Raw genomic sequence first — 72089 nt, 5'->3', positions numbered from 1 at the left:
TGGTTAATATGTTTTGCAGGTTGTTTGTGATGGGTTTTGTACATAAGAACATTCCTAAGTGCGCATACAAACCCTAATGCTCGGATCTAGGTTTCTCTAATTAAACATGCTTTGAATCCAAGACTTCTAATGGCTAATTAGGTATAAGAACAATACAAAAACAAAGTTAGAATCATACCTTGAGACACTTGTTTGATCTTCTTGTTCTTGGAGCTTTAGAGTCACAATTGTCACTCCTCAATTGGCTTACAAACACCAACTAGCAAAGAGGATGATTTGAGAGAGGGGAGAGAGGAGGGAATTCGGCCAGGGGTTCTCTACTTTAGATGAAGTACCGATTTCCCTTTGCCATAGGGTCTATTTATACTTGTAGACTCCGTAAGGGTTACAACTCAAACCCTAGTTGGATAACTATTACTCAAAGCAATCCAAATCCTTCCCAAGATAATGCCTTGGACGATTTTGAGGCTTATCCTAGCCTAGAAATCGTCCAACCCCTATCCAATAAGGATTTACAGTCTAAAGTTTAACTATCAAACAATTGACAGTTTATACCCTCTTATTTAATTAATCTCCTTAAGTCACCAAATTAATACTAATTAATCTATGACTTATATTAATCAAATAACTATATTATTATTCCTTATATTATTCTCATAATATATTAATAATATCTATTCTCTCATAATAAATCATCCTACCAAGTTGCTATGGTGAAGGCAACCCAAAAGGACCATGCACAATCGGGTCAAATACTTGCCTAATATAGTTGTAGCCTTAGACGCTATTCCAATAGTCTCCCACTTGGATAAGTCTAGTAACTATATGCGCAGGTACATTCCGATTTGCAATCGTAGCTCTCAAAGACGCTGTCAAACTCTGATCTAATCAATCTTGTCCTTCAGATAAGGGATCGTACAGTCCTCTGTTAGATATCATGCTGACAATTCAATGGAATGATTAGTCTAGCATTTGGTTTCTCGATCTCCGATTTATTTGACATAGAACTTAATCGAACACATCAATTCAGTTATGACCGGGCCCGACACATAAGTCAAATCAAATCATTGAGCGGTCGAGATATCACCTTTTCCTTCTTAGGATAAAAGTTACAGATAAACTTCGACTTATATGCATTTACTTATTCATTAACCAACTACACACAACAATGCGTTTTATAACATCGAGTTACCAATGCGTTTTCACATTATCAATGTACAATCAATTAACCAATAACAAACCATATATCTAGGTTTTAAGACTATATGATATTATCGTCTTGCGATCACCTTTTACTATCTTATTCCATAAGGTGATTCCAGCAAGCGCGGGTTTGTTCCAATGCTCAAACCTAGTTCATAAGCACTCATGAACGTTGCAGCAATATTTTGCTATGTCTAACACCATTTAGACACTCTACATACCTATTCATGACAATCTTCATTCATATCTACTTCCGATATATGAACGATTGTGGACTATTTGAACAATTCGATTATTCTTAATAAACTCAATTATTCTGGAAGTCAAAACATGCAAAGTGAAACAATAGTTAAACAATTAACATAAGACAGTAACATTACTTATAAATAAAACTGCTTTAGTTAATCATCAAATGTTAATAACATTTATCTATTACACGTTTCTAATACTATCTAATCTATGCTAATATCATCCTTCAGCCTAATACTCCTAGCATGCTGCAAATGCTTAACCCTACTCAGTCCCTTCGTAAGCGGATCTGTTGGGTTATCTTCTGATGATATCCTCTTCACTACGAGTTGTCCTTCTTCTACACGATGTCTAATAAAGTGATATTTTCTGTCGTTATGTCGCGATCTACCATGATCTCTCGGTTCCTTGGTCAAGGCAACCGCTCCCTGATTATCACAGAAAATCTCCATGGGCTCCTTTATGGCAGGTACAACTCCAAGATCACCAATGAAGTTCTTCAACCATATTGCCTCCTTTGACGATTCGCTCGCTGCAATGTACTCTGATTTGTACGTTGAATCAGCTACGGTTTCCTGCTTGGAACTTTTCCAAGTTACTGCTCTTTCATTCAGGGTAAAAACCCATCCCGACTGCGAACGGTAGTTGTCCCTGTTGGTCTGAAAACTGGCGTCACTATACCCTCGCACCTTCAAGTCATCACTCCCTCCGAGAACTAAGAACCATTCCTTCATCCTCCGAAGGTACTTAAGGATATTCTTCACCGCAATCCAATAGGCTCTGCCAGGGTTCCCTTGATATCTACTAACCATGCTCAAAGCAAAGGCTACATCAGGACGAGTACAAGTCATAGCGTACATGATTGAGCCAACTGCGAAAGCATATGGAACTTGGATCATATCAGCTATCTCGGCTTGGGTACTCGGACTTTGAGTCTTACTCAGCTTGGCATTACTTTGTATCGGTAATTCTCCCTTCTTTGAGTTTTCCATACTAAAACGTTTCAGTACCTTCTCTAAGTAAGTGTTCTGACTAAGTCCTATTAGTCTCTTACTTCTTTCTCTTACTATCCTTATTCCCAAAATATAGGAAGCCTCTCCGAGGTCCTTCATAGCGAAGCACTTCCCGAGCCAGGACTTAACCTCCTGCAGAGTCGGGACGTCGTTTCCTATGAGTAATATGTCATCGACATATAGAACGAGAAAGCTTACTATACTCCCACTGGTTTTGACATATACACACGATTCGTCTTCGCTTCGTACAAATCCAAACTCTTTGACTTTCTCATCGAAGCAAAGATTCCATCTGCGAGATGCTTTCTTTAATCCATAAATGGACTTCTCAAGCTTACACACTCTATTCGGATGCTTCGGATCCACAAACCCCTCTGGCTGAGCCATGTAAACATCCTCAGCCAACTTTCCGTTAAGGAAAGCGGTTTTGACATCCATTTGCCAAATCTCATAATCATGAAATGCGGCAATAGCTAGCATCACTCTAATAGACTTTATCTTCGCAACTGGTGAGAAGGTCTCTTCATAGTCAACTCCGGGAGTTTGAGTAAATCCCTTCGCAACCAATCGTGCTTTATACGTGTGTACTTTTCCATCCACGTCGGTCTTCTTCTTGAAGATCCATTTGCACCCAACGGTCTTATGTCCAGGCACATTATCAACCAAATTCCAAACTTGGTTATCATACATGGATTGGATCTCGCTATCCATTGCCTCTTTCCATTTTGCAGACTCCGGGCCTGCCATGGCTTCCTTATAGCTATTAGGTTCATCAAGATTAATTAGTGTACTATACTAATATACGTGTCCCCTTCGGTAGTAATATGAAAACCATACAACTGGGGTTGAACTCTAACTCTTTCGGAACGTCTAAGAGGTAATGATAGGTCAATCGGTTCAACCGAAGTTTCCTCCTCAGGTTGAATGCCAGCGGTTGAGGTTCCTTCATCTATCGACTCTTGAATTTCTTCAAGATCGATTTGCCTCCCACTGTCTCCTTGGCCTATGAGTTCTCGCTCTTGGAAAACTCCTCTCCTCGCAACAAAGACAACATTGTCCTTCAGTATATAGAAGAGATATCCAAAGGATTTCTGTGGGTAGCCGATGAAAATACATCGCTCACTACAAGGTTCGAGCTTGTCATGAGTATCTCGTCTTACGAAAGCCTCGCAACCCCAAACCTTGATATGTGCCAACGAAGGAGATTTCCCCGCCCACATCTCGTGAGGTGTTTTGGCAACCTTCTTAGTAGGGACTCGGTTAAGGATATGGGCAGCAGTCTTTAAGGCATACCCCCAAAAAGAGATAGATAGCGAAGCACGACTCATCATAGAGCGAACCATGTCCAACAAGGTTCGATTACGCCTTTCTGCCACACCATTCAATTGTGGTGTCCTAGGTGGCGTCAATTGTGAAACTATTCCACACTCCTTGAGATAATCGTGGAATTGAAGACTTAGGTACTCTCCTCCTCGATCGGATCGAAGCATCTTGATCTTCCTGCCCAATTGATTCTCCACTTCATTCTTAAACTCTTTGAACTTTTCAAAAGTTTCTGACTTTTGCTTGATTAAGTAGATATACCCATATCTACTATAGTCATCGGTAAAAGTCACGTTGAAGCGGTTACCATCCTTTGTGGTAGATCTAAACGGTCCACACACATCGGTATGTATGAGGTCCAATAGACCCTCACCCCTTTCGCACGTACCAGCGAAGGGTGACTTAGTCATCTTTCCAAGTAAACAAGACTCGCATGTGTCATCTTCCCTAAGGTCGAATGACTCTAACACTCCATCCTTTTGGAGTTGGGCTATGCATTTCTTGTTGACATGTCCAAGACGACAATGCCATAAGGATGCCTTATCCATACTATTGGAAGAATCCAAGTACAAAACATCATTTCCTAAGTTATCAACAATCATAACAGTTTCATAAATTCCATTACATGGTATAACTTCAAAGTAAAAGACACCATTTAGATAAGCTAAAATAGAACCATTCTCATTATTAAAAGAAAATCTAAAACCTTGTCTAAACAAACCATGAAAAGAAATGATGTTTCTAGCCATTTCTGGTGAATAGCAACAATTGTTCAAATCTAAAGATAAACTATTCCTAAGCACTAAAGAATACACTCCAATCTTGGTCACATGCGACGATCTTCTGTTCCCCATGATTAGATTTATTCTTCCATGCTCTACGTCTCTACTTCTTCTTAGTCCCTGCACATTAGAACAAATGTGGTAACCACAACCGGTATCAAGAACCCAAGAAGTATTGTGAGATGAATCGTTAGATTTAATTGTATATATACCTGCTAAAGATGGCTTGATCTTTCCTTCCTTGATGGCTTGCAGGTACTCCGGGCAGCTTCTCTTCCAATGTCCTATCTTGTGGCAGTGGTGGCACTCTACCTCCTTCGGATTAGAGCAGGTTTTAGCGGGATCAACTTTGGTCCCACTAGAAGAGGCACCATCTCGGGCTTTAACCTTTCGATAGTTCTTTGACGAAGCCTTCCTCTTCTTTCCCTTTCCTTGTCTAATTGCCAAGACAGGAGTAGCAGGCAGATTGGGAGTTAGTGCAACAAACTTGTCCTTGAAGTTGCTCTCAGCGACCCTCAAGAGACCTTGGAGTTTGCTTAGGGTGACCTCTTATTTGTTCATGTGATAGGTCATCCTAAATTGATTGTAGCTTGGAGGCAAAGAGTGAATCACCATGTCGATCGCCAAGTCTTCCCCAAAGTCAACATTTAACTTGCGAAGGCAGTCGACATACCTTTGCATCTTTTGCAAGTGCACGGTAAGAGACTCTCCATGACCCATCTTAGCGGAAATCATGTTCGTGAAAATCTCATAACGCTCTTGTCTGGCGTTTTGATGGTATCTCTCCAATAAGTCTTGGTGCATTTCGTACGGATACATGTCCTCGTAGGACTTTTGGAATTCGGAGTTCATAGTCACGATCATGATGCAATGCACTTTCGTTGCATCATGCTTGTGAGTTTCGAAAGCGGTTATTTCGGCGGGAGTAGCAATTTCGGGGTTGATTTTCTTGAGCTTCTCATCGAGGACATACTCCTTATCCTCATAGCGAGCAATCGTGCGAATGTATCTTATCCATTCGCTAAAGTTCGTTCCATCAAAGGTGACCTTTTGACAAAGGCTCATCAAAGTGAAAGAACTCGCAGCAGCATTGTTGGCGTTCGACATCTATAAATAGAAAGGACAAAGATAGATTAGAATATGAATCCCTAATTATCACCCAATAAGAAAAATTAGGGCTAGGATCCAACAACAATATTTACACATTAGAAAAGGGATGCCGTAATCTAATATGCAAACAATTTGAAGGTAAGTGAATGATGATTCACGAATTCTCCACCAACATAACTTTAAGTCCTAAATGTATTGAGAATTCCTAGGTATGGATGAGATTCATTGAAACTTTTCAATGGCATGTTTAAATCTCGATATGCCCCTCTTGTTTGTGACTGGGATACCGAGGATCACAAAGCGGGTGTGAATTACCATGCAAATTCACATGGTGCCTTCATTGTAACGATCACCTATTCGATGTGCCGGTAAACCACACACGCTCCATCGAACTATGATAAACAATGAATCACCCTTTCCCACCTTCGCTTAGAACCAATTAGTGTGCCGGTAAACCACACACGCTCCACTAACTTCTTAGCAAGGTGCAAAGTGTAATTTCATGGGATTGCATCAATTCACTTTTCCTAAAGTAACTAAGATTGGGAAATTTTAAGAAAACATGTAGTTACTTAGTACTTCTTATCATACTTTTAATGAGAGGATGAGGTTGCCCTATCCTACCCGTTTGGCTAACGACCCTCCACCGATCAAGCAAGCGGTGGGTGTGAGTGTACACCCATTAAGTGCCATTTTATAGGCCGCAACCTTATACCCACCTTATAGACCGGCTTCGTGAATGAGGCCTACTAACGGTAAGACTAGCATTTAAGTTATACATATATAGATATTAATCTTGTAATATTATATTAGTATAGGGTTGTATTTTAAACTTGTAAAATTCTAGGGTTTGAAATTTAAATTGTCTAAATTAAACTTTTAATCACAAAACATAAATTTCAAAACTTGAGGACATGTTTTAAACATTTAAAACATAAAGGATCAAATAACAAATAATTTAAATTAACAATTAATCACATAATTATCCATATTTGATTAATAATTATCATATAAGGAAATTAAATATTTTATTAATTGATAAATATCTTCAATTAGATAAAAAATATAGTCATATATATCATAAAATCGGATTAGGGTTGATCTAATATGATTAAGGTAAGTTTCCATAAGATAAATATGAAAAAATCCTGTTTTTGGCTAATCCTGACGCTCGGACTCGCCGAGTACCCACACTCGACTCGCCGAGTCAGGCCAACTCGCCGAGTCCATGACTCAGAAACACAAAAATCGAATTTTGCAGTTAAGATTCAAACATTCAAGCATCAATTTAATAGAAACCAATCTAGGCTCTGATACCACTGATGGGTTTTGTACATAACAACATTCCTAAGTGCGCATACAAACCCTAATGCTCGGATCTAGGTTTCTCTAATTAAACATGATTTGAATCCAAGACTTCTAATGGATAATTAGGTATAAGAACAATACAAAACAGAGTTAGAATCATACCTTGAGACACTTGTTTGATCGTCTTGTTCTTGGAGCTTTAGAGTCACAATTGTCACTCCTCTAATGGCTTACAAACACCAACTAGCAAAGAGGATGATTTGAGAGAGGGGAGAGAGGAGGGAATTCGGCCAGGGGTTCTCTACTTTAGATGAAGTACCGATTTCCCTTTACCATAGGGTCTATTTATACTTGTAGACTCCTTAAGGGTTACAACTCAAACCCTAGTTGGATAACTATTACTTAAAGCACTCCAAATCCTTCCAAAGATAATGCCTTGGACGATTTTGAGGCTTATCCTAGCCTAAAAATCGTCCAACCCCTATCCAATAAGGATTTACAGTCTAACGTTTAACTATCAAACAATTGATAGTTTATACCCTCTTATTTAATTAATCTCCTTAAGTCACCAAATTAATACTAATTAATCTATGACTTATATTAATCAAATAACTATATTATTATTCCTTATATTATTCTCATAATATATTAATAATATCTATTCTCTCATAATAAATCATCCTACCAAGTTGCTATGGTGAAGGCAACCCAAAAGGACCATGCACAATCGGGTCAAATACTTGCCTAATATAGTTGCAGCCTTAGACACTATTCCAACAGTTTGTAAGAAGAGTTCAGCGGGACTGTACACACGCATCAAATATGTTCATTTTTGTGGTTTTGTAAACTTAACTCTGATAATGCATGGTTTCAATCAAACGAATGTTACTCAATGGTTTTTGAAACAAAGGTATAATTGGCTGACCTATTTTATGAACAAAAACTCTCTCTGAAATTTTTGGTAGGTTACAAGTTGGTATTAGAGCCGTGGTTTGAGGGATTTGGGCTTGCCTTACAGTGTATCTGAACTCAATTTAGGATTGAGATATTTTCAAAATAATTTTTTGAAAGAGAATTCTTTTATTCAAGAAAACAATTTCCTAAAAAGTTTTATAATAATTGGAGGATGTGGTGTGTACAGTCGTCCAAAGCTTAGGAAGTAAGTAATTCCCGATATACCTATATGATTTTGTATTTGTGCTATGAATTATTATGCATGATAGAATATAGGATATGGATATGCCTAGGATTGCATGCTAGAATTTCCTAATTTGTATAGATGCCTCGTATGCCTTTTATGTGTACTGTTGTAGTGGAATCTTTAGCTGATTTTAGTATGGAGGCATGTTCGTAGGAAGGGAAGAATGTTATATATATATATATATACACACACATACACACACATAGAGAAAGAGAGAGAGAGAGAGAGAGAGAGAGAGAGAGAGAGAAAGAGAGAGAGAAAGTATAGGAAATGTAGTATTATGTATTTGGCTAGACGTATGCATGAATGTATGGAGTTTAGTGAAGTGATAGGAAGTGACTTAGGAGTCTGGGAACAATCTTTGGAATATGTATGTATGGGTGTGGAAGGTAGTATTGAGCCCTTAATAATGAAAGCACAAGATCCATACTTGGGTAAAGGAAGTGTTACAAGAATACCAAGGAACTTGTAGGTGGGCATATATAGTGTGGCTGTTTATTATGGATTGATTTGATGTGTTCCCATGATCTTTTAGATTCAGGATGGAAACCTTTTGTGTTAGAGATTCAAGTCTGAGTGAGAGAGATGTCCACGACATCATAACTGCAGATATTTCGAGGTTTATGAAAGAGGATTTTCCTAGTTTGATTAGCGATGATGGGGAGGAGTTGATTTCAATGATGGACGAGTCGACTTCAGGGTGTTTGATGCTTGTGTAGCTCCTCGTTTCTTTGGGCAAAGGGAGCCAATTGTCAGTATGAGATAGATTGCCAATGTGGAGAATACCTTTTATGCAAGCTTCTATATGACGCGAGCCAAGGTCAGATTTGTGACATCTATTTTGCGCGATATAGATAAGGATTGGTGGTGCGAGATTGCTGATGGTCTCGGACATGATGCGGCCGAGTCTATGTCATGGGAGGATTTTTGATCAAATTCAAAAGAGAGTTTGTGCCAGTGTTTGAGGTTCATCAATTCTCCTGGGAGTTTTTGGCATTTGAGCAGACTACTGAGACGATGGCTGAGAACAATGAAAAGTTGAGAGAGAGAGAGAGAGAGAGAGAGATAAATCATTTTTTTACCCACGGTATGTAGCCTCAGAAGAGAGAGGATGAGTCACTACCATGTGTAACGCCGCAGATTCGGGTTAGTCAATTTAGAGACGATAAGCATCAAAAATGACTTTTTTTTATAGAGGATTATTTAGAGTAAATAATCTTAACTAAGTTTTATTATATTTCACAAGGTTTCCGTACATATAAAGTGATGGGTCTTATACAAACAATCCTATGTGTGCATGCAACCCTAGTATTGGATCTATGTTTTCACTATTAGTTATACAACTTTATGAACACAAAAAGAAACCTGACATGCTACTATAATTTTCGAAATTCATATATAAAGCTAGAATACATACCTTTTGTTGTTATATAGCAATAACAACTAGTTCCTTGAATTTCCTTAGCTCTTGAAAGCAAGTACCACAAGTGTAGTACCTCTAATGGAGTCACAAACACCATATGCAACTTGGATGAAGAGGAGAAGAAAAGGAGGCACCAAAAACGGTTGGAAACCCTAATGGAAGTGTTGTTTTTTCGTTTTTGGGGCTTAAGGGTCCCTTTTATACATGTAGGCTATTAGGGTTTACAACTAGGAAACCCTAATCTGACTGCTTAGGCCCTAAGCAGCCCATGGACTCCTTAAACATATCCCTTGGATGATTTCTAATGGGCTTCCCATAGAATTCGTTCAACCTATATATTATTAGGTGATCCATAGCCCAATTATAATTATCTTATAATTACAACTTCAGTCCCCTAAGTTTAATTAATCTCTTTTAACCACAAAATTAATTCTTAATTAATTCTTGACCAATATTAATTAAACAATATTATTTCTCCTTTGATATATTATTCTCATAATATATTAATAAATCATATTTAAACCTTTCTCTCCTTAAATCATCCTACATATTGCTATGGTGAAGGCAACCCAAAAGGACCATGCTCATAATCGGGTCAAGTACATACCAAAACAGTTATGGACTTAGACACTAATCCAACAGTCTCCCACTTGGATAAGTCTAATAACTATTTTCCGTATGACTTCAGAACCTGATCAGCAATCGTAGCTTTCAAAAGCCGCTATCAATTCTGATCTTATCAGATAGCGTGTCCTCTAGATAAGGGATTATATATTCCTCCATTCTCAAGATATCGTATAGACAAAAGACATGAATTTCAATCATTCTCTCTATACTATTTCCTGACTTCCGATTCATGACGACTGATAACAGACTACAATTGAACACATCAATTTAGTCCCAGCTTGGCCAAGCGCTTAGGTGTCATCACTAAATCATCGAGAGGCCCACATATATCGCTTTTATCCCACTTTGGGTAAAGGGAATGGATAAACTTCGACTCAAATGCTCGCTTGCATTTACTGATCGAATCACACACAACAATAAGTTTTATAACACCAAGTTACTGGTGCGTTTACTTATTATCAATGTGTAACTGACCAACAAATAACAACTCACACGTCTCGGTTTCAAGAATATACAATATTATCGTCTCACTAATCACTCGTGATAAAACCGTGAAGTGATCCAAGTGAGCGTGGGTTTAATCCAATACTTTAATCTTATCAAAGCACTCACGAACTCTGCAGCAAACTTGTGCCATGTCTAAACACTTCAGACAATCTACAGACAGATTCATGACAGTCTTTATTCATACCTACTCCCAACGTATGACCAACTGTGGATGTTTGAATAACCTAGTTATTCTGGAAGTCAAAACATGCAAATTGAAACATAACAACAATACTTAATCCTATATGGCCCCAAACTTGTGAGAGTAAATAAAACCCTTCTATTTATCCACTATATTGATTACTCATTATTTATCATTTAATGTTTCGGATAATCAACTCATTGCTTGAATTACAACAACAATTGTCCCATGCTCTAAGCATGCACACCGTGTTTCCTATGGTCCATGCTTTGTGAAATAGATCAATTGAACACATTTCCAATCATTCTCATTTCACAACTCCAAATCCATTTTCATAAGTGTAAGAATATCAAATTCTCGCTACTTATAGAATATGCTAGATCTTAACACTTTATGCAATGATCCCTTCATAATGTCATTGCACTATTGCCAATGATATTACAAAGTCTTCTATCGAAGATTGTTATAAGACAATTCCTTAGATATGATGTCTCTCACTCAAAGTACATTCCTTTGAACATCCTTTTGTATAAAAGTTTCTAATCTAGATTTTCAATATTTACTTCCTAACATGAACACGCTTCCATATTACCCTCATGACAACCCATTCTTAATAGAATCTTTTCTATTTGTAATGATGTCGATATGGTCCATCCAATATGGAAACATTTCCATATTTTTTCAATACTATACTTCCAACTACTCACAAGCGACCAATCCTCGTCGAACTTTGGATTGTCCTTTGATAGTTGTTTAATTATTTTAGTCAAAACCAATTCTAGTCCCTTTTTTCCCTCTAAATGCGCTAGACATTTGGAAAATTTTAGAATGGTAAAATACTATAGCATTTGCAATCGATCCTATACCCAAAGCGTATGGGACACGATGCATAATGTCTTACATAAAGATATGATACTTTACCAATCTTTTGCCATAATATTTTATGTGTCATGTTCTCATAATTCGAACTATGAAGAGGGATGCCGTAATCATAATCGTTTTAAGAACACACAATGTATCCTTTGACTGAAAATATTAAAATTTCTTAATCTAAGCTTTAGATTTTGAAACGGAGTATAATATTCTCTCCCTTAATTATAGCAAAACAACTTTTCAACCCATGCAACTTTGCAAATTGAATCTTTGTTTTTCTATAATTAATATTGCTAACTTGCAATACTTTCCATAATAATCATACAATCATAACTTTTATGCTCCCACTATCATGATGATTACTATAAAACATAACACTTATGCTCCTACTAGCTTCGACATGTATTCATAAACATCTTAACTTTCAGAAAGACAATAACTATTGAATTTCTTAAGTCTATGTTTCTAATACTTAGTGCTTTGATAATCTTTTATCAAGGCTTCTTGAACTTATACACCTTTGCCTTAGATAGTTCATATGTGTGTCTTATCAATTAAGACTAATTTCCAAACCTCACAATTCAAATTATTGAAAGGGATACCGTAACCATGATCGAATTCGAGAATGCAATTTTACAATCACTATCTTCTTAAAATCTTTCTCAGTGAAAGCATTTCCTCACAATCATTTTCATGAAGGAGGAAATCTTATGACACTTAGATTTAAATGGTGTATTTGTTCCTATCCATGTGAATTTGTTAAAACCAAAGTTTATGACAAATTCAAACTCATATGGACTGACCTTTCTTAATCTTGATTTCTTGCCTTATGGTAGCACAGCTGCCCACCACGTCTTCCAAGTAGTTAAGCAGCTCACCCTTTCTTATCAATGTACTTTCATTGATCAAGGTCCTTGCTTTTTATGCATTCAAATGAGAATTCATAGAACTCACATGCATAATTAACTCGATTAGATTGGCACATAATCAAAATAATGTCAACACGATAGGTTGTAAACCTCAACTCGTGCGCTAGTGATGATCGATAAGGTTTATTTGATTTGTTCTTGAAACTTTTTCAAAACATTAAAACTCCCACTGACCTCTTGACATATATGATTCTCTTTGTCAAGAAACATTTCTTGACAATCAAATATTCAATAGTCAGTGCAGTTATTATCAAGACAAGAACACTTCACAAGTTGGTCCTAGTTGGTCTTTGTCTTATCCAAGACATCACAACTTACCAATCTCAAATGTACAAGAATAAGAAAACTTTTCCAAGTTCCATATTTGATGAGTGTTATAAACCTACTTAAAACTTTTCACTCAATGTCACAATCTTGACTTTAAGACTTGACATTGGAACGAAGTGTGATTGACTTCTTGATTTAACCATTTCTACAATACTTGATTCCTCTTCTTAGACATGCAATTGTACTAAGACTCACTTAGAGGATCTATTGAGACATGGTTCTTAATCTTTAAGACTTATCATAAAACACAATAAAAGGTACTCTCCCTTCTTCCTAGAAAAGAGAAACTTTTATCTTTCTGCCTACTCGATTCTTCTTTATTCGTTCTACTATTCATTGAAACTCTTTCAATCAATCTCAGAATTACACTTAATCTTATAAGTATAATCACATTTACTAAACTTTAGTAAATCATAACGAATATCTTTGTCACTCTTGTGGTGGACTTGATCAACGCACAACCTAGTGTACTTGATCTCCTATTCCTTCAACTGACACTTTGCCAAAGAATTAGTCGAAGTTTCCCAAATGTGAAAGTTTTCCATTCATCATACAATACACATTGCATGATTCCAAGTTTCTGTCCAATTGAAACTTGGGCGATGAGAAAGTCTCCCTATTTGGTACACTTTTGACATTTCCATAATTAAGAATCAAATCCATTTTGCTAATAATAGAAGTACATGAACATCAATTTTTCATATATTTCATTGTAAGGATAAATAAATAAGACAAAATCAAAATTTATTTTATTGCGGAAAAAACTTGTCCTTACAATGCAATTCAACTGAAAAACTATGTTAACAATCTATTCTAACTCCAAGTTGTAGCTCAAGAATCCATTCTTCAAGTAATGCGATCGAAATCCATTTCTTCATGATCAGATTCAACTCACTTCTTTTCTCAAGCTTCCTCTCTTTTCTTCGATCCTACAAAACATCAAAATGTAATATTATCACATCATGTATTAAGAATCTAGAATAAGAACTTAAAAGAGTTAGTTAATGGATTTTACCTGAAGCAGAGCCATACGTCTTGACTCTCCCATCTCTTAGATCTCTCAGGTAATTAGGGCAGCTTCGTCTCCAATGCCCCTTCTCTTGGCAATAAAAGCAAATAGACTCCTTTGGCACAACACATCGGACAATCACAGACTTAGTTCTTTCTGGACTTCCAATGTTGCCAGTGTCCATTGAAGTTTGGGAGTTTGATTCACTAGACAAATTTGCTTGACCAGCACGCCAAATTATTGCTGATTCAGCAGCTATAAGCAAATAGGTGAGATCAATTAGGGTCACGTCGTGGTCCATCATATAGTACTCTCTAACGAGCTCACTATATGATTCAGGAAGTGACTGAAGAACCCAGTCAACAGCCAACTCACTTGAAATCTCGACACCCAACATGTTTAACCTATCAATGTATGACTTCATCTCTAAGACGTGCGCACACACAGGTTTCCCATCTTCGTGTTTACTTGCCAAAAGGGCTTGAGTGAGCTTGAACGTTTCAAGCCTTTGAACTTGTGGGTCAGGGAGAATAATTGGAAGAGGTGGAGGAAGTGAAGCATGACTCTCATTTCCTTGATCGTATCTCGGAACGTCCTCTTCATTTGGAAAGCTTGTTCCAAAGGATTTGGGAAGACCATTGTAAGATTCAGACATCTACAAAATGGGAGAAAATTCAAGTTAAGTTGATTAGAATTCTTGATGCAACACCCAAATGAAACATCAAGCTAGGATCCAACACAATACTCTACAACCTAGAAGAGGGATGCCGTAATCTAGTTGCAGAATATTTGAAGGTAGGTAAATGACGATTTACCAATTTCCACCATGAAAAACGAAAAAGAATTTTAAGTTTTAAATGAATTGAAACTCCTAGATCTTTTGAGACTCATTGAACTCTTCAATCGCATGTTTAATCTCGATTATGCCCTACTATTCGTGACTGGGATGCCGAGGATCACAAACAAGGTGTAAATAACCATACGAATCACGTGGTGCACCCAATGCTACTATCACCTAATCAATGTGCCGGTTAGCCACACACGCTCCATTGATCTATGATAAGCATCGAGCCACCCTTTGCCACCAATGTCATCCCCAAATTAGTGTGCCGGTTAACCACACACGCTCCACTAACGTTTGACAAGGGTACGAAGTGTAATTCCATGGGTTAGCATACAATTTCACATTTTGCCTAAAGTAACTATGATTTGGGAATTTGAAAAAGCATTTAGTTACTTTGTACTTCATTATACTTATAATGGAAGGTTTCTATCCTATCCTACCCGTTCGGCTAACGACCCTCCACTAGTCAAGAGTGCGGTGGGTAACCGTAGATTTCAAAATCTTGGAGGCTTAGGAAAGGATTTGGGAAACCCTAGCAAAAATCGCCATCTAGGGTTTTGCAACCCTAATTGCGAAAATTACCTAGCCTTTATGGTTTATTAGCCATAAACCCTAATATGTCAAGTTCACAAATTTGAATAAAAGCTGATTGAAAACAAAAACCAATGGCTCTGATACCACTGATGGGTCTTATACAAACAATCCTATGTGTGCATGCAACCCTAGTATTGGATCTATGTTTTCACTATTAGTTATACAACTTTATGAACACAAAAAGAAACCTGGCATGCTACTATAATTTTCGAAATTCATATATAAAGCTAGAATACATACCTTTTGTTGTTATATAGCAATAACAACTAGTTCCTTGAATTTCCTTAGCTCTTGAAAGCAAGTACCACAAGTGTAGTACCTCTAATGGAGTCACAAACACCATATGCAACTTGGATGAAGAGGAGAAGAAAAGGAGGCACCAAAAACGGCTGGAAACCCTAATGGAAGTGTTGTTTTTTCGTTTTTGGGGCTTAAGGGTCCCTTTTATACATGTAGGCTATTAGGGTTTACAACTAGGAAACCCTAATCTTACTGCTTAGGCCCTAAGCAGCCCATGGACTCCTTAAACATATCCCTTGGACGATTTCTAATGGGCTTCCCATAGAATTCGTTCAACCTATATATTATTAGGTGATCCATAACCCAATTATAATTATCTTATAATTACAACTTCAGTCCCCTAAGTTTAATTAATCTCTTTTAACCACAAAATTAATTCTTAATTAATTCTTGACCAATATTAATTAAACAATATGATTTCTCCTTTAATATATTATTCTCATAATATATTAATAAATCATATTTAAACCTTTCTCTCCTTAAATCATCCTACATATTGCTATGGTGAAGGCAACCCAAAAGGACCATGCTCATAATCGGGTCAAGTACATACCAAAACAGTTATGGACTTAGACACTAATCCAACATAAAGAACATCGAAATCCGAGTTATAACAAAGAAGTTATGACCTATCGAAGTTTCACGATAAAACTGGCACAACACCGAGAATCATAAAAAATGAGTTTATGATAAAGTAATTTTTAGCCTTATTTTCGTAAAAGAAAGTTATAGAGTAAGTCTCCACCTACGCGTGGATATAAAGAACGTCAAAAACGAAGCTCGTATGCAAAAGTTATGACCTTCCGAAGATGCAACTGTCTAAGGGCATGACACGTGGCAGATGCCCTAGCCGCCTAAAGTCACGATGTGAACATGAAGTTCACGACCTGAAACATGTCAAGGACACTAATGGGGGCTAGAAAACACGTGTTAAAGCTACGGGTTGACTCATGGAAGTTCACGACGTGAACCTATCATGTTCACGACGTGAATGGGCCCAAGACACCCTATAAATAGAAAGCGAGGGTATCCGGGAATGGTTGCTAATTCACACTCTCTTTCGCTCTCTATACCCTCTCTAACAATCTTAAAACACCTTGAAGCCTAGGGTACCATACTAGCATCCGAATAAATCCCGGAGCCCCGAAGTCTCCGAGAAAAAGAGTTTTTCGAGCCAAAACTCTGCCCATGTGAAGCCCGGTTCTTGAGAAAACATCCCAATTTCATCAAAAAAAGATTGTTATAAGGGACAAAGTGCTGTCCAATCACCATCTTATCAAGTGAGTGTATAGTCACTTTCATCTTGCACATAGATATGAAGTATTTTATATAAAATACGTGCTATGTGAATATTTATTGTTTGTTTATTTGAGATAGATGTTGAAATACAAGTTTTAAATGATTTAAACTGTATATGTATTTTATATCTATCTATAATTATGATGGGTAAAAGATGGATCAATTAAAGATGAGATAAATGATGACCGATGAAATATGAGCTACAATATATGAGTGGTAAAATATGGTGAGAAGCAATGTACCATGCGATGAGCCAAGAGATGGCCCCATCATTTAGTAAAGTATAGATAATAACCATGGATTATTCTAGACGGTCTGCAGAACACTAGCAGGCTAGCAACCTGTTGGTGTTGTGAACTATATGTCAATCAAATGTACTCTAAAAACCCATTGACATGTATTGCAGGTGGACTCTTGCAAATAATACTGTCGATAAATGGCAGCTATGTACTTAGTGTCTGTTGTATAAACCCTGACGACGATGTGACTTCGTGCCTATTCCTTAGGATAAATCCTTAGGAATGAGTGTTAGATGATTCTTAGCGTGAATCCTTAAGAGTAACGAAAATAATGAGAATGAGTAATTGGGTTATTTATTGTGGGTTGAAAACTTTATATGCTCACCAGACTCCCAAGCCTGACCCACTCAACTTTCTTTATTATAGGCAGTGGAATCTAGAGCACAATTGGACGATGACAAGGGATTTTGGATTATAGTCCAATAGATGTGAATAACTATTGGGCCAATAGATGTAAATAACTATTGTAAGACTTATAATGTACTGTTTATACTTTTGGTATGTATCGGAACCATTGATGGGTTTTTTATCTATCTTTTTTTTAGTTTTTTTTTCTTATGAAGGCAGTGTACTACTTTGAAGAATATATCTGTATAATATCATAATTGTTTTATAATATCATAATTGTTTTATAATTTTATAATATTTACGATATATATTAAATCTCATGGAATTGGTGAACAATGATCTTTTGGGCTTTATAACCTTTGTCGCCAATTACAATAGTTCTACTTTTATACTTTTTTGCTGCAGATTGTAAATGTGGATTTCCATTTTGAAAGAATTCAATGCCATCATCAAAAGTTTTTAGGAAACATCCGTGAATGCACTGGCGAAGGAGCAGTTAGCTAACCTTCAGGAGGATTTCAAAGAATTTGAGAGGTTTGGATTTGATCTGTCATGGGCCCACAAGAGGATAGACATTGTTGAGAAGCTTAAGTTTGGAAACAAACAATGTAATGCATTACAAAGTTTGTTGTTGTTTCCTGATTTTTAATAAAAGGCTATGAAACATTCTCCAACCCCCACAACTTCAATACCCGCAATGCGGGATTCTTCCCTAATTCTATTTAATTTATTAATTAAGCTCAGTTCATTTAGAGTTGTTAATTTATCACCACGAGCCAAATAGAGCCCGTTTGATTTACATTCTAGAACACGCGGAAAGTTTTTAATATAATAAGTTATACCGTAAAATTTTAAAATAAAATGGTAAATCCAAACCCAACCATTTAATCACTTCTAAATTGGTCAAAATCCTACTTACGTTTGCTTTAGATGGTGGAGGGTACGATGTTCCTTCTTTGTCTTTTGGAATGTAAGATGTTAATGGGGCATGTTTGGTCGAGTGACGTGCCCATCGCAACCTGATTAGCCAACCCTATATATGAACATGATTTGATTAGATCCAACATATATATGACTTAGAAATCAATAAAACATTGTCGGTTTAACATGATTAAAAGTATTTAACCGTAAAATTAGTCTTAATTAACAAGATTAGCTGTTGAAACTTAAACGTCTAAATTTCAACATCATTTTTGAGAAATCTTTGTCACCCAAACACCCTAAAAAAGATTGGTTTGGGGTTTAGTAGAATTGTACTCATAATGGTTAAGATGGCATCTCCCAATTAAGTAGGAAATTAACACGGCGGATCCATAAATTAACCAATAGAGATCCATCGTATTCGTATAAAAAAAATAACGATAAAAATGATAAAATTTAAAATGTAAGTAAACCCTACTCAAACTGGACATATTTATTAAATCTTAGTCATATATGAGTTATCAATTGTTCTCGGTGTACAGTTTTTATAAAATCAAAAAAAATATATAGAACCGAGGACACAAATTTGGTTTCTATGAATTATTCACATTACCATATTTTTCATTCTTAAACGACCTTTGCTTAGTTGGAACTTACAAAGGGAAAATCAAAGTCTTTGTACAATAATTAAAAGATATGTGTATTTAATAAAAAAAGAGCAGGAAATTACAAGTGTTAAAATAGATCACAAGATAGAGTTAGTCAATCTCTAAGCCTATCTCTAGCACAATTAATTAGTTACAATACTAGATAATGATAACATATATACGAAGAAAATACAAGCAAAATGAATAAAATAATTAAGACAATTATTTATCTTTAACCCCCACCCCAAGATGGAGGATCCATTGAGCGGCCTAAAGACATTCGACTTTACAGTGCGTTTGTTTATTTGGAGTCTGCAGACTTAAAAATGTATCTGCGTGGTCATTTTGGTACAGATCTGACCTTGTGTCTTCCAACATCTTCACAACTCTTAAAACCTAAAAAAAAAAAAAAAACACGCCCTCTCAACATCAACGCCTCCCTCTCTCAACTATCACTGCCCCCCTCATTTACTAGTCATCATCTTCTTCCTCCCCTTCCTGCTGTCACTGTCATCCTCTTGCTTCCGCCGACGACTACAACCGGTGCTGTCCAGATCCTCCCCCATCAACGTCGACTTCAGGTAACCCTTAACATAACATCTTCAACGTCATCAATTTCATCCAATCCTTTCTTAATATACCTCGCGAGACTCTCAACATACTGTTGAAATAAAAAGTGACCCTCTTTCAGCTAAGGAACCGTAGACCTGAAGACTTGATGGTACTGTAGAGAAAACTTAAACCGATGATTGCTTTTTGTCGTATGTCAACCACAGACTTGAAGACCAACCGAAGAGATGAACAACGCATGAAGACTCTTTTGTTACTTTAACTGACATTGCTTGTTTACTTTGTATTATCCGGTGAACCTTTCATTGTCACCGTAGTGAGTTGTTTAATATTAGTTTACTCCTCAATGTAACTTTCGAGACTCTATAAATAGAGCATTCCTCTTCATGTACTACTACCACTTCCTGAACTTTTATTTGAAATAAAAAGATCGTTCATCTCTATCTCTATTATCTTCTGATAAACCGAGTCCTTCTTTACTTTAAGTTGATCGCATTTACTAACTTGTGTTTGAATACAAAATCGTTATCAATCAACTTGATGTTTACTTGATATAACTTGTTGCTATTTATTTCCTTTATATTTCCGCAATCCAACTCCTCTAACTTATTATTGTTGAGCTAACAAGATCCTTCGAGATTAACTTATTCCATATTATATTATCTTGTAACTAACGCTTGTTCAAGTTTTTCTCTCAATAATTTATATCAGAGCCAAAGTGGTTTCTTTCTAAACAAAACTCTGATTTTAGAAAGCCTTCTATACCCCTAAAGCTCATTCTTAAAAAAAAAAAAAAATAAATACAAGGAAATATGGTGCAAACTTGTTCATTGAACGTTTCCAACAGTGTTGGAGGCTTGAACAGAGCTTCTATACTTGTTACAAATGAATACCACTATCAAACTCAAAGAATGGATATGTATATTAAGAGGCTCGGTAGAGATGTATGGAGGTCTGTGGAAGAAGGACCACATGTCCCTGTTCTCGTTCCTGCTCAAACAGATGGTGCTCAGGCACGGCTAGGTGGAGCTCAAGTAGCCGTGAATCGACTAACTAATGATGATCTAGACCAAATGGAGAAAGACGTAGTAGCCTTATATGAAATCTCATGTGGTGTTGCTCTAGATAACTTCGGCATCATCATCAACTGCAAATCTGCAAGGAGATATGGGAGGTGCTAAAAAATCTTTAGTAGGGATCAGAACAAGCTCAAGAAAAAAAGCTCACCACTACTCTTAATGAGTTCAACAAGTTTAAAACTCTTCTCGGTGAAAGTCTTGAAGATTCATTCAAAAGGTTCAACCTCATCATCACAAAGCTATTAAATGTTGGTACAATTCGAAGTAATCACGAGACAAACCTGAAATTCCTTAATGGTTTGGGTAGACATTGGACTACTGCTAAGATGATAGTCCAAGGACACAGAAAGATCTGCACTCTTTCACTGTTCAAGCTCTATGGTGAACTACAAACACAAGAATTGACGGTGTTAAAGGATTATGCAGACTTGGGCAGACCACTCGCTTTGATGACTCAAACCCTGTAGTTTAAAACTCCTCTGTACTAATACATCATAGAGTCATCATACCAACCTTCATATGACAACTCGTCTTATGAAGCCGATACAGAACTTGATGAAGAAGAGTTTTAGAATGCTATTGCTCTAGTCAACAAACAGTTTAACAGACTCCCACCACCATCCTTTCGAAAGAACCAACAATTCACCTAACCACCGTTTAACTGCTACTTCAACCTGCAGAGTAACCCTTCGAGATATCCTAAAAATCCTCATCATCCACAGAGTGTGTAATACCAGTCAAAATAGGTCAACACAAATCACATGTGATTATGTCAATCAAGTAATGTGATTATGTCAAACAAGTAATGTAATAAACTCACTATATAGTTCATGGTAAATTCTAGTACAAGTATGAAATTTCATGGTATAAATCAAAGTATACGTCCATACGATTCCAAAAATATATAAAACGTCTAAATCTGATTTCGCAAGAAAAAATTATGATAAATTCTAGCTATATAAATCTTTATAACAAGAGGAATTTAAAATGAGAAATCTTCAGAAAAATCACAATATTTATGGAAAAGTTACACTTTAGTCCGAATATTTTTTATGAACGAAAAAGTCTTGATAAATGGCAAAAATTTGCAGTTTGACATTTTTTGATCGGTTGAAACCGATACCAAATTAATGTTAAACTATTTCGTAAACTAATCCAAAATATTGAGACTTTTCTGTAAACAAGAAATATTAGGACTTTTCTGTAAACAAAAATATTATGACTAATCTACGAACAAAACCCTTATTATTAATATTATTATTATTATTATTATTATTATTATTATTATTATTATTATTATTATTATTATTGTTACTAATACATATAAATGCATTTAAATGAAAAATAATATTAATGACATTGTTTAAGGGTGGAGGTTGTGACATCCCCATTTTCACAGCCAGAAAAGACCGATTTTGTTTATGCTCTATGAAAATCAGAGTGCTTATTTTAATAAAAATGTTGCGGAATTTGTTCCCAGTAAAACATGATAAATACGTTATCAAAGCATTTCCGAAGAAAAGTATTTTTATTCATTTTAAAACATTTGGGATGTCATCGTCAATACAGAAACATAAGCATAAACAAAACTTACATTCATTATCACTAGTGATTTATATCTCCTTAATCTCTCAGTGTAATGTGACTTCATAACAACATATGTGATATAAATAAACTGAGTGGGTTAGGTTGGGAAACCTGGTGAGTACGTAGGGTTTTCAACCCACAATAATATAATTATTATGTTTAAACAATTAAGCAATTAACCCAATTACCCATCCTCATTATCTTCTTTATTCTTAAGGATCTACCCTAAGAATCAGCTATTCCTTGTTCATCCTCATTATCTTCTTTATTCTTAAGGATCTACCCTAAGAATCAACTATTCCTTGTTCATTTATTCCTAAGGATCATCCTAAGGAATCGACATGAAGTCCATCGTTGCCACGGTTTACAAAACAGGAACTGTCACACCCCCAAACCAAGGATGGCGGAAACATCCGGGGGTGGAGGACTTCATGTAGAGTATCACAACAAAGAGTATAATAATGCTCAAAGTAAATACAACCAACACAAATATAATTGAAAACGTTACATCAAAGCACATGTTTACATGATTCCCATCAATTACATTATAATACAAAATGAACTGTTTGACGATTTATCGTCCCATCCTCAAAACGTTGTTGATTTCCTGTTTTCACTGAATTCCTGAGAATACAAGTAGTTTTGAAAAGTGTCAACACAAAGATTGGTGAGTTCATAAGAAATTTCGTTGGAAAAGTAAATCGTTTTCCTTGTAAAAGCGTTACAATATGCATCCAGAAAATCCGATATTTTCTTTAAAATCTGCGTAATGTAGTCTTATGACTGAAGACCAAAATGTATAAGTAACCTTTCTTATTAATTAGAAAATGTTATGTACTTAAATGGACATGGACGCGTTTGAATTAAATGAAATTTCTGTATGTTCTCATGTTCGTTAATACTTTATATATATATGTAGTCCTAAATTAGAGGACCGAGAAATAACAAGTATTGACCATACTTAAAAGTATAAATGTGGTTTCAAATGATGTGTAGTCGTAACTACCAAAACCAAAAGTGTACAGTAATATCTGTACTCATAGAGATAAAAAGTGATTTTTAAATCAACATAAAACTCATTTAGGTTTTAAAAATAAAATCCCGTAAACTTATGGATTGTTATATCCCTATGTGAGTCGCTATAATCATACTATGACTATGTGAACCTGCCACGACGTTCTCAGTGTCGCGAAAAATAAAATGACATTTGTCACCCGTAGACCTGCAGGTCCAACTGTAGCTAGCAGCAAGGTGTGGGGTGTCAAACCCAATATAGATCTATATACAAGTATCACGTTCTCCCTCAAGGAGATTCTGATTATAACTACCAGGAATTATATCCCGCACTCGGACGTACGGGGAGAGAGAGAGAGAGTCTCACAATATAGGTTAACAAGTTTACGTGAAATGTGTGTGAATATAAATCTTTCTTGTATGAATGTACCCTTTTTGTACGAGTGTGTTGAGTGATGTATCATAAACTATACCTATTATAGTTTATCTAAAATGTATGTAATATGTATGAATTCTTTTATGGAAATGTATTAGTGTTGTGAATTTATCAAACTATAGGTAAACAACTTTACGTGAAATATGTGTGAATATAAATCTTTCTTGTATGAATGTACCCTTTTTGTACGAGTGTGTTGAGTGATGTATCATAAACTATACCTATTATAATTTATCTAAAATGTATGTAATATGTATGAATTCTTTTATAGAAATGTATTAGTGTTATGAATTTATCAAACTATACTTTTTATAGTTTAATATACGTGTTCTAAAATGGATGAAATATATTTATTATGAATGACTTAGTTTCAGTTCATGATGATAAACTAACAAAGAAACACATTCAATAATTAGAGCTTATGATTATACACTTTGCTCAACATATTACAAAGTGTTATGATATTTACATGTTGTTGGCTAAATTTAGCAATTCTGCCCTGTTTTGGAAAAATCATAGAAAAATCATATGAAGTCGAAAACTAGATCCGTAAATTCTGAGAGTTCACAAAATGTGTCTAGTTTACTCATAATGTTTATCACGATTTTTTTATGACCTCCAACTTGGGTGAAAAAGTCCACAATCACAGACTGGTCCGGATTGTTGTTTGAAATGATAGGCAATTTTGTAAAAATCACCATAAATTGTAGAAAAATCGTATGGAGATGTGCAAGTGGTCATTTTAAAGATAAAAACTTGAACTATTTGCACCTTGTACAGTTTTGAATACAAAAATGCTTAAGATGCCCAAAACAGTCCGTGAATGGAGTTGAACTTTTCTGATGAAGGCTATTAGAAAATTTTAGTTATGTTCTTAGTGTTTTAACTTGTATTCCCCCCCTGAAAACTTGAGAAAACATAAAAATGTAGGGGTATGAACTCACCTTGAGTGATTTCAGTAGATAAGTGTTGAAGAAGAGAAGTGTTCAACCCAAGAACACTTGAAGATTCGAAGCTCTAACGCTAATATGATGGAGTTTGTGTAAGATATCCATGATTTGAGTGGAAATAAGTGAGATAATCATAAGGAGGATGAATTATACTTACTAAGAGTGGAAGAACACTTGATAATCAGCCTTGAATCTCGAGTTTGGTGGAGAAAAAGTTTGAGAGAAAAGTGGTGTTTGATACTTAGTGAAATGGGAGAAAATGAGAGAAATGAGGAGAGAGGATGTTTGTTCCAGCTCAAAAACGTGGGAATGAGTGTAAATTGGGTGTAAAGGACATTGAAGTGACCTAGGTAAGGTGGGGAGGTGCGGTTAGTCAAAGAGTGGGTGTGGGGTGGTTGCTTGTGACATTGGATAAGGCAAAGTCAACACTCCACCTTTAATAATTCACCCACTTGATTTTTTTTATTATTTAAATAATGATTTTCATCAAAATATGTTTAAATTATGAATATTTAGAGTTTATTATGTTAAAATATAATTTCTGGAGAAAATCCCGCTTTAAAATCATGAAAAACGGGCTTAAAATGTTAAAAATATCAAAAATGGGCTAAAAGTGACAATTTCCCGAAGTCTGGCCGAGGTTCGGCCTTCTGGTGCTGAACCGAGAGAGAGAGGGAGGCAGAACCGAGAGGGAAGAAGAGAGAAGGGAAGGAACCGAGAGGAGGGAGGAGAACAGAGGGGCGCGAAGTAGAGACAGAGAGGAGAGAAGAGACAGAGAGGCAGGCAGAGACCGAGAGTAGGGAAGAGACAGAGAGGCGGGTAGAGACAGAGCGAGAAAAGAAGCAGAACGAGAAGCGACAGAGGCAGAGGCTCGGTCCTCGCGTGCCACCGCCAACAGAGGCTCGGTCCTCGCACGTCTTAGCCAACAGAGGCTCGGTCCTCGCGCATCTTAGCCAACAGAGGCTCGGTCCTCACGTCTTAGCCAACAGAGGCTCGGTCTCCGGTTTCTTAGCCAACAGAGGCTCGGTCTTCGGTGTTTAATCTCGGCCTTAAGGAGCTTCGGCTCCTTAAGAAGGGTTTCGGTTCTTAAGGTCCCGTTTTCTCGTTTTTACCCCGTTTTAAGCCGTTTTTGACCCGGTTAAGGGTCAGAATGACCCGAATGATTCCAAAAAGTTACGGGAAACTTTTGAGAGAGATTTGGGAGAGATTTCTCACACTTGGAGAGATTTGGGAGAGATTTGACATTCTTGGAGAGATTTCTCATACACAGAGATATTTGCGAGAGTTTTCACATACTTGGAGAGATTTGGGAGAGATTTCTCATTCTTGGAGAGATTTCTCATACAGAGAGATATTTGAGAGAGATTTCACATACTTGGAGAGATTTCGGAGAGATTTGACATTCTTGGAGAGATTTCTCATACAGAGAGATATTTGAGAGAGATTTCACATACTTAGAGGGATTTGGGAGAGATTCGACATTCTTGGAGAGATTTCTAATACAGAGAGATATTTGAGAGAGATTTCACATACTTAGAGGGATTTGGGAGAGATTCGACATTCTTGGAGAGATTTCTAATACAGAGAGATATTTGAGAGAGATTTCACACACTTGGAGAGATTTGGGAGAGATTTGACATAAAGAGAGAGATAGAGTGAAAACGATTGAGAGAGGATCCATGTGTGACAATTGTGAGTGTCCGGCATCGCAATGCATGGTTCGTAAACCCTGTTAAGCCTTGTTTAAGGATCTTACACACTCCCGATGAGTATGCATCATTGTTTTATCGGTTTGGCCCGCCACGTACTACAGTTTTTGGTTAAGGAGATCTAGATGTTCGCACTTTTTGTTTTATGATTTCTCATTAGAATAGAAGTTATGTAGAAGTTTCATAGTGTGAATTTTAGTACTCATGGGCAAATTGAGTCAAACGGTTTGACTTGCTGACTTTAGTTGACTTTGACTTGATCGAAATTTGACGGTTGTCACAGGAACTAAGTCTGCATAGTCGCCAGGGGTTAGGCATCAAGTCTGCATGATTGCCAAGGTTTACACAACGGACACTAAGTCTACATAGTCGCCAGGGTTTAGGCATCAAGTCCGCATGATCGCCAAGGGTTAGGCACCAAGTCTGCATGGTCGCCAAGGTTTAGAGTACACCGGGTGAACACATCGTTCACAACACCTACAGGTTGCGAGCCTGCTAGTGTTCCACTGGACTGTCTAGAATAGTCTGTGGTTGTCATCCATACTCTGCTGAATGACGAGACCATCGTTTGGGAAAAGGCTTCTCACATTGTCCACCTCTCACCCTCACCTCGTGGTCTATAACACCTCTCAACTCATCATCAAACTTATATTCCATCTATTATATCTACCTATGTTTTACCCCAACATTATCATAGATATAAAATACATATACAATTTAAATCATTTAAAACATGTATAAAATCGTTCATCCAGCATAGACAGCAAGTATTCAGATAATATGCACACGTAGCACGTAATTTATATAAAATACTTCATATCTATGTGTAAGATGAAAGTAACTATGCACTCGCCTGAGAAGGTGGTGACTCGGTACTCAGACAGCGCTTCGTTTACTTTAAAATAATTTCCTTCGACAAAACCTAGTATTATTACCACTAGATTCTATTCTAATATTTACCGTGACTAATTATTAGTCCTATTATTATTATTATATACGCGTTTAAACGATACTTTCCAACCACTATGTACAGACAGGGGCCAGACATAAAACACCGGAGGGCAGGACCATTTTGGCGTATAACACTTCTAAAATCCAACAACCCTATGCGGCCTTTTAAACCATATTCCTCGTACCGCAAGTAGTTAAAAAGATATTATAACGACACTTATATAAGTCATAATAATAGTTCAAATATTTATTATAAGTTCATAATAACAATATTAATTTTAAATATAAGCTATATTAAAATAGGGTAAGCATAACTTACTTACAAGGGGATTTTAGCTAGGAGTCGGGCTCTGCAGGGGCAGAACTTCGTCGCTGAATCTTTCTAAGAAAGATTCGTGTAGCGCTTCAACGCTCACCTTACTATACTAAAAACTACAGAAAGAGAAGTCGAATCACGAGGGACTGAAATGCTCGGGGGATAAGGAGAGAAAGACTCTTGAATCAAGATAATGGTGCAAGAAATATGAGAGCCCAATGCTCTTATTTATACTAATTGAATTTTCACAAACTACCCTCCATAATTACTTAATGACCTTTTAGTTATATATAAACAACTAAACACCCCTCTATAATACTATTTTAACTGGATTTAATGATATTTGTACTAAACTAATTTCGAAAGAACTCAACATTAGTCTTATAATGACCACATCATCGATACATTTCTAATGATATATACATATGTATATATATGTGTACGTATATATGATTTATACTTTATTTTAATACGTAAATATGCTATTATAATTTGTAACTCGTTCATACAAACTCCGTTTTTTACGTTCTTTATATCCACGCGTAGGTGGAGACGTACTCTACAACTTTCGTTTAGACTCCGTCGGCTAATTTTGACTTTATTTTAAAGTTATATTTTTAATAGGCCGGGATAGGATTGGTCCGTTAAAATCTCATAACTTCTTCATCCGATGTCCATTTCCGTCTGTCTTTTTATCGTTACACTAATAATAACGAGATCTTCAATTCTCGTTTAGGTTGTGTCGGCTAAAAACTGCTCGATCTAATACTCGAACTTCGGGGTGTACACCGCTAAGCCGAAACTTCGAAAAATCATAACTTCCTCATAAGAAGTAAAATTTGGGCGTTCTTTTTTATGAACGTTCTCAGGTTAACATATTCTACGACTTTCATTTAGATTATTAAGGCTAAAAGTCGCTCTATCATAAATTCAATATTTACAACTTCGCGGTGTCGTGCCAGTTCCGTCGCTAAACTTTGACGGGTCATAAATTCTTCGTTATAACTCAGATTTCGACGCTCTTTATATGTACAGAAACCTTGTAACATATACTACAACTTGGTTAAGACTATTTATTATAAATACTCTTTTGCCGAAAATTCGTTTTCGACACTTATTGCCTCAAAATTGACTAGCCCAGATCTACGGGCGTTACAGAGGTGAAGGAGATGGTGATGCTTTTAGCATTGAAATGATGAATGTGTGCTTGTATATTTTTACTTTCTATATGGTCATTTCACATTTGTTATTATTTTTTTAAATTCAAAATATTAATACTTAACAATTTAAAAGAAGTTGCATATTTGTAAAATTGTTTATAAATAGTTTAAGGTAGAAGGATTTCTCACTTTCTATATATATATATATATATATATATATATATATATATATATATATATATATATATATATATACTAATATATTTATATAAGTAAGACTTGAAGGACTTAGGACCGATAGCTCGCCTTATTTCCTGTTCTTGTTTGATGTGGTCTTAGGGTATTGGTTGTCCGTCCGACTGTTGTTGAATTCTTAGTTATATATCATATATATTTGTGTTAGATAATAAAGTTTTCATCTTATTCATTACCTTTGTTGATCAGAGGTAGGAATTCACATACTCTAGTTAACTATAATGGGTATAGTTAAGGCTACTGCTCGTTACTTCTACTACTACTATACACACTATAACTGTTAAATATTACAAGTTAATGCAAAAATAAGAGAACACTCTATTCACTATACTAAAGGTCTACCATACTAAAGCATAAGAGAATTCACTAATACAAAGTATAACACACTATCCCTCTATAAGGCGCTCTACTGCACTTACACAATGTGACCAGGGCTTCCCGGAAGGAAAGCAACACTACATGTATAGATCTATACGTAACTGACGCTATTACATCCCGACTGTTAATTACAGTCCGAGCCGACTAGGCCCAGGGGTGGCACTACATTACTTCACTACGTATGACTGGGAAGGTCATCAGGCACTCTACTACTTTATAGTTGGTCACATGAGGGGTTACACTTATACCCAATTAAATACACTAAGACTTAAAGTCTAAGCTAATATCCCGAAGTAATTAAAGATGTATTTCTAATTAAAGTTACAACACTACTAGTGTTAACAGACATAACATTTCTTCAACCATATTACTCACATGAGATTTATTACTACACTTTTACAATTGAAGGTTTCAAAGATAGTACTTTTACACACTCAAAGGATTGACTTACAAATGTACTTTTCTGGAAAATATAGGATTTTCTAGGGATTTATACTACTCATAAATACAAATTTTAGCTCTTATACTATAAGTTGCAAACACTTTTATATTACAACGACACTAAATTCTTATGAACTCACCAGCTTTATGCTGATACTCGTTTTCAAAATAACTTGTGTCCTCAGGTCAAAGATAGACAGGTACCGGGACAACTTTTGGAGAAGATGGAGCATATTCAAGACTCATCTTTTATTTTTGTTATACTTTTGGTGTCTATTAACTGTGCATAACACAATTGTAATTATTATCACTATATTAATGAAATGGTTGTTGTTTCTTGTTTTTACTATTATGCAATTGTAATGATACTGTACATGACGTCCTCCACCCCAGAACTTATTCCGCCGTTCTCGGTTTTGGTGTGTGACAGATTAGTATCAGAGCGTTGTTTATAGTGAATCAAGTATATCAACCCATAAACGATATACGAACTATAAACACTTCGGGACTAAAACACTCTGACCAAGAATATGTACTTTTAAATACTAAATTATTTAATTAAGTATATACATATACATTCACCAATACAAAGGGTCAGTATCATTATAGAATAGAACAGAAGTATTAAAGATTGTTGAACAACACAATTAAGCTTAGAGACATATAGTCACATCTGGGTGGATGTAGCCTGATCAACTACATCTCTCTAGGAGTGACTAGCATGTGCCTAAGAATGATTGTGGTGTTGCAACAAGTCTACAAACTTACCAACACTACCACAAGCTCGTTAGCACAAGAATACCATAGGAGTATTCTGCACTCTACTAACTACATATGTGATAACTAAAAGGGTCGTTACTAGTAGGATAATAGTTGCTAAGTGGATACACCACAATTACATGTGACTAGGGCGCTATAGACTCAGAATCTGTGACCTTTGCTTCATTTCCTGTTCTTGTTTGATTGGGGGTATGGAGTTAGGGTCGCTTATTCGAAGGACTATTTTGCTTCGGTTACATGTAATTAGTATGCACTATGCAAGTATTGGGCCGACTAGTAACGATCATCTTATAAGTATTCTAGATTATTACATCTATTAAACTTCATTCCCCATTCTCGCGTAGATAACATGGCTGGCTTCCACCATCCCGATGATCCGTATTATCCGAACCAAGGCAATGGGGGATGGCTAGATGAGGCACCAGAAGATGATCACCCGATCCCTTTGGATGATCATCGTGCTGAAGGCTTCTTGGATAGCTACAACTCTGAGCCAGAAGTTAACAACCTACCCCATGTAGCTCCAAACCCCAACCCTCGTCCAGTGTTTCAAGGCCCTACTCCCATGTGGGCAATAACCCTGAACCGATGGAGCGATGAGCAGGGTCAGCCGGTACCTTTCGATGGACATCGAAGATTCTACAACATAAGCGAAGGAGGATCAGCGGACCGAGTCTTGCCTATTATGGTCCGAAGGATTGCCAGGAATGTCGAGCAAGGTCAAGGAGCACTTGGCCGAGTTGTAGGAGTGGATGCCAACTCAAATCTCAACACTGTTCGCATCCGCCAACATGAAAAAGCTATGGAAAGGACAAGGAGGACCAACGAGGCTCCGCAGCAACAGCTAGCTGCATCCCGAGCCGAAGTTAGGGAACTCCGAGCACGTTAGAGGACTCATGAACGACAACTTCAGGAAGTTATGCGCCAACTTCGCGGTGTCGTGCCAGTTCCGTCGCTAAACTTTGACAGGTCATAAATTATTCGTTATAACTCAGATTTCGGCGCTCTTTATATGTACGGAAACCTTGTAACATATACTACAACTTGGTTAAGACTATTTATTATAAATACTCTTTTGCCGAAAATTCGTTTTCGACACTTATTGCCTCAAAATTGACTAGCCCGGATCTACGGACGTTACAGAGGTGAAGGAGATGGTGATGCTTTTAGCATTGAAATGATGAATGTGTGCTTGTATATTCTTACTTTCTATATGGTCATTTCACATTTGTTATTATTTTTTTAAATTCAAAATATTAATACTTAACAATTTAAAAGAAGTTGCATATTTGTAAAATTGTTTATAAATAGTTTAAGGTAGAAGGGTTTCTCACTTTGTATATAAAATTATTTATAAATAGTTTAAGCTAGAAGGGTTTCTCACTTTCTACATATATATATATATATATATATATATATATATATATATATATATATATATCTACACTAATATATTTATATAAGTAAGACTTGAAGGACTTAGGACCGATAGCTCGCCTTATTTCCTGTTCTTGTTTGATGTGGTCTTAGGGTATTGGTTGTCCGTCTGACTGTCGCTGAATTCTTAGTTATAGATCATATATATTTGTGTTAGATATAAAAGTTTTCATCTTATTCATTACCTTTGTTGATCAGAGGCAGGAATTCACATACTCTAGTTAATTATAATAGGTATAGTTAAGGCTACTGCTCGTTACTTCTACTACTACTATACGCACTATAACTGTTAAATATTACAAGTTAGTGCAAAAATAAGAGAACACTCTACTCACTATACTAATGGTCTACCATACTAAAGCATAAGAGAATTCACTAATACAAAGTATAACACACTATCCCTCTATAAGGCGCTCTACTGCACTTACACAATGTGACCAGGGCTTCCCGGGAGGAAAGCAACACTACATGTATAGATCTATACGTAACTGATGCTATTACATCCCGACTGTTAATTACAGTCCGAGCCGACTAGGCCCAGGGGTGGCACTACATTACTGCACTACGTATGACTGGGAAGGTCATCGGGCACTTTACTACTTTATAGTTGGTCACATGAGGGGTTACACTAATACCTAATTAAATACACTAAGACTTAAAGTCTAAGCTAATATCCCGAAGTAATTAAAGATGTATTTCTAATTAAAGTTACAACACTACTACTGTTAACAGACATAACATTTCTTCAGCCATATTACTCACATGAGATTTATTACTACACTTTTACAATTGAAGGTTTCAAAGATAGTACTTTTACACACTCAAAGGATTGACTTACAAATGTACTTTTCTGGAAAATATAGGATTTTCTAGGGTTTTATACTACTCATAAATACAAATTTTAGCTGTTATACTATAAGTTGCAAACACTTTTATATTACAACGACACTAAATTCTTATGAACTCACCAGCTTTATGCTGATACTCGTTTTCAAAATAACTTGTGTCCTCAGGTCAAAGATAGACAGGTACTGGGACAACTTTTGGAGAAGATGGAGCATATTCAAGACTCATCATTTATTTTTGTTATACTTTTGGTGTCTATTAACTGTGCAGGACACAATTGTAATTATTATCACTATATTAATGAAATGGTTGTTGTTTCTTGTTTTTACTATTATGCAATTGTAATGATACTGTACATGACGTCCTCCACCCCAGAACGTATTCCGCCGTTCTCGGTTTTGGTGTGTGACAGATTGGTATCAGAGTGTTGTTTATAGTGAATCAAGTATATCAACCCATAAACGATATACGAACTATAAACACTTCGGGACTAAAACACTCTGACCAAGAATATGCACTTTTAAATACTAAAATATATAATTAAGTGTATACATATACATTCACCAATACAAAGGGTCAGTATCATTATAGAACATAATAGAAGTATTAAAGATTGTTGAACAACACAATTAAGCTTAGAGACTTATAGTCACATCTGGGTGGATGTAGCCTGATCAACTACATCTCTCTAGGAGTGACTAGAATGTGCCTAAGAATGATTGTGGTGTTGCAACAAGTCTAAAAACTTACCAACACTACCACAAGCTCGTTAGAACAAGAATACCATAGGAGTATTCTGGACTCTACTAACTACATATGTGATAACAAAAAGGGTCGTTACTAGTAGGATAATAGTTGCTAAGTGGATACACCACGGTTACATGTGACTAGGGCGCTATAGACTCAGAATCTGTGACCTTTGCTTCATTTCCTGTTCTTGTTTGATTGGGGGTATGGAGTTAGGGTAGCTTATTTGAAGGACTATTTTACTTCGGTTACATGTAATTAGTATGCACTATGCAAGTATTGGGCTGACTAGTAACGATCATCTTATAAGTATTCTAGATTATTACATCTATTAACCTTCATTCCCCATTCTCGCGTAGATAACATGGCTGGCTTCCACCATCCCGACGATCCGTATTATCCGAACCAAGGCAATGGGGGATGGCTAGATGAGGAACCAGAAGATGATCACCGTGCTGAAGGCTTCTTGGATAGCTCCAGCTCTGAGCCAGAAGTTAACAACCTACCCCATGTAGCTCCAAACCGCAACCCTCGTCCAGTGTTTCAAGGCCCCACTCCCATGTGGGCAATAACCCTGAACCGATGGAGCGATGAGTTGGGTCAGCCGGTACCTTTCGATGGAGATCGAAGATTCTACAACATAAGCGAAGGAGGATCAGCGTACCGAGTCTTGCCCATTATGGTCCGAAGGATTGCCAGGAATGTCAAGCAAGGTCAAGCAGCAATTAGCCAAGTTGTAGAAGTGGATGCCAACTCAAATCTCAACATTGTTTGCATCCGCCAACTTGAAGAAGCTATGGAAAGGAAAAGGAGGACCAACGAGGCTCCGCAGCAATAACTAGCTGCATCCCGAGCCGAAGTTAGGGAACTCCGAGCACGTTAGAGGACTCATGAACGACAACTTCAGGAAGTTATGCGCCAACTAGCAGATCTAAGGGTTCGTCCAATGGGTGCCCGTCGCCAGTAGAAGATGCCGAAACATCTCACTCTTTTGTTTAAGGAATAGCCTTTCTCTTTCTATGCTCGGTAGAGCCCTTGTTTGTAAGTGTTCCTAACTTTGAAAGTACTCTAATTAGGTCTTTAGACTACCAACATTTTTCCTTTTGGTTTGGTGTAAGACCTACTGTTAGGCCACTTTTCCCGAACTTGTATTACATTATTACTACCAGTAATTGGCAGTTACCTACTCTATTGATATGACTCTCTATCTGAATTTGGACTATGTTGATTTAGTCCATAAAGCAATCTTATCATGCTTGCAATAGACTCTTACTATTGTCACTATCTCTATGAACTTTCAGTAAAAGATGCCTCCCCGCAAGCGCTTGAACGGAGGCAGACCTGTAGCTCAAACTCCACCTCCACCACCCCCTCCCCCACAGATTGATCCTGTGATATTCCAAACGGCTGTAACCGCAGCTGTAACGGCCGCTATGGCCCAAATGAATTTTGGCGATGCTAGTGGAGCCGAAATGGGCACCAACTCTAGACATGGTGAAAATGCCACACATGCACAGGGCTGTACTTATAAAGATTTCATGAGTTGTAAACCAACATTATTCAATGGGTCCGGAGGAATCCTTGCTCTGTCCCAATGGATCGAAAGAGCCGAAGCTATTTTCGAAATGTGCTCATGCCCCGAAGAGAGCAAAATCAAGTTCGCTGCTGCCACCTTCACTGAAAGGGCCCTGACATGGTGGAGTGGCCATGTCAATGCACTCTCCTTAGTAACAGCCAATGCCATGGGCTGGGACACACTAAAGGACCTATTGAGAAAGGAATACTGCCCTAGAGGTGAGGTTCAAAAGCTTGAGGAGGAACTTTGGAACCTCAAGATGAAGGGAACAGATATAGTGGCATATACGGCCAGGTTCTGCGACCTGGTGGCTATGTGCCCTAACATGATCCTTTTTGAGAACAAGAAAATCGAATAATACATCTGGGGTTTAGTGCCCCCGTATCAAGGAAATGTTCTATCTTCACACCCTACAACCTTTAACAGCGCCAAGGAGTTGGCCCACAGGTTGATCGATCATGAAACTCCTTCTACTCTAGCAACAACAACCACAACTGCCATTGCACCACCCAAATCAACTGACAAAAAGAGGAAGCGTTGGGATCAAAAGAAGGGCAAGAAAACTCAAACCTCCTCCAAAGACCAACAAATTGTGGATTTCCATGCTGCCACCACTCTTGCTATCCCTGCACCAGCCAAAACTTATGTTGGGAATCTGCCCAAGTGCCTCAAGTGCCCCTTCCATCACAATGGCCCCTACCGTGATATGCACTGCACCAACTGCAGCTGGAAGGGCCATACTGTCCGGTTTTGCAAATCCCAACCCAAACCTACTTCTCAAGTTTCCAGCTCGGGAGTGAGCCAGGCCTGCTATGGCTGTGGTGAAGTTGTTCATTTCAAGAAAAACTATCCGAAGGCCGGGAATACCGGAGGAACAGGAAGACTACTCGCTATCGGCCACAACGAAGCAGTGGTGGACCCCACAGTAGTCACGGGTACGTTCCTTCTCAACAACTCTTATGCATGTGTCTTATTCGATAGTGGTGCAGAAAGAAGCTTCATAAACCAAAACTTTAAACACTAACTTAAACAATCCCCACAACCATTAAAAGAAACATTAGTCGTAGAAATGGCTAACGGAAAGACCAAAAGCTCTAACAAAATTTACGTAGGTTGTACCCTCACGTTAGACGATCATACATTTCAAATCGATCTCATACCGGTCTCGATCAAGAGTTTCGATGTCATTGTTGGCATAGACTGGTTGAGTCTTCATCGCGCTGATATTCTATGCTTCGACAAAGCCATCCGCCTAAATCCACCGAATCACGAAACTCTGTTAATCTATGGAGACAAACTCAGTACGAGCCTTCGTATTATCTCAAGTATTCAAGACCATAAATACTTGCGCAAGGAATATCGCGCCTTCCTTGCACACGTCGTCGACACAAGCCAGAAAGCGAGAGATCCAAAAGACATCCCTGTTGTATGAGATTTCCCGGATGTCTTTCCACAGGAGCTTCCAAGTTTACCTCCCAAACGTCAAGTTGATTTCAGAATCGACCTAGTCCCAGGAGCTACCCCCGTAGCCAAGTCGCCCTATCGTTTAGCGCCCACCGAGATGCAAGAACTATCCGGTCAACTTAACGAGCTGCTCAGCAAGGGCTTTATAAGACCGAGTTTCTCACCCTGGGGAGATCTGATTTTATTCGTAAAGAAGAAAGACGGATCGTTCCGTATGTGCATCGATTATAGGGAGCTCAACAAACTCACGGTCAAAAACCACTACCCTCTTCCTCGTATAGATGACCTATTCGACCAACTACAATGGGCAAGTTACTTTTCCAAGATTGATCTTAGGTTTTGGTATCACCAGTTACGAGTCCTTGAGGAGGATGTTCCGAAGACAGCTTTCCGAACTCGTTACGGGCACTACGAGTTCGTAGTGATGCCCTTCGGACTGACTAATGCACCCGCAATGTTCATGGACTTTATGAATAGGGTGTGTCATCCATACTTAGATCAGTTCATCATCGTCTTTATTGATGATATACTTTTCTACTCTAGGAGTGAGGAAGAGTACAGGAATCATCTACAACGAGTCTTGGAAACCCTACGATCGGAGAAGTTATACGCAAAGTTCTCTAAGTGCGAATTTTGGATCCGAAGAGTTGAATTCCTAGGACACGTGGTTAGCGAGGAAGGAATCCACATAGACCCATCCAATATTAAAGCTATCGAGAACTGGTCAGTACTAAAGTCGCCTACATAAATTTGTCAATTTCTAGGCCTTGCTGGCTACTACCGCAGATTCATTCAGAACTTCTCTCGGATTGCAAAACCTCTCACTACGTTAACACAGAAAGGCGTACCATTTGACTGGGAAGAGAAACAGGAGAAGGCATTCCAGACCCTGAAGCTAGCCCTATGCACCGCACCGGTGTTATCCCTTCCCGAAGGAATAGAAGATTTTGTGGTATACTGCGACGCATCGAACCAAGGGCTCGGTTGTGTCTTGATGCAGCGAGGTAAGGTCATCGCCTATGCCTCAAGACAGCTGAAGACACATGAGATCAACTACACCACGCACGACCTCGAGTTAGGGGCGATTGTATTCGCTCTGAAGATCTGGAGATATTACCTATATGGAACGAAGAGCATAATATACATAGATCATAAAAGCCTCCAACACATACTGAACCAGAAGGAGCTCAACATGTGACAACGATGGTGGGTCGAACTACTCAATGATTATGACTGCGAGATTCGTTATCACCCGGGGAAAGCCAATGTAGTAGCAGACGCGCTAAGTAGAAAAGAGTATTCTCGTCGAAGAGTCAAGTCATTAACAATGACTATCCATTCACATCTATCCGCACATATTAAGGAGGCTCAGCTCGAAGCCTTAAAGCCTGAGAATGTGATGGGAGAATCCCTGCGTGGAATGGATAAGAACTTGGAGGTCAAGGGTGATGGAGCCTATTATCTCATGGACCGAATCTGGACCCTGCACCACAGTGGTTTCAGAAACTTGGTCATGAAGGAAGAACACAACACTCGATACTCCGTTCACCCAGGTTCAGATAAGATGTATCTGGATCTCAAAAAGCTATACTGGTGGCCTAACATGAAAGCAGAGATTGCTCGTGAGTAAATGCCTTACTTGCGCAAAGGTCAAGGCCAAATACCAAAAGCCATCAGGTCTTCTCCAGCAACCAGAGATATCGGAGTGGAAGTGGGAGCGGATCACCATGGATTTCATAACTAATCTACCCAAGACAACGGGTGGGTTGGATACCATATGGGTCATCGTCGACAGATTAACCAAGTCCGCGCACTTCCTACCTATCAAAGAAACAAACAAGATGGAGAAACTCACAAGAACATACATTAAGGAGATAGTTCTACTGCATGGTGTCCCTATATCTATTATCTCAGATAGAGATAGTAGGTTTACTTCAAGATTTTGGCAATCACTGCAAAAAGCATTAGGGACGAGGCTGGACATGAGTACAGCCTACCATCCGCAGACCGATGGACAAAGTGAAAGGACCATACAAACCTTGGAGGACATGCTGCGGGCCTGTGTGATTGACTTTGGTAAGGCATGGGATACCCACTTACCCCTTGTAGAGTTTTCTTACAATAACAGTTATCACACGAGCATCAAGACAGCCCCGTTCGAAGCCCTCTACGGCCGGAAGTGCAGATCCCCTCTGTGATGGGCTGAGGTGGGTGACACTCAGTTAGCTAAAGGACAATTTCCTGACAGCGCTCTCATGGGTCCAGAGATCATTCAAGAAACGACCGAGAAGATTGTACAAATCTGCGAACGATTAAAAGCTGCTAGGGATCGACAGAAAAGCTACACAGACAAACGAAGAAAACCTTTGGAATTCCAGGTGGGAGACCGAGTCCTTTTGAAAGTCTCACCCTGGAAGGGCACGATACGCTTTGGGAAGCGTGGAAAGCTGAATCCAAGATATATAGGGCCTTTTCAGATTCTCACCAGAATCGGCCCCGTAGCTTACAAACTTAATCTACCCTGAGAGCTCAGCAACATACACTCTACCTTCCACGTCTCGAACCTGAAGAAGTGCTTATCTAATGAAACCCTGGTGATCCCACTAGACGAGATCGAGATCAACGAAAGCCTCAAATTTGTGGAAGAACCTATGGAAATCATGGATCAGGAGGTCAAACGATCAAAACTAAGCCGCATTCCGATTGTGAAGGTTCGATGGAACGCCAAGCGAGGGCCAGAATTCACTTGGGAACGCGAGGATCAAATGAAGCTTAAGTATCCCCATCTTTTCGCTTAATTATCTTGTAATAACATTATTGTTTGAACTCTAATTTTGGGAAGAAATTCCCTCTAACGGGGGGATAATGTGACAACCCGAAGTTGTTCCATCGCCACAACCTGTTCCGTCCGTAAAACTCGTCTTAAGCGAATTATTTCGATTTTGTTTTTGGATTAGGTAAATTAAGTTAAGACTTTTATTTTGACCTTGTAAGTATCCAAACATGTTAGAAACACATGAAAACCTCTCAAACTAGTAATTAGAAAAATTTTAGTTTCGACCATATCGGGTGACAACAACTTAATCGGGTGCGACCAAAAGCCTCGGTTAACATCAGTATCGGGTAGAATTCCACCGTATCTCAAATCCAAACCATATTTAAAGTGGTTTAAGCCTCATTTGAACCCTTTTTTCACACTCTCTCTAACCCCTCTCCTCAATCCAAGATCTAGGTCCAAAAAGTCAGTCGTTTCAAGCTTCAAATCACCAAGGTAACTATCCTAGCTTCTAGTATAACATCCTTAGCCTTCATTTTCGTGTTCAAATCATGTTTTAGGACCATAAACATGTGTTTACGGCCCTGGAACACTCTTGGGCCGTGAACACATATAAAGGGGGTTTTTGAGCCTTAAAACCCTTCCAAACCACCATTGGAGCTTAGATATGGCTTAAGGACTTATTTAATTGGACTTAGAACACCTTAAACTCAACATTTGGGGAGTAAACATGATTTTACTGCCCAAGAACATGCTTGGGCCGTAAACACCCTTTCATGGGTAGTAAACTCCTTTTTGGGTGTTAAAATGCCACATACACACCTCATAAGCCTTGGAATAAAGTCTAGAAGCAACCACAAACAAGTTAGGGACCGTAAACCCCTAAAGTCACCACTTGGCTTGTAAAAATGAGTAGAATCACTTATGATTAACCTATGACCTTCAAAGCACATAAGAAATGAGTGGGTGAGATTTTACGGCCGTAAACTCATAGTTTACTGCCGTAAACTCATAGTTTACTGCCGTGAACTCATCAAATGGTCCATATGTTTGATTAAGTCCCTTTCAAATGCCCTAGAACCAAACCTAGCATCACCCCTCAAATGATATAAGACCATTTAGCACTTAAGAACACCATCCATGAGTTTACGACCGTAAACTCATGGGGATGTGGTATTTAGGGCCGAAAACTCTTCTAAGAGTTTACTCTTGAAGAGTAAACTCCATACCCAAGCCATACATGTCCATACAAGTCACCTGGGTCACTCTAAACACTTGAATTGAAGTGTTTTCGTGAGTAGAAGTGTATATCCTCTATTAATTAGTGATTTAAATCTAATTAGATACATTTATGTATCATTTAATATTACATAGGAACCTCGCACGTTTTCAAGCCTCGATCCGACGTTTAGCATCCTAGTCGACACATTCCTAGTCCGGTGAGTTCATACCCCTTAATGAACATTTCTAAATGTTTTTGCATGTTTTATGGGGAGAGGGGGGGATACAACTACAATACTACATGTCTTATTATCAAATCATATGTGATTTACAATTTATCATCAAAAAGAGGTTTCTCTACACTTTTAGATACTTATCAATAATACTGTTTTAACTAATTATCAAATGCGTTTTTAAGGTTAAATTGTTGTTAAACTACTGTCAAAACTATGCTTCTACTACTTTCCTTTATATATATATATATATATATATATATATATATATATATATATACACACTAATGTATTTATATAAGTAAGACTTGAAGGACTTAGGACCGATAGCTCGCCTTATTTCCTGTTCTTGTTTGATGTGGTCTTAGGGTATTGGTTGTCCGTCCGACTGTCGTTGAATTCTTAGTTATATATCATATATATTTGTGTTAGATATAAAAGTTTTCATCTTATTCATTACCTTTGTTGATCAGAGGCAGGAATTCACATACTTTAGTTAACTATAATAGGTATAGTTAAGGCTACTGCTCGTTACTTCTACTACTACTATACACACTACAACTGATAAATATTACAAGTTAATGCAAAAATAAGAGAACACTCTACTCACTATACTAAAGGTCTACCATACTAAAGCATAAGAGAGTTCACTAATACAAAGTATAACAAACTATCCCTCTATAAGGCGCTCTACTACACTTACACCATGTGACCAGGGCTTCCCGGAAGGAAAGCAACACTACATGTATAGATCTATGTGGAACTGACGCTATTACATCCATACTGTTAATTACAGTCCGACACGACTAGGCCCAGGGGTGGCACTACATTACTTCACTACGTATGAACGGGAAGGTCATCGGGTACTCTACTACTTTATAGTTGGTCACATGAGGGGTTACACTTATACCCAATTAAATACACTAAGACTTAAAGTCTAAGCCAATATCCCGAAGTAATTAAAGATCTATTTCTAATTAAAGTTACAACACTACTACCGTTAACAGGCATAACATTTCTTCAACAATATTACTCACATGAGATTTATTACTACACTTTTACAATTGAAGGTTTCAAAGATAGTACTTTTACACACTCAAAGGATTGACTTACAAATGTACTTTTCTGGAAAATATAGGATTTTCTAGGGATTTCTACTACTCATAAATACAAATTTTAGCTCTTATACTATAAGTTGCAAACACTCTTATATTACAACGACACTAAATTCTTATGAACTCATCATCTTTATGCTGATACTCATTTTTGTGACAACTCGATCCTTCGAGACAATGAAATGTAACAGCAGTCAAATATAGGTAAAAATTTAACTTTCCTAAAATCTTATTTGGGTTAAATAAACTGGTAGGAATCGTATCAAGGTTTTCGTGCATATAAAGAACACCAAAATACGAGTTATAACGAAGAAGTTATGACCAATCTAAGATTCGCAGCGAAAATCGGCAACACTGATAGACGTAAAACGCGAAGTTTCAATACAATAATTTTTAGCCTTAGGTATCTAAATGAAAGTTTTAGATATCCCAAAACCGTAAGCATACATAAAAATAATGCCCAAATCTGACTTCATATGAGAAAGTTATGATTTTTCGAAGTTTCAGACACAGGAGTAGACAACGAAAAACTCGAAATCGAGGTCGAGCGGATTTTTGCCAACATGACCTAAACGAGAATCAAAGATCTCATCAATGGTATTAGAACGGTAAAAAGTCTGGCGAAAACAGACAGTGGGCAAAGGAGTTATCAAATTTTAACGGACTTTTCCTCTCCCGGCCTATTAAAAATATAATATTAAAAATAAACTCAAAACTAGCTGACGGAGTCTAAAAGAAAGTTGTAGATCGTAATCTCACCTACGCGTGGATATAAAGAACGTCGAAAACGGAGTTCGTATGAAGAAGATATGAATTTTTGAAGTTTATTAATAATTAAAATATTTAATTTAATTAAAATCCGGTATTATCCGATGGAGGAGTCATCGGACCAATCTAGGTTACGCCCAGCGTACCCTCCTACACCTAGCGTACTCAGATGCTAGGCTCCGGTTTGTCCACGCCGCTCCGATGCTTCGACCGAGGATGCGGTCATCCATGACGTCGCGTACGCCCCGCGTACAAGCGTACGCCCAACGTACGCGAGGCTTTCAGCCCCTATATAAAGGGTGCGAGGATGCCGGCCATTCTTGCTAATTTCCTTCCTTTCTCGCGCCAAAGCTCTGCGTTTTAACCCTCGGAGCCATCCCAAAGTCCCGGTTTTCATATCCAAGCTCGGAAGGAAGTTTTACGCCCCGGAGATTCCCGAGATTCCCGAGAATCTCGAGAGATCCGCTCTCTCGAGTAGAAGTTTTGCTCGGTTTTGGTCGCGCTTTCTTCAATCAATCATGTGATTTCATACCCTTATAATCCACACTTTTAAAGGTTTTAAAAATGCTTTTATATGCTTTTAAGGGGGGAATGCAAGTAAAACACACGATTATTATCGTGTGTTATATGAAGTTTTATTATAAACTTTTTATCAACGGAATCATATGTGATTTATAACTATTATAGTGAAACTTTTGTATGCAAAATATATCACGATAACATCATATCTTTTGAAATGAAAAATCGTGTTATCTATGTATAAATCAAACACTCTGCTTATACTGTATGTATATGTGTCCATCTTAGGCACTACAAAAATTATACTTTTCATAACAAGCGAGCATTTCACCTAGGGATTTCTATACACACGAGACACACTTTTAGAAAACTATAATAGGTATAGTTTTATGAGAACATCACGAACTTTTACATACTAGAAATACTATTTCAAGGAGATACATTCATATACAAGAACAAACGAACATTAAAATATGTACTACAAATAGTTTTCACAAACGTTTTTACATGTTAAAACACTTTTAGAAACTATCTTACAAATTGTATGTTTCTTGTTTTGAATCTGTTATAGTTGTGCATCAAACCAAGGTTTTCTTACACTTAAACTATCTTGTCAACTGTTTTCGAATCGTTTTATAAACTGACATCAAGTCACAAATTCTTTATTAGACTTTTCAACGGTTTTACAAAACTTTTTTTATGCTTTTATATTATAATTTGCTTGCCTCTATATGTATAGTTATATAAAAATGTTTAAAAGACTTAGGAAGGCTATCTACCCTGTTTGCTTTTCCTCGATTTGGATGTGGTCTGGTGGGATATCGGGTACCTGTCCGAAGGTCGTTTAAATATTAGTTATATATCATGTGTAAATATATAGTCATAAATGTTCCATTAGTTAACTCTGTTCTGATGCTCTTGGGTAGCAAGGGTGTATAAACCTACTTAGACACTCATCAATTACATTTTACTAAACTATTGTAGGAATAGTTTAGGGGATACAAAACATTATCCCTATTACAAGAAATTACACCAGAGTCAGTTCATTCATGAGTCTAGACTACATGCTATATGAAGGGATACTCTTACAGAGATTCCTCTTACAGAGATTCCTCTTACATGGATATATTTATAGGAATACTTTTACATGAATACTTATACATGAATACTCTTACATAGATACGCTTACATGAGTAAGTTTACATGAATACTTTTACATGAATACTTATACATGAATACTCTTACATAGATATGCTTACATGAGTACGTTTACATGAATACTTTTACATAGATATTACATGGCAAATTACTATTACATATTATATGTCTAGATATTGTTATATAGTTCTCCTTTCTATCTTTACCTTGTGATACAATCACATCATCGACGAGATAGATTGGACTTTATATCCTAGTACCAAAGGATACTTTACGGGATTAACCATTCCTAGAATCTCTGTTAGCTACAGAGGTAAATGCACATCCACGGATGTCTTCGGTTGATACCATTACAAGTATACTTTAAGGGACTAACTATTCCTACACCCAGCTGTTAGCAACAGAGGTAAATGTATATCTACGAATGTCTAAAGTTAACACTGTTAGTTATCCTAGTATAAAGGGATAATACGTAAGTTAGTTATATTATTACCATTATCTTGTGACTCTTCCACATAACCAATGAGGTGAATTGTATTTGAGTATCCTAGTACCACAGGATACAATTTCTTATATTAATAATAATTGTCGAACAGTCCGGTCTTGGTAGAAGACTACTTTCAAAACAGTCGGGTCTTGGTAGAAGACTACTTTCAAAACAACTAGGTCTTGGTAGAAGATTTCATCTATACTAATAGGAATCATAGGGATTTCTAGGTTTTACCAAACGGTTTCGATTACTTACAAACATTTCCACACTTATACGAACTTTCTTTCAGAACAATATAAAGTCTTTCATTACAAGTTTTACAAATCAAAAACACATTAATACTTATGAATTCACCAGCTTTTTGGCTGATAATTGCTTTCAAAATAACTTGTATTCTCAGGTCGCAAATAGACAGGTACGACGACAAGGTTTTTGGTGAAGACGGAGCAGTCCAAACTTGTCTGATTTTCTGATTATTCATTTTATTGTTGTATATTATGAAAGAACACACTTGTAATTAAAATTATACTATTAATGAAATGGATGATGTTGTTGCTTGTTTACTCCTTTACATTGTTGTTATACATTACATGACGTCCTCCGCCCCAGAACGTTTCTGCCATTCTCAGTTTTGGGGTGTGACAGATTGGTATCAGAGCATTGTTTGTAGCGAGTTAAGTATATCAACCCATAAAAGATATACTAACTATAACTACAATGGGATTAAAAATACTCTGACCAAGAGTTTATACTTTTAAATAATAAAATATTTAATTAAGTATACGTGCCTGCATTCATACTAAAATCAGTGTCACAATGACAAGAACAAAAGTAATACGATTGTTGAATATCACAAGTAAGCTTGGGGATGTATGGTCAATCCTGGGAATGGCATAGCCTGATCAACTATGCTGGTCCGAGGAGTGGTTAGCATATGCCCAAGAATGGTTGTGATGTGGCAACAAGTCTAAAAACTTACCAACACTACCACAATGAGAACATTATAACAGAACCTAAGTCTAAAATACTATAGGAGTATTTTGTTTTACTATAATTATTTACTTGAGAACTAAAAAGGGTCTGCATTTCTAAGTTGATAGTTGCTAAGTGGATATACTAAGGTTATATGTAACTAGGATGTCATAGACTTAGAATCTGTGAAATTCTGCTTTACCCGGGTTCCTTGTGAATTTGGAGTTGAGTTCACTTATTCGAAAGCCTATCCTGTTTTGATTACATATAACTGGTATGCACTTTACAAATAATGACGTAACTAATGGAGGTTATTTAATAATTATCTAGATAGTTCGTCTAATAATTATTTCTTTACCTAAATTCTCGTATAGATAACATGGCTGGACTCCATCCCCACGACAACCCGTACTTCCCGATCAAAGGCAGTGCTGGATGGCTCAGAGAGGAACCAGAGAATGATCATCCACTCCCTTTTGAATGATCACCGTGCTGAAGACCTTTCAGATGATGATAACTACGAACTCGGGGATGAGAACCTACCCCCAGTAGCTCCCAATTCAAACCCTAACCCTCGTCCAGCTCTTCATGGCCCGACGCCTCCTTGGGTAGAATGCTTGGAAACATGGAGCGAAGAGCAAGATCAACCTATGCCGTTTAATGGATACCGAAGCTTCTACCACTCAAGTGAGGGAATCTCAGCAGATAGAGTTCTACAAATCATAATCCGTAGAGTTGCCCGAAACGAAATTCAGGACAGGATGAATTTTCAATGTATCGAAGAGGTTAATGCCAATGCAAGAATGCATACCATTCGCACCAATCACCTTGATCACCAGTGAGAGATCTGAGAGAAACCATGAGACCCTGTTGCAAGCACTAGCTAAAACCCGAGCCGAAGTCATAGAGCTCCAAGTACGCCAGAGGGTGTACAAGAGATACCTGCTTGATATGAAACATCAACTAACCAAACTAAGGGTTCACCATAGGGGTGACCGTCGCCAGTAGGAGATACCTTGCTTCCTTCTTTGTTTTAATGAACCGTGTTCCTGTCTATGTTTTGTGTAGTAATTTTTATGTGACTACCTTGTACTATAAGTACTTTTAGTTAAGTCTTTATGCTGTCAAAGACTTTTCTACTCCGAATATGCTGTATGACCTACAACAAGGTCAATTTTCCCCAAACCTATTACATCTTAAACATCAATGATATCGAAATTCGGCTAACTTCCGTGTTACTCTTTGTTCAAATACCTTCATTTTACTACCGTTGGATTCTATCTGAAATCCCATCTAGTCAAGTTATGAGACTATGGTAATTTAACTCCAAAATCATTTTCAAGCCTCTTTTAAAGGTTGGATCATATTATCCACCAACATATAATACCTCAGCTTGAACGACAAACGTTTAAAGGCCATTCTACAAACATACTTCTACTCTGAACTAGGACTGCATCATAGGGATGTAGGTCAAACTATCATGAACATACTTCCAATCCATACTAGGACTGCATCATAAGAATGTAGGTCAAACTTTCGAGAATATAGTCTTACTCTTTACTTGAAAAATTAAAGTACATCTAGAGTCAACCAGAATCGCTCACAAAATCTTTATCTTTCGTGTTACAGAATCATGTCGTCATCCGGAAACAATCAGCCGAGCAACGAAACCGCTATCTTCCATATCGACGCCGCTACATTACAAGCTGCAATAGCAGCTGTTGTAACAACTTTCCTTACACACATCAACTCAGGCAACACAAGCAAGACCGAAAAAGGAGTCGAGAGTTCCGATGGTAGTACCAAACTGGGAAACCAACAAATGGCAACAGTCATAGACTTATGAAGCCGTAAGACCGAAAGGAAGAGACGATATCATCAAGCCCTAAAGGAGCGTAAGAGATCCCAAAGACTTGCCATGCCACATCAACACGTGGCAACTCCTGCAAAACACTTTAGGAAGCAATTTCCAAGGTGGTGTAATGAGGAAGGAACTCGTGTCCACATAACATTGGCTAAACACCTCACTCCCTCCACCAAGGCTAGTACTAGCCAGTCATGCCACCAATGCGGGGAGATAGGACACCTCAAGAAGGATTTCCCTATCACAAAGAACTCTGGCGCAGACGGTAGGATTCTCAGGATCACAGTTGCAGGAGAACCTACTCCGAACCCACGTTAATGTAATTTAGGCGTTTCGTTGTAACAGACTTATAAACCTTCCAAAACTAGTACAACTAGAGTCATATATTTTGCGGGATCCCGTCGGTGTAGGGATGCTCGTGCTGCGTATCCTTGCCTTTTGTAGTATACCTTATACGCAACAATAGTCTTGTAGTAGTCTAAAGTATTTTAACTCTGTTGATGGTTGCATGGTTGTGTTTTGTCTGTAAACATTTTATGTTCAAATCTAATATCTTTAAGTTTCCTTATGATTCCGCCATTATCATACGACTTGATTCAATTTGATCCTCACAAAAACAGCTTCATACGCACATCTCTTTCTTCGAAATCGCCTTTCCAGCGAAGCTGTCATATCTAAACACCAAGTACTCATGAATGGAGTACCTCATAGTTCTTTTCCTTTCCGAAGAAATCCCCGAAGTACCAGTCGTACAGTACGTCACGTTCAAATCCAAAGATCCATACGGTTGATCTGTCGCTGATGAATGTATACATAGTGGTGATATATAATCAAGGTTTTGACTTCATAATCATTATGATTTGGTTGTGTTCTTATGCAAGAGGAAAGGTCACTGCTTATACCTCAAGACAGCTTAAGACACAGGAAGTTAACTATACAACACATGATCTTGAGTCAAGAGAAGTGATAATTGCTCTGAAGATCTGGAGACACTACTTGTAGGGTACAAGGTGTACTAATTTCACAGTCCACAAAACATCCAACATGCATTCGACCAAGAAGAGTTATCACACCAGTAAGGCAAACGAAAGAATCAAAGCCATTCCCCGATAGTGAAAGGTTTGCTGGAAGGCCATGCGAGGATCTTAATTCACTTAGGAACGCAAAGATCAAATAAAACTTCTATCCGTAGCGTAGTATCAATTCTGCTTAAACTCTAATTTCGGGACGAAATTCCCTCTAACGGGGGGATGATGTGACAACCTGATATTTCGAGATATGAAATGTAACACAAGTCAAATATAGGTAAAAATTTAACTTTCCAAAAATCTTATTTGGGTTAAATAAAGTGGTAGGAATCGTATCAAGGTTTCCGTGCATATAAAGAACACTAAAATCCTAGTTGTAACGAAGAAGTTATGACCAATCTAAGATTCGCAGCGAAAATCGACAACACTAATAGACGTAAAACGAGAAGTTTCAATACAATAATTTTTAGCCTTAGGTATCTAAATGAAAGTTTTAGATATCCCAAAACCGTAAGCATACATAAAAATAATGCCCAAATCTGACTTCATATGAGAAAGTTATGATTTTTCGAAGTTTCAGACATAGCAGTAGACAGCTAAAAACTCGAAATCGAGGTCGAGCGGATTTTTGCCAACATGACCTAAACGAGAATCGAAGATCTCATCAATGGTATTACAACGGTAAAAAGTATGGCGAAAACAGACAGCGGACAAAGGAGTTATGAAATTTTAACAGACTTTTCCTGTCCCGGCCTATTAAAAATATAATATTAAAAATAAACTCAAAACTAGCCGACGGAGTCTAAACGAAAGTTGTAGATCGTAGTCTCACCTACGCGTGGATATAAAGAACGTCAAAAACGGAGTTCGTATGAAGAAGATATGAATTTTTGAAATTTATTAGTAATTAAAATATTTAATTTAATAAAAAAACCGGTATTATCCGAAGGAGGAGTCATCAGACCAATCTAGGTTACGCCCAGCGTACCCACGTACGCCCAGCGTACTCAGATGCCAGGCTCCGGTTTGTCCACGTCGCTCCGATGCTTCGACCTAGGATGCGGTCATCCATGACGTCGCGTACGCCCCGCGTACAAGCGTACGCCCAACATACGCGAGACTTTCAGCCCCTATATAAAGGGTGCGAGGATGCCGACCATTCTTGCTAATTTCCTTCCCTTCTCGCACCGAAGCTCTGCATTTCAACCCTCAGATCCATCCCAAAGTCCCGATTTTCATATCCAAGCTCGGAAGGAAGTTTTACGCCCCCGAGATTCCCGAGATTCCCGAGAATCTCGAGATATCCGCTCTCTCGAGTAGAAGTTCTGCTCGGTTTTCGTCGCGCTTTCTTCAATCAGTCATGTGAGTTCATACCCTTATAATCCACACTTTTAAAGGTTTTATAAATGCTTTGATATGATTTTAAGGGGGGAATATAAGTAAAACACACGATTATTATCGTGTGTTATATGAAGTTTTATTATAAACTTTTTATCAACGGAATCATATGTGATTTATAACTATTATAGGGAAACTTTCGTATGCAAAATATATCACGATAACATCATATCTTTTGAAATGAAAAATGTTGGTATATATGTATAAATCAAACACTCTGCTTATACTGTATGTATATGTGTCCATCTTAGGCACTACAAAAATTTTACTTTTCATAACAGGCGAGTATTTCACCTAGGGATTTCTATACAAACGAGACACACCTTTAGAAAACTATAATAGGTATAGCTTTACGAGAACATCACGAACTTTTACATACTAGAAATACTATTTCAAGGCGATACATTCATATACAAGAACAAACGAACATTTTCATATGTACTTCAAGTAGTTTTCACAAACGTTTTTACATGTTAAAACACTTTTAGAAACTGTCTTACAAACTATATGTTTCTTTTTTTGAATCTGTTATAGTTGTGCATCAAACAAAGGTTTTCTTAAACTTAAACCGTCTTGTCAACTATTTTCAAATCGTTTTATAAACTGACATCAAGTCACAAATTCTTTATTAAACTTTTCAACGGTTTTACAAAACTTTTTTTTTATGCTTTTATATTATAAATTGCATGCCTCTATATTTATAGTTATATAAGAAATGTTTAAAAGACTTAGGAAGGCTATCCACCTTGTTTCCTTTTCCTCAATTTGGATGTGGTTTGGTGGGATATCGGGTACCTGTCCGAAGGTCGTTTAAATATTAGTTATATATCATGTGTAGATACATAGTCATAAATGTTCCATCAGTTAATTCTGTTCTGATGCTCTTGGGTAGCAAGGGTGTATAAACCTACTTAGACACTCATCAGTTACATTCTAGTAAACTATTATAGGAATAGTTTAGGGGATACAAAACATTATCCCTATTACAAGAAATTACACCAGAGTCAGTTCATTCATGAGTCTAGACTACATGCTATATGAAGGGATACTCTTACAGAGATTCCTCTTACAGAGATTCCTCTTACATGGATATATTTATAGGAATACTTTTACATGAATACTTATACATGAATACTCTTACATAGATACGCTTACATGAGTACGTTTACATGAATACATTTACATGAATACTTTTACATGAATACTTATACATGAATACTCTTACATAGATATGCTTACATGAGTACGTTTACATAAATACTTACACATGAATACTTTTACATAGATATTACATGGCAAATTACTATTACATATTATATGTCTAGATACTGTTATATAGTTCTCCTTTCTATCTTTACCTTGTGATACAATCACATCATCGACGAGATAGATTGGACTTTATATCCTAGTACCAAAGGATACTTTACGGGATTAACCATTCCTAGAATCTCTGTTAGCTACAAAGGTAAATGCACATCCACGGATGTCTTCGGTTTATACCATTACAAGTATACTTTAAGGGACTAACTATTCCTACACCCAGCTGTTAGCAACAGAGGTAAATGTACATCTACGAATGTCTAAAGTTAACACTGTTAGTTATCCTAGTATAAAGGGATAATACGTAAGTTAGTTATATTATTACCATTATCTTGTGACTCATCCACATAACCAATGAGGTAAATTGTATTTGAGTATCCTAGTACCATAGGATACAATTTCTTATATTAATAATAATTATCGAACAGTCGGGTCTTGGTAGAAGACTACTTTCAAAACAGTCGGGTCTTGGTAGAAGACTACTTTCAAAACAACTAGGTCTTGGTAGAAGATTTCATCTCTACTAAAAGGAATCATAGGGATTTCTAGGGTTTACCAAACGGTTTCGATTACTTACAAACATTTCCACACTTATACGAACTTTCTTTCAGAACAATATCAAGTCTTTCATTACAAGTTTTACAAATCAAAAACACATTAATACTTATGAATTCACCAGCTTTTTGGCTGATACTCGCTTTCAAAATAACTTGTATTCTCAGGTCGCAAATAGACAGGTACGACGACCAGGTTTTTGGTGAAGACGGAGCAGTCCAAACTCATCTTATTTTCTGATTATTCATTGTATTGTTTTATATTATGAAAGAACACACTTGTAATTAAAATTATACTATTAATGAAATGGATGATGTTGTTGCTTGTTTACTACTTTACATTGTTGTGATACATTACATGACGTCCTCCGCCCCAGAACGTTTCCGCCGTTCTTGGTTTTGGGGTGTGATAATTTTCAAAATAACTTGTGTCCTCAGGTCAAAGATAAATAGGTATTGGGACAACTTTTGGAGAAGATGGAGCATATTCAAGACTCATCTTTTATTTTTGTTATACTTTTGGTGTCTATTAACTGTGCAGAACACAATTGTAATTATTATCACTGTATTAATGAAATGGTTGTTGTTTCTTGTTTTTACTACTATGTAATTGTAATGATACCGTACATGACGTCCTCCACCCCAGAACGTATTCCACCGTTCTCGGTTTTGGGGTGTGATAGTGTCTACTACCTTGACCTAACACAAGGGAATCTGTACTTTTGACTGTAGAGGGTTCCAAATGGTGCAGTCTGGATATTGGTGTGATAACTATTATTATACGAGGGCTCGATCAAAGGTAAAGGGGTATCCCAAGTCGCTCAGTAATTTATGACACATGCTCCCAGCATGTCTTCCATGACCTGAATAACTCTCTCCCTCCGTCAAATTGTCTGAGGATGATAAGTTGTACTCATGTCTAGCTTGGTTTCGTGAGTTTTATGAAGGAATCTGCCTAAATCTTGAGGTAAACCTGCTATCTCAACCAAAGATAATGGACGCAGGTATACTATGTAGTCGGACTACTTCTTGGATGTGGGTTCGCATGAGTCTTTCCATATTAAATGATTCTCTGATCGGAAGGAAGTGAGCGGATTTATCAAAGGATCGACCATTTCCAAATGGTATCGTATTCACTCGGGAAAACTGGGTAACTTGATGGTGAAATCCATATTGGTTATTTACCATTCCCATTCAGGTATCTAGGTTGCTGTAACAGTCCCGAGGGTTTTCTGACAAGGCTTCTTAGGTCTGAGCGAGTAAACGACAGATAGTTATTGTCAATGTCTTAGTCCTGCTGTCTAAGCTTTCCTTTTCGGCTAAGGGCACCTCATGTTTATGTCTTTCTGATTGAAGATATGCTGTAGTCTCTTATGGTCAGTGAAATTCGCGTACTTGGTTCCATTGAGATTATGTCTCTCATTCTTCAGTGTAGGGACTGTTGCTCCAAATTCTAAGTCGTGAGTTGTGTAGTTATCTCCGTGTGCCTTTTGTTTGTCTTAAAGCGTGAACGACAACTTTTCCTGCTTGCCTAAGCACATAATCTAAACTTTGATTGAACGTACTGCAAAGGACAACGAAGTCCTCTGTTTCTTCTGGTAGAGACAGGTTAGGTGTGTTGCATAAGTCTTATTTCAGTGCTTGGAATGATGTATCTCACTTTTTACTCCAACAAAAACGGTACACCTTTCTGTTTCGGAGTGGTTAAGGGTTTGGTGATCCTAGAATTTTTTTTGAATGGGTCTGCAATAATAGCCGGTGAAACCCAAGAATTGACAGGTTTTCTATGGGTGTCTTTAGTGCCGACTAATTCTCTATTGCTTCGACCTTATAAGGATCCACGCGTATGTCTTCATCGTTCACTACATGACCAAGGGAAAAGGGTTTGACCGAAGGGTATCAATACGAACTCTTAGTGACCACATCGAGTCCTGAATTCTGCCTTGGAAACATTATCCTTGTGAACTCGTAGCTGATGGTGTCTTGACCTAAGGTCTATCTTCGAGGAGTAGCTGGATCCCTGAAGTTGATCGAAGAAGTTATCTATTCGGGAAAGAGGATATCGGTTTTGACGGTCAACTCATTAAGCCGACTGGATAACTCTTGCATTTCTGCTGGAGCAAAATGGTTCTGAGATTTGGCTACGGGGGTAGTTCCAGGGATTAGGTTGATACGAGACTCGACTTGACGTTCGGAAGGAATTCTCGGGAGCTCTTCGGGAAGATATCAGGAGTACTATAGTTTTCGCGAACGCTCTAGAGGTCTTTAACTTCTTGTTTCTCGCTGATTGCATGGACTAGGAATACCTGACACTCCTTTTGTAGAAGCTTTCAAGCTTTGATACAAGAAATGATGCGAAGATTTGAGCTAAGCTTGCCATCATATATCATGAGGGTCCAGTCAGAAGGGAGATTAAGACGAATAGCTTTTTCATAACAAAGTGTATCAGTATGATTAGGACTCAATTGATACATGCAAAAGATAACATTAAAGCTCATTATTGAAACTGACATCAGGTCAATGAAGAAAGAATTATTACTCAAGGTAAGGATACAGCTTGGGGATAAGTCGTTAGTGCACTCATTCTCACCGGTAACCATCTTGACGGTAAATGTTTCGGTTATTAGACGAGGGCCATGTTTACGAAGATATTTGAATGAATGACTAATAAAAATTTCTTGACACTAGATTCGAAAAGGATGCGAGCATAAGAATTGTCGAGAAGGAATGTACCCGCGACGATGGTGGGATCAGCGGCTGCCTCCTCTTGCTTCATAGCTAAAACCATCTCGGCGTTGTTGACGTTGCTGGTGGTTGCTGCTTTTGGGAAGTTTCGCTTGAAATTCCCGATTTCTCCACAACCAAAACAGGACTGATTGGTACTCGATCCGGAAGCTTGATTGATTAGTTGGGCTGGTTTTCTGCAGTTTCAAGTAAGGTGGCCCTTCTTGCCACAGTTGTTGCAGAGTCTTTCGCGACATGGTCCTGGAGTATGATGATGGTAGCTGCACTTGTCGCACCAAGGAAGATTACCAGCATACCTAGTGGTAGGTTCTTGAGCTGTAGACGCAACAACAGGAGTAGTGGTAGCTTGAACTGCCATAGTTTCATGCCTCTTGGAGGGTCCTTGGGAACTCCGACCCTTTTGCTTTCTCCAAATAACCTTCTTACTCTTATCACCATCATTCTGATGCTCCTGAACATTTTCATGGTTTTGGGGGTAGGTGTTACTTCTTTGTCCACCGAACCTGTCAGGGTACAATAGTGTCATTGTAGCCGTCACTGCGGCAGAGACAGCTAACTGGAACATCACAGGGTCGAATTGAGAAGGAGGTGGCGACGGAGGGTTGTTGTTCCTTGAATTGGGTTCTTTCTTTGAAGACATTTCGATCTAAAATGATTAGGAAAAAGAGGATGGTAAGTCCTCTGCATTAAATCAAGAGCTATGAAACAAGGGATATCTCTTTATGACAGACATATAATTCTATTAAGCGATAAAGCAGGAATGAATTATCAAGGCACATAAACTATCGCTAAAGGAATGATAGAGGGGCAATGCTCGAATAATAAATTTCTACAACAAAGTTGGATCTAGAAATACTCCCATAGTATTTCATGATTTTCTGCGACGACGACTCGTTGTTTGGGGTATTTGGGTACGTTTTAGGCATGTCGAATACCACTGTCACTCCCAGGCACATGTTGGCCGTATCTCGAATGAATATAGTTGATCAGGCTATATTGACCCTAGACACGACTACATAACTGCCCAGGTTTAACCGCAGCATACAACAGCCATTTACTTATGTTTTGTTCTACTTGTAGTTACAGATCTCGACGGTTAGGTATACTTGTATGTTTTTGAAAATACTTATATTTTAAAGTATACTTCTAGTTCAAATCACTTAGGCCCATTAATGTTTATAGTCTTATACCATGTAAGGTTTGGTATACTCAGTTCACATAAACAAGGGCTCTGATACCAATCTGTCACACCCCGAAACCCAGGGCGGAAATGTTCCGGGGCGGAGGTGACTTCATGTGAATATCATAACCAATGTACATAGTAAGCGAAGTAAACACAAAACATTACATTACATGGATTTCATTACATCAGTTTGAAAGTAAAGTAATACAAGTTTCATAGGTACATAAGTTTTTTTTTTAAAAAGACGAGACTTCCATACGCTCCGTCTTCTGCAAAAGAACGCAGGATACCTATCTAAGGAGAACTTGAGAATACAAGCATTTTAAAAATCAGCATAAAGCTGGTGAGTTCATAAGCGGTTTGATTTATGAAAAATGAACGAGATTCCTTTTGTTTTCTGAAAAAGTGGTTATCCAAGAAAATCCCATATTTTCTTAAAAGTAATGTTTAGTTTTCCGTTATGTTACACAGTTCTGGTTATGAATAGTTATTACCCCAGGAAAATCCTATATTTTCCTAAAAGTTGGTTACCAATCCGAAATGTAATGTAATAGATGTATACTGAAAACCTGATTATCCTTGTGAAGTGTGTGTTAGTTTACCAACCCAAAATGTGATGTAAGAGATGTATACTGAAACCTGATTATTCTTGTGAACCGTGTGTTAGTTTACCAACCCAAAATGATGTAAAAGATGTATACTGAAAACTCGATTATCCTTGTGAAGTGTATGTTAGTTTTAACACGTATATAAAATTATCGAGATAGTAAACTAATTCTTAAGGTTAATAATTTACTATATCCATTATTACTAAAAAGTAAATCTCTGTTATCCAAATTGTGAGTTCTATAACCATGCGATAGACTAATTATGGCAATAAGTAGTCCATCACAATTTATGACTTTCGTCACCCTTGAACCTTTCGGCCTGGCTGTAGCTAGCAGCCAAGTGTAGGGTAGTCATCCCCGTATAGATCTATACACCCAAGTCACGCTCCCTATCTAAGAGATTCTGGTTATAGTGGCGGTCCTCCACTCACGTATCTCTGTGGAGTGTTCTCCGAGGACGTGTCTCCAATTTATAGGAATAACAAATCTACAAGTAATAATGTGGAATATCTTGTTTAAGTTCTATCTACAAAGACGATCCTCCACTCGTGCATGTCTGTGGAGTGTTACCGAGGACAAAACAATATACTAAGTTTCATGTTCAAAGTTCAAAGATTATGTTTTTAACTATTATAATGTGGAAAACCATTTGTGAAAAATATAAAGTACAACAATATATAACGTTTTTCACAAATACTATGATAATGTGATCTGCAAGTTCAACGGTTATCTGTTATGATTGTCAGTGTTAAAAGCATATGTAATATGAAACACAATACTTATAAAACAACTTTTGAGTACAACTATTTCTTGTACTTTGCTTGCATTCCCCCTGAAAATAGTGAAAAACATTGAAAATGGGTACGGGTGTGAACTCACCGGACGAGGAATGTGTCGACTAGGATGCTAAACGTCGGATCGAGGCTTGAAAACGTGCAAGGTTCCTATGTAATGTTAAATGATACACAAATGTATCTAATTAGATTTTAAATCACTAATTACTTAAGGATATATACTTCTAGTCGCGAAAACACTTCAATTCAAGTGTTTGGAGTGACCCGGGTAACATTTATGGACATGTATGGCTCGGATATGGAGTTTACTCTTCAAGAGTAAAATCTTAGAAGAGTTTTCAGCCCTAAACACCAGATCCTCATGAGTTTACGGCCCTAAACTCATGAGTGGTGTTCTTAAGTGCTAAATGGCCTTATATCAATTGAGGGGTGATGCTAGGTTTGGTTATAGGGCATTAGAAAGGGACTTAATCATACATATGGACCATTTGATGAGTTTCCAGCAGTAAACTATGATTTTATGGCTGTAAACTCTCACCCACTCATTTCTTATGTGCTTTGAAGGTCATAGGTTAATCACAAGTGATTCTACTCATTTTTACAAGCCAAGGGGTGAATTTAGGGGACCATTTAATTCATTTATAGGAGTTTACGGCCCAGGAACCCATTCTTGGGGATTTTACAGCCGTGAACTCCTTATGGAGTGGTTTTCATTAAGTTTAAGGTCCCTAACTTGTTGATGGTTGCTTCTGGACTTTAGTTCAAGGCTTAGGAGGTGTGTAAGTTGCATTTTAACACCTAAAAAGGAGTTTACTACCCATGAAAGGGTGTTTATGGCCCAAACATGTTCTTGGGCATTAAACTCATGTTTACTCCCCAAATGTTGAGTTTAAGGTGTTCTAAGTCCAATCCAATAAGTCCTTAAGCCATATCTAACCTCCAATGGTGGGTTGGAAGGTATTTAAGGCTCAAAAACACCATTTATATGTGTTCACAGCCCAAGAGTGTTCCAGGGCCGTAAACACATGTTTATGGTCCTAAATCATGATTTGAACTCGAAAATGAAGGCCAAGGATGTTATACTAAAAGCTAGGATAGTTACCTTGGTGATTTGAAGCTTGAAATGAGTGATTTTTGGACCTAAATCTTGGATTGAGGTGAGAGGTTAGAGAAAGAGAGAGAGTGAAAAGGCTTCAAATGAGGCTTAAACCACTTTAAATATGGTTTGGATTTGATACATGGTGGAATTCTACCCAATACTGATGTTAACCGAGGCTTTTAGTCGCACCCGATTAAGTTGTCGTCACCCGATATGGTCGAAACTAAAATTTTTCTAATTACTAGTTTGTGACGTTTTCATGTGTTTCTAACTTGTTTGGATACTTACAAGGTCAAAATAAAAGTCTTAACTTAATTGACCTAATCCAAAAAAATGAAATCGGAATAATTCGCTTAAACCGAGTTTTACGGACGGAACGAGTTGTGGCGATGGAACTACTTTGGGTTGTCACAAAAACTAAACAAGGGAATACAATTTTTAAGTACGTTTAGAGTATACTAAACAAGGAGCATATTATCAATCATTTATTTCAGAATGATTGGGTTTTCATAATACATGTAACGTCTATATGCTTTTTATGAGACATGTTCAGGTTGTTTATTTATTTAAACAACATAGTTAAAGTCCTGATATTATAACAAGAATCTCCAGTTAGGGATCGAAACAAGTGTGTATAGATCTATATTGGGATTGACAACCCCACACTCAGATTGTTAGCTATAGCCGGGAATACACACCTATGAGTGAAAATTGTTATCAATATTTTTGATGCCTTCAAAACGTTATTTCAAGCCATCTAGTCATAGTATGGTTATAATAACTCAGTAAAAAGATATTAACAATACGTCCGTGTAAAATTAACTAAACATGAGTACATTTTCAAAGTACTAGTTTATAAAGATACAATTTACAGTATTACAATACAGTTTACAATAATAGCTGGTGGAGCGAGGCACACTTACTTTTACAGGTTTTACAGAGGAATACAAATACAGAACAATGGTTTACAAACATAATGGTATTTATGAGATTAAAACTACTTTTCATATACAATAGAAAATATAGGATTTTCTGGAACAGTTTACATATTCAAAGAACATAAAACATACTTTCAAACATAAATAATTATGCACTCACTCAACTTTATGTTGATACTCTATTTTCAAATTACTTGTATTCTCAAGGAATCAGTAGACGGGTACTCCCCAAGCTTTTGAGAATATGGAGCCTCTTTGAGTCATATCTTCTGTCTTTTGCAATAACTATTTTGGTGTGAATATACAGTGATTGAACTCATGTAAAAACTTATAAATATTTATTCAATGGTTGTGTTGAGTCTAAGGGATTACGCCATTGGTCTTTAGCAGTTCGGTCCATTTGTACTCACGGTTTGGGCTTGACCAGCCGTGTTTAGTTTTAGGGTTTACATATATATATATATATATATATATATATATATATATATATATATATATATATATATATATATATATATATAGTGCATTCATGCATTGTATTCGTTACGCTTTTGATTATTATTGTGGAGATTAATTATTGTAACCCTAGCACACCTCTACACTAGCAATTCACATTGAATTCTTCTAAGGTGGAGCATATTAATCATTCGAAACTCGTTTGATTCATTATTGTGTTTGGCATCTTTCATTACACGTTATTGTTTTATTGATATTTGTTTGAATCTATCGATCTTAGAAAGTTTAATTGTCATCAATTGGTATCAGAGCGGGAGACTATGTAATTCATACGCATCTCATATGTTGGAAGAATCTGTTTAGGGTTTCCGCTTTTATCGAATCTGTAGGAGCCATCATTTCTTCATTGAAGTGATTTCTTGCTTTTGAAAAAACTATAATTCAATCTTTACAAGTCAGATTCTTGCAGATATCTGTAAAAGTTCATCATGTCTCACGATGCTTCTCAAACCAATCCGATCAATATCTCCAACAACATTGGATCTACAACTAGGATTCCAATCCTATACACTTAAGATTATGAAGTTTGGACACATCACTTTGAAGACTATGTGGTTGGATCTGAAGACAATGGTTATCTAATCTAGGAAGCGATAACATTGGGTCCATTTGTTCATTACAGAACAAATAGAACAATGAAGACTTAAAAGGAGTACAACACACTCATAAATGATGTGGACAAAATTCCTCAAGATGAAAAGGACAAGTTATTGTGTAATATTAAAGCCATGAGATTGATTAGATTTGCTTTACAGTCTGATACTTTTCGTTTGGTAAGTCCATGCACCACAGTGAAAGAGATCTGGGATAGACTCAAGGAGTTATATTCAACCGATGAAGACCTGGAACACTCCATCCAAACTCTATTGCTTTTAGAGTTCGGTGCATTTCAACAAAACCAGATGAAAAACTCATTCATGCTTTGGATCATTTCAACCATCTTCTAAGCAAAATAATCAAGCATGGTATTGGAAGAGAAGTGATAGAACAGAAGGTCACATTTTTGAATGGTTTAAGACCGGAATCGATGGTTGTGGATGAAGAAGAGTCAGAAATGTCAGAGTGTGATCTGTCAAGCGAAGAGTATGCAATGATGGTTTCCAATTCGAAGCGGTTTTCTCGTAAGAAGTTCCCTGTCGTCAAGAACCAAAACTGGCAGGGAAGCTATAGCTCAGAAAAGGCTAAAGAGGATATCAAAAACAATCCTCAGAAAGAAGAAGAGAAGAAGGAGAGAAAGCTGGTGGGAGACTCCGGATACAATTGTAACTTCTGCCATGGCAAAAACCATTTTGCCAAATATTGCATGTTGAGTAAGCTATCAGAGAAGAAAGAGGGTGAAGATGATGAAGCATATCATATGCACAAGCTGGAGGAGATAAAGAAGAAGAAAGCCTCTAACAAGGATATGAATGTTTTGGTTGTGCAGGAGAACGTTGTCGATAATGAATTCGGTGGATTAGAAGTCTAGTGTAATGAAGCAAATCAGAAGGAAGATAAATGCTTCGCTGCTAAGCATGTGAGCGAAAGGATCAACGACTATGATCAGTTGATCAAGAAGGTACAATCTATTCTCAAATTACTTAAAATACCTGTAACAAACTATGAAAAGGAATTAAACGAATTAAAAATTAAGTTTTAAAGTTTAAGTCAAAGCCTAATGCAAACTCGCCTCACTAATGCTAACTTAACTGATCAAGTTAGCAGGGAAACATCCAAGAGTGAGGAGCGAAGAATGTGGATTAAGAAGACGGAGTTAAAGTTAGTTAGGACGAGAGATGAGCTGATTTATTTACAACGAGACAATTTAAAGCTTTTAAAACAAAGGAATAATTTTTGTTTAATAGCTAAACGTCTTTACTCTAATATTACTTTGTTGCACTTAAATTGTGATATTGGCAAAAAGGTTCACATTTCTTGAATTTAAGGAGGATGAAGTAGATGTAGGTTGCTACAATTATGAATCAATTGTATCAGCAGATGAGTTCTCAGATGCTTACAGATAGGTCTGGACAAAATTGAGTCCTTTATAAAATCCAAAGATCATAAGGACATGCTTAGGAAGTTGTTGGACGAAAATGACAAATTAAAGATAAATACCGAAACCATGCAAAAATTTGACTCATTGAATAAAAAATTATGTTCAAAAAACAAGATGAATGTGGAAAATTCTTCTGAATTTGATGAGGACACCAATATGAGTGAAATTTATGTAGAGGATGAGGTTTACTGTTCTGAATTCTTCAAAAGTGAACCCGAACTAGTAAAAACACTCATACCTGAAAATTCAGTTGAGTTCGCTCGTGTGTCCAAAAAAAAGTCCAAAGTCCTTAGAGAAAAAGCAATTGTATATCAAAAGGTGCAAACTGTACCTAATCAAGTGTATGCTACTGCCGAAGTTAACAAAAAGCAAACAAAGGAGCTAACTTTGTTGGTGGATGAAGACAACATCGATGGGTGTGACAACTTTTTTCTGGTCGGCTCCCATTGACAATGTAGACAAAAATGTGCGTCTGTTAGAGCAAACTTCATGGAGAATCAAAGGTAGATATGTGGCTGAGCCACTTAACAAGCCGTTAAGCTTTGAAAAGCCAAGTACAAGCAGTACTAAAGAAATTCAAAGCGAACCAGTAAAGGCTTCAGGTGAATCATCTCCAAGCGAAGCAGGTAAATAGAATTAGAAACCAAAAGCAAATATTCACAAGTCTAAAAAACAACTTGCTGAACAAACACATCAGAGGAACAGAAGGTACCAAAAAAATCTCAAAGAGAGCAATCAATTGTGGAATTCTCAAAACGCCATTCTTGTTCACAAAGTTTCGAACTCACAGGTGAAAGAAAGGCCTCATGCAAGCAAAAGCTCATGCACTCACTGTAAATCATGCAACACTGATAAGAACCGAAGGACTAGTTTCGGTCCTAAACCCCATTACCTTCATCAACAACCGAAGCAGAACCCAGTTAATGATATCAAAGGAAAGGGCAAGTAAGTCTTATATTTTAAAGCTCATGCCAAGAAGACAACATCTAACCCTAACAATCAAAAGGCTAATGATAATCAAAATAAAAATAAACACTCTAATTCAAAGAAACCGAAAGTGGAAAGCAATAAAGCAAAGTATTCACCATTAAAAGAAAAGATGAAACCACTTTAATAAAAAGAACATATTTGGTTGATCTTTGTATTGCTATTCCTTGTCTTGTAAAAGGATCACGAGGACCCAAGAAACTTTGGGTTCCTAAATCTGCTTGATTTTTGCAGGTTATAAGTGACGAGCAGTTCGACGACGAATGGTACATTGATAGTGGTTGCTCACGTCACATGAAAGGAAGGAAGGAAGAGTTGAGGGAGTTTCGGGCCCTTAAGGATGGTGGATGTCAAATATGGGAATAATTCATATGGAAAGATCAAAGGCTATGGAATGATCACAAACAGGGAATTCTCAATTAGAAAGGTAACATATGTGGAAGGATTGCAGCACAATCTAATTGGTGTCTCTCAACTTGTTGTGGGAACTAGCTTGAAGGTTTCATTCGATGATGAGGGTTCAGAGATTGTTTAAAAGAAGACGAAGGCTATTCTGTTAAAATCCAAGCGAAAGGGTCATCCAAATCGTATCAAAACAAAGATCATCGAACCACTTGAACTTCTTCACATCGACTTGTGTGGTCCTTCAGCAATAGAAAGCGTTGGTGGTAGTAACTACATATTGGTAATTGTTGATGACTTTTCACATTTCACTTGGGTTTTCTTTCTTAAACAGAAGAACGAAGTGACTCCAAAGCTCAAGGCATTTATAAAGAAAGTGGAACTTCAATTATGAAAGATGGTTAGGAATATAAGAAGCAACAATGTGTTGGAATTCAAGAATCAACAGCTCGAATAATTTCTTGTTTATAAGGGAGTGTTTCACAACTTCTCTGCCCCCTACACTCCACAACAGAATGACATAGTTGAAAGGCGAAACCGCTGTTTGTTTGAAGCAACCCGAACCATGCTCAACCTCGCTTCCTTACCTTTGTACTTGTGGGCTGATGCAATCGCTGTTGCCTGTTATACCCAGAACTGATCCTTCCTCAATAAGCGATTCTCTATCACTCCATAAAGAATCTTCAATAATCGCAAGCCGAATGTCAAGTTCTTCCATGTGTTCGGTTCAAGATGCTTTATTTTCAATTCCAAAGAAAACCGAAACAAATTTGATGTAAAGGCTATTGAAGGGATATTTCTTGGTTACTCCCTAAACTCAAAGGCATATAGGGTTCTAAATAAACGTTCAAATAAAATTGAGGAAACCTATTATGTTACCTTTGATGATAGTTACGTAAAGATGCTTCAATCAAGCATTGATCCATCATAGGAAATCATTGCAAAATCTGGTCATGTCTCGGTTCCTATTTCCAATCTATTTGATGAATACATGTTGCTTTTTAATGAATCGGAACGAGCAATTCACTCTGAGACGAAGGCTGCTGACAACAAGATAGACAACTTGAGGAATATTATCGATGAAACAACAAAAGAAATGACAAATGAACATCAGGAACCAACCAAACAGCATGGTCCAAGCGAACCTCCAAAAGATATTCATACATTCTAGAAGGACACTTCATCACCAACAAAAACCCATGATGTCACATTCAAGGGGGAGCCATCTAACCCTGATGGTGAAACCGTCTCATCATTCGAGGGGGAGAATCCAATTTTAAACCATGGAGGTCCAACCGAGGGGGAGCATTCTAAACCGGATGTTGAAATAGTCTCGCCCTTTGAGGGGGAGAATAATCAAGCAAATGATGAAGAATCTCAATCAAAATTTGAGGAAGAAATAAATGCAGAATTGGATCCTTCCTATGACCCAAACTATCCTCCTCTCACTAAGTGGACAAGGAATCATCCAAAAACTCAGGTAATTGATGAATCATCTGAGGGTGTACTGACTCGGTCTCAAATAAAAGCGAAGCAAACTGCTCTGTTCTCTCAGGTAGAGTTTTTCATGTTTAATTCATTTATCTCAAAATAGAACCGAAAAAGGTTAATATTGCACTTGACCATTCTAACTGGGTTCAAGCTATGCAAGACAAACTTAACGAATTTGAGCGAAATCGGGTTTGGAGACTGATTCCCACACTAGAATATGCTTCTGTAGTTAGGTTAACATGGGGTTTCAGGAACAAGATGGATAAAGAGGGAAATGTAATTCAAAACAAGGCTCGTCTGGTTGTAAAAGGATATTGTCAGGAAGAAGGAATAGACTACGAAGAGACTTTCACTCCAGTAACAAGGTTGGAATCAGTTGGAATCTTTTTGGCATATGGTGCATACAAAAACTTTGAAGTGTTTCAAGTGGATGTAAAGTGTACCTTCTTAAATGGAGAACTAGAAGAGACAGTATATGTTGAGCAACCACCGGGTTTCGTGAATGAAAGGTATCTTGATCATTGTTGTATTCTGGATAAAGTCGTCTATGGTCTGAAGCAATGGATTAGAGTTAGATTTGAATAATGATTTCTACTCATCATACATGGTGAGAAATATTATTTCTTTTCATGGTTTGTATAAACAAGGATTTATATTTTCATTCAATAATGAATTTGGTTCTATAAATGCTTTTTATAATGATAAATTTTATTTTGAAGAATTGCCTAGTAATGGTATATATGAAACTGTGATGGTTGTAGACAACTTAGGAAATAATGTATTGCATATTGATTCATCCAATGGTTTGGACAAGGCATGCTTGTGGCATTCTCGTCTTGGACATGTCAACAAGAAATGCATTGCCCAACTCCAAAAGGATAGAGTTTTGGAGTGATTTGACTTAAAGTCTGATGACACTTGCGAATCTTCAAGAAAGGTGAATTGCCTATCCAAAGCAATAGCAAACTGTGTAAGACTCAATGTCTAAGTACCGATACCGAGATAGCAGAAATGAGCCGAGTTCCATATGCTTCAGCAGTTGGATCGATCTTGTATGATATGACATGTACCCGTCCTGATGTGGCCTTTGATTTGAGCATGGTCAGTAGATATCAAGGGAATCCTGGTAAAGCTCATTGGACTGCAGTTAATAACGTCCTTAAGTACCTGCAGAGGACTAAGCACTGGGTTCTTACCCTCAGTGGGAGTGATGACTTGAGAGTGACAGGGTATAGTGACTCTAGTTTTCAGATCGACTCGGATAATTTCTGCTTTCAGTTGGGCTGGGTGTTTACCTTGAATAGGGGAGCAGTAACTTGGAAAAGTTACAAAGAGGAGACTATAGTTGATTCAACGTGCAAATGATAGTACATAGCAACAAGTGAAGCGTCAAAGGAGGCAATATGGCTAAAGAAAATTATCAAAGACCTTGGAGTTGTACCAGCTGTAAATGAGCCAATGGAGATTTTCTGTAACAGCGAGAGTGTGGTTGCCTTAGCCAAGGAATCGAGGGATCATGGCAGATCCAGACACATCGACAAAAAATATCACCTCATACGACATCAAGTAGAAGAAGGATTCCTCATAGTAAAGAGGGTATCATCAGAGGAGAACCCAGAACATCCCCTTACGAAGGGACTGACTAGGGTTAAGCTAACATAAAATGCTTGGAGTATTGGGCTGAAGGACAATATTAGTTTTAGTGATTAGATAGCCATTTAGAAACTTGTAATAGATAAAATGTAATTGACATTTGATGATTAAATAAAAGGTGTTTTATTTATGAGTAAAGTTACTATCTTGTGTCATTCATTTACTATTGTTTCATTTTTGTACGTTTTGACTTCCAGAATAATAAGAGTATTCAAACCATCCATAGTAGATCATACTTTGGAAGTATACTATGAGATTAGACTATCATGAATGGGCTTGTAGATTGTCTAAAGTGTTTATACATAGCAAATGTTTGCTGCAACATTCATTAGTGCTCTTGAAATTAGATTTGAGTATTGGATTAAACCCACGCTCATATAAATCACTTCATGGAATTTATCACGACTGATTGTGAGACGATAATAGCGTAAGGTCTTCATGTTGGATTAGTGTCTAATCCTATAACCATATTTGGTAAGTACTTGACCCGATTGTGCATGGTCCTTTTGGGTTGCCTTCACAAAGCAACTTGATTGGAGAAATAATAGAGAAAGAGGTTATTATGATTTATTAATAAATTATAAGAATAATATATTAAAGGAGAAATCATATTTGTTTAATTAATATTTTTCAATAATTAATTTTATCATCAAATGTAATTAATTAAATTAGAGGGGCAGAATTGTAATTGTGTGAGAGTTGCAAATTATGGCAGTGAATGCCCTAAGGAAGGGGTGGACGAATTCAAGGGGATAAGGCCCTAGAATTCGTCCAAGGAAAAGGTTATGGACTTATCTTATGGATTGCTTGGTGGGCAAGCAACTAGATAAGGATAAGGAATGAAACCCTAATCTCTACCCTATATAAAGACCCCTTGGCTAAGGGAAATGGGCCACTCGATTCTAAGAAGGCTTAGAGATGATTTCCTGCCTCTCCCCCCCCCCCCCCCCCCTCTCTCTCTTGCCTCTCAATTTGCTTGTGGTGTTTGTGAGCCATTAGAGGTACTACACTTGTGGTACTTGCTTTCCAAGACAAAGAGATTGAAGATTTGTATTGTTATTACAATATAACAACAAGAGGTATGTAATCCCTTTTTGGTATATATAAGTTTCGAAATACCTAGATGAATGCTAGGGTTCTTCTTGTGTTCATAAAGTTGTGTATCTAATAGAGAAAACATAGATCCAAATCTAGGGTTGCATGCACACATATGATTGTTTGTATAAAACCCATCAGTGGTATCAGAGCTTATGGTTAAATTGTTTTCAATTAGAATTATACAATTGTATGAATTTGACACTTTAGGGTTTATGGTCAATAAGTCATAGGAGGCAAGGATTTCGATTTTAGGGTACTTGAACCCTAGTGTTCAAAAATTTGAGAAGGGTTTTCAAACCCTTTTCCTTGTTGCCCAAGATTTCGAGATCTAGGGTTTGCGAACCCTAGATTTTCGAGATATGCCTCCTCCCCAAGATAAGTTCCTAAAATTTGCGGATTTGGATAATCCCATATCTTGTAATTATCCTTTAATGGTTAAATATGGTAATTAAAGATTTTGAATTATCCCATCCCATATTTTTGAAATTTAGAGGGATTTAAGGGATTAGGATAAAATTAATTGTTTAATTTAAGATAATCCTTTATGATTTAGTAATTCAAATTAATTGTTTAATTTAGATAATCATTAAATCAAGAGTTTTAATATTTAAAATTTTAATTTAAAGGTTATAAATTTCGAAAATCTTAAAATGAAATTAAAACCCTAGTATTTTAAAAATGTTTAAAATACAACATATACTATTGTGACAACTCGATATTTCGAGGCAATATAATGGAACGCAAGTCAAATTTAGGTCAAAATTTAACTTTCCAAAAATCTTATTTGGGTTAAATAAAGTAGTAGGAATCGTGTCAAGGTTTTCATACATATAAAGAACCCTAAAATCCGAGTTATAACGAAGAAGTTATGGCCAATCGAAGATTCTCGGCAAAACCGGCAATACTGATAAATGTAAAACGCGAAGTTTCAATACAATAGTTTTTGGCCTAGGTATCTAAATGAAAGTTTTAGATGTCATCAAACCATAAACGTACATAAAAAGAACGTCCAAATCTGACTTCGTATGAGGAAGTGGTGATTTTTCTAAGTTACAAATATAGTAGTAGACAGCTAAAAACTCGAAATAGAGATCGAGAGACTTTTAGCCGACACAATCTAAATGAGAATCGAAGGGCTCAACAATACTAGTGCAACGGTAAAAATTCTGACGAAAACGGACGTCGGATGAAGAAGTTATGGAACTTTAACGGACTTTTCCTGTCCCGACCTATTAAAAATATAATATTAAAAATAAAATCAAAACTAGCCGACAGAGTCTAAACGAAAGTTGTAGATCGTAGTCTCACCTTCGCGTGGATATAAAGAACGTCGAAAACGGAGTTCGTATGAGAAAGATATGAATTTTTGAAGTTTGTTAATTAATTTAAATATAAATTAAATTAAATCCCGGTATTATCCGAAGGAGGAGTCACCGGTCCGATCCCTCGTACGCCCAGCGTACTCGGATGCTAGGCTCCGCTTCGACCGAGGATGCGCTCATGCATGACGCATGAGTACGCAGCGCGTACTCTAGTACGCCCCGCGTAACGCAACCCCCTCAGACCCCTATAAATAGCATGCGAGGGTGCCGGCCAAAATTGCTAATTTCCTTCCTTTCTCGCGCCGAAGCTCTGCGTTTCAACCCTCGAAATCATCCCAAAGGCCCGGCTTTCATATCCAAGGTGGGAAGAAAGTTTTACACTCCCGAGACTCCCGAGATTTCCCGAGAATCTCGAGACATCCGCTTTCTCGAGTAGAAGTTCTGCTCGGTTTTCGTCACGCATTCTTCAATCAATCAGGTGAGTTCATACCCCTATAATCCACACTTTTAAATGTTTTATGAATATTTTTATATGCTTTTAAGGGGGGGAATACAAGTAAAACACACGATGATTATCGTATGTTATATAAAGTTTCGTTTTATACTATTTATCAACGGAATCATATGTGATTTATAATCATTATAAAGAAACTTTTGTGTGCAAAATGCATCACGATAATATCATATCTTTCGGAAATTGAAAAGTGTTGTTATTTATATATAAATCAAACACTCCGCTTATACTGTATGTATATGTGTCCACCTTTGGTACTACAAACATACGATTATTTTAGTACTACAAACATACGATTATTTTGGTACGAAAAACATCAATATTTTGGGATACTTCTTGTTAATAAATCAATCATATGTGATTTATAACTAGTATACAAATAGATTCACTACAAGTTCAACAGTTTCACTAAACATATTACTTTAAATGACTTTCTTAAAAGTTTTTACATGATTAAAGCTCGTTATCAAACTGTCTTACATACTGTAAGCTTCCTTTCAAAATCGGTTACAAAGGTGTTTTCAAACAATGGTTTTATGTGTACTTAAACTGTCTTATCAAACAAAATACTTTCAATCATTTTATAAACTGACATCACGTCAGAAATCTTTATTAGACTTTTCAACGGTTTTACAAAACTTCTTTATGCTTTTATATTATAAATTGCATGCCTCTATATGTACAGTTATATAAGAAATGTTTAAAAGACTTAGAAAGGCTATCCACCCTATTTCCTTTTCGCGCCTTGAGATGTGGTCTGGTGGGATATTGGGTATTCGTCCGAAAGTCTTTTAAATATTAGTTATATATCATGTATACATATATGGTCATAAATGTTCCATCAGTAATTTAGTTCCGATACAAATAGATATCAATGGTGTATAAACCTACTTGGTCACTCATCAATTACATTCTAGTAAACTATTATAGGAATAGTTTAGAGTAAACAAAACATTTTCACTACTACAAGAAATTACACCAGAGTCAGTTCATTCATGAGTCCAGACTACATGTTATATGAAGGAATACTTTTACATGAATACTTATACATGAATACTTTTACATAAACATTATATGGCAAATTACTACTACATGTTATATGAAGGAATACTCTTACCTGAATACTTATACATGAATACTTATACATGAATACTTTTACATAGACATTATATGGCAATTTAATATTACATGTTATATGTCTAGATACGGTTATATTGTTCGCCTTTCTATCTTTACCTTGTGATTCAATCACATCATCGACGAGGTAGACTGGGACTTTATCTCCTATTACCACATCATACTTTGAGGGACTAACCATTCCGACAACCACTGCTAGCTACAGAGGTAAATGAACAATCTACGGATGTTCTAGGTTGATACCATTGTAGGTATACATAAGGGACTAACTATTCCTAAACCCGGCTGTTAGCAACAGAGGTAAATGAGCAGTCTACGGATGTTCTAGGTTGATACCATTTCAGGTATACTTAAGGGGCTACTAATATGAGTTAAACAAGGAAAAACCATCACATTTTCAAGAGATACGTACTGTCAAAACAGTCAGGTCTAGGTAAAAGACTACTTTCAAAACATTCGAGTCTTGGTAGAAGACTACTTTTATACTAGTAGGAAATATGGGATTTTCTAGAGCTTTTCATACTTATACTAAATGTTTCATCATTCATTTACCAGTCTTTCATATCAACTAATCAAAGTAATGACATTAAATACTTATGAACTCACCAGCTTAAATGCTGATCTACTCTTTCAAAACAACTTGTATTCTCAGGTTAAAAATAAATAGGTGTCGATACAAGGTTTAGAGAAGATGGAGCACTCAAGACTCGTCTTTTATTTTGATAAGTTATTATCATATCTTGTACAATGAAAGAAAACACTTGTAATTAAAATTATACTATTGATGCAATGGATGATGTTGTTGCTTGTTTACTATTTTACATTGTTGTTGATATTATACATGATGTCCTCTGCCCCAGAACGTTTCCTCCGTTCCTGGTTTTGGGGTGTGACAGATTGGTATCAGAGCTTTGTTTATAGTGAATTGAGTATATCAACCCATAAAAGATATACTAACTATGAATACAATGGGATTAAAAATACTCTGATTTAGAGTATATACTTTAAATAATAAGATATTTAAGTAAGTATACGTGTTGCATTCATACTAAAATCAGTGTCACTAGGACAGTACAAAAGAATTACGATTGTTGGGCAACACAAGTGGGCTTAGAGACATATGGTCAAAACTGGG

Source organism: Lactuca saligna, chromosome 8, assembly GCF_052625555.1.
Source record: "Lactuca saligna cultivar CGN05327 chromosome 8, ASM5262555v1, whole genome shotgun sequence".
Taxonomy (NCBI): Eukaryota; Viridiplantae; Streptophyta; class Magnoliopsida; order Asterales; family Asteraceae; genus Lactuca; species Lactuca saligna.
The sequence above is the reverse complement of the archived record's forward strand: the minus strand, read 5'-3'. Positions refer to the sequence as shown.